The sequence below is a fragment of the Pleurodeles waltl genome, chromosome 3_1, assembly GCF_031143425.1.
Source record: "Pleurodeles waltl isolate 20211129_DDA chromosome 3_1, aPleWal1.hap1.20221129, whole genome shotgun sequence".
Lineage (NCBI taxonomy): Eukaryota > Metazoa > Chordata > Amphibia > Caudata > Salamandridae > Pleurodeles > Pleurodeles waltl.
The window spans coordinates 1,169,426,621-1,169,498,709 of record NC_090440.1 but is presented as its reverse complement, the minus strand read 5'-3'; positions in this window follow the sequence as shown (position 1 = coordinate 1,169,498,709).

The window sequence follows — 72,089 nt, the reverse complement described above, 5'->3', positions numbered from 1 at the left end:
GAACATGCATTTCCCTATTTTCTGTATTAAAGTAAATAACCTAAGAGAAGTGGGTGTATTCATAGCATTTTACTGGAATAACTTGTAAAGCATAACTTGGACTTTTATTTTTTCATTCTCATTATATTCATATAAGTGTCCTCTACTTTTCTAAATCTGTGTGGAGTCTTTTTTGGTGCTTTCATTGTGTTGCTATGTGTGTGTGTTGCACAAATACTTTACACATTGACTCAAGTTAAGCCCGACTGCTCTGTACCAAGCTATCAGAGGGTGAACACAGGTTAATTTAAGGGTCTTACCCTGACTTCGATTGTGGTCCCTAATTAGATATGGTGCACATCTCTGTCAACTAGAGACCCAGTTTCTAATAGACGAGAATAGTGGAGAAGAAGCTAATACCTTACTATTCAGATTCTGGTTGGCGTTAACCCCTTTTGGTTGTTCTTTCAACTCATTATGTGTGCCCCCTTTGGCTCATGTTTTTAATTACAGAGTGGACTATTAACGCTTTAATCAAAAGGGAGTGACAATGTAATGCAGCATCAAGTGTTCCATAAAGATTAAAAAAACATATTCGCTGGTCACTAGGGTCAAAGGAAAAGTGATGTCACTTCTTGAAATGCAATCTGAGTTAAAGGGTATGTGATGTCACTTTCATCAGTGCTGTGGTTTTGTTGAAATGACCCCAATGAAGGGAGTATTTTGGTCAATGACCTGGGAACCATTCAAATACACAGCCAGTGAAAATGTCAATACATTTTCTTTCCAATGCCATGTTCATCCAGACCACATTGAAAAAGTCCTCCACTAATTCACCCATGATATGAGCACCCTCTTATATGAGTTCCTCTGAATTTGATTGTCTCCACCTATGCTTTAATATTGTCTTCTCACAAATTCGTCATGACATAGTTCTCATTTCCCATTGACTTACAGTTATTCTAAGTTATTACTTGAACGTCCCTTCAAACACAGCACTTCAAGGTATCTTAAACTTTTGACAATAAATTCACTCCCCCACACCCACATAGGTATGCATATACTGTCACTAGGTCTCAGTGGCTACTGACTTGGACCAATTGTTTTACTGTTTTATTTTTAGGATTTTTGGTATTCGAGTAATTGCTATGTTGATCTATGGACACTCAATTGTTGAATTTGTAACACATGGTTCTGTGCCAGCAATTATAATGTATGCTATGTGATGTATGAAATTCAACAAAGAGACAATGAAAAAAAAACCAGAAAGAAAGGCTACTGAAAAGTAGTTTCGCTCTAGGTGCCCAGAAATACCAGTGGAAGAGAAGTATCCCAAGAGGAATCCTTATAGATGAGATACCTTATAGATGAGATACCTTATAGATAAGATGGAAGTATTTCAGTGAGTTTAAACATAGCAGTCATCACTGAGCCATCACACTCTAATTATGATAAACTTATTTTACTATATTGGAAATGTATGAATAATGAAAGGTTTATACAGTCTCAGTGATTGTACTCTCTCCCTCCAAATGTGGTTACCGTGGACCTTTGTGCACTCCACAATTGGCATACTGTTGTCCCCTTATAAGTCCCTAGTATATGGTACTTAGGTACCTAAGGCATTGGAACACCACAGGGCCCCCATGGGTTGCAGCATGTATTATGCCATCCATAGGAGCCCATGCAAAATGTGTCTGCAGGCCTGCCATTGCAGCCTGTGTGAATAGGTGCATGCACCCTTTCACCACAGGTCACTACACCAGGTAACTGTAAGTCACCCCATGGCAGGCACTTTCAGCCCAAAGGACAGGTTACAGGTTTCTGTGTGTGAGGGCACCCCTGCAGACTTCATGAGTGCAGGGAAGCCATTTTTCCTGTGTCCTGGCCCAGAGCTCCGCCAGGTAGCCACTTGATTCTGCCATCTTGAAAACAAGCTGTGCAGAGGCCCCTGGAGCATCTGAGTGGCCAGGTCAGGCAGGTGTCGTGAGTGACCCCCTCTGATAGATGGTCATAGTGCAAAGTAACCAAACCCCCTCTTAGGGCTATTTAGGGGCTTCCTTGCAGGTGAGTCCCCAGATTTGGGGTGCAAGACTACACCAGGACTCCTCTGCATCAACATCTTCTGCTCCTGGCCACCGGAACTGCAACTGGACACTTCAGGAACCAACAACACTGCAACACCTGAGACGACATCACCTTCCAACATTGCTTCCCCAGCTCCTTCAAGCAACTGCAACATTTCCATGGCTGTGCATCCTCTGGGGTCAGCAAAACTTCAGCTGCACCAAGAAGCAAGAAGGAATCTCCCTTGGAGTGAAGCAGTCACTCCCGTGCATCTGCAGGCACCTACAGCAACAAAGTCCGGCTGCATGGATCTGTCCTCCTCTGGAACTGCATGGATCCTACAACACAGGGGGTAGTCCGGAGTGGTTCACTTGGTCTTCTCTGCCCTCTGTCCATTTTGGGAGAGAGTGAGTCCTTTCCTCTCCTTACAGGTCAGTACCCCTGTGCACCTTGTCTCTTGCAGCAGAAAAGACTTTTTGTCCCCTGCTCCAAGGGATCTTCAGGCTTCAAGATGCCACATCCTCCAGCACTTCATTCTTCCGTGGACAGTCTCCTCTCTGCTGCTCCAGCGATGTGGGAGTCCTCTCCAAGTGTGCTGATTGCACCTCACTGCAACTTACTGTGCTTGCTGCCAGTGGGTTGCCTGTGGGGGCTGCAACTGCTTCTGCTAGCTCTCCCAACTGCTAAGGATCAGCCTGGACTCCTCTCCAAGGGTCAAGTCCCCTGGACCTTGCTGGTCCTCTTCAGCCTTGCAACTATACTTGTGCCCAACTTGCATTTGCCAAGGTTTGTTGGTGGTCCTCAGGACCACTGACCAACTGCAACCCAGCGACTGATGTGGGACATCATGTTTACGGCTCTAAGGACTTCCCTGCAGCTACTGGGCCCCACAGCTGATCTTCTACCTCTCACATCGACCCGGATCTTCATCCACAAAAGGGTGGGTAGTGGCTCCTGCCCTGTCTGGACACTTCAACGTGGTCTGGACTCCGCCCCCTTCTTTAACAGATCCCTTCTTCCAGAATCCACCTTTGGGTTCTTCTGGTCTGGTCCTGTCCTTGCAAAGTTCATTTTCTAAGTCCTTGTGCTAGTCCTTGGGAAGACCAGGTACTTACCTCTGCTCTCTTGGTCGCTGGGGGTCACTTAGGTACTCACCTCATGGGGTCCCATGTTCTCCCAGCTCCCCTCGAATGACTCCATATCTTTGAGTTGGTGACTTCACGTCGCATTCCACTATTTTAGTATATGGTTTGGCCCTCCCCGTGCCCTAACTATTTTCTATAGTTTCTTGCCAATGCTTGTTGGTTCCTATGCTAATTCCTAATTATTACTGTGTATATTATATATATATATATATATATATATATATATATATATATATATATATATCTATATATCTATATGTACACACACACACACACACACATAGGGGTGTGGAAATCTACTTTGCGTCAATGAGATGCAAAGTAGGCATTACCGTGCAAAAAATGACTCTATGGCCTTAGTGACATATTTATCCCCGTGCTAAAATCATGCACGGGAGGGAGGAAGGGGTCAAAAAAGGGTGCAAGGCTTGCTTTGCACCATTTTTAACGCATTGGTCAGGGCAGGCTTTAGGTGACCTGTGGGCCTATTTCCATGGTGGAACGCCATGGAATAAGCCCACAGGTGCCCTCTCCAGGCCCCAAGGACACCTCCAACCACAGCAGAGGGACAGCGGAGGAAGGCGGGACCCCATCCCAGGTAAGTAAAGGTAAGTCCAGGTAAGTATTTTTTTTTAAGTGCCCCCCTACATGGCACTGGGTGAAATGGATGTGCCCAGGGCACCCTGGTCCCCTGTGCTGGCCATTGGGGTGGTGGGCATGACTCCTGTCTTTTCTAAGACAGGAGTCATGTGGTATGGATGGTTTTGAGCCATAAAATGACTCTAGGCAGGTTAGAGTATTTTTTTTTACTCTAACCTGTCTAATGTTATTTTTTGGTGCAAAACTCCCTTATTCCATACCGCCAGCCCCACCTTACTAACATCATTATTTTTTACGCTAGCCCACCCTTTGCACCGGCTTGCACCATTCCATAAATATGGACCCGGCTGGTGCACAGAATTGGTGCAAGCCGGTGCTAAACTTTTTGGTGCAAAACTGTGTTATTGCAGTTTTGCACCAAAAAGTATAAATCAGGGCCATAGTGTCTCCTCCGTCCCTTTTTTGTGTATAGAATTTGTAGGGATGCCATGAGTTCACAGCAAATTCCCACAAACTTTACTATGGCTTTTCCCCATCTACCAATAATGCCACTTTGTCTGTGAATAAATTATATATTTGTGTTTGAATTTGGATATCGGCAGGAAGGGTAGGCCATTTTATGTTACTTTGGTTACTACTGACCTCAATTGAGGTCAAAGAAATGTTACAAAAACGTTGCTGTTTGCAAACGGCTCAAGTTGGAAAGGGACATTTAGGGCTGAATTTATATGCCCCTAGCGCCACAGGAGCATCACTTTTTGTGACGCTCCTGTGGCGCTAAGCACTGCGTCGTATTTACAAGGTGGCGTTAAGCCACCTTTTGTGGCTTAACGCCACCTTGTAAATACGACCCCTTCCCACGCAGCACTGTGTGTGGAAAGGGCGTGCAATGGGTGTTGCTGTGGGCATGCCACAGCAACACCCATTGCATTTTGACACTGCCTCAGATTTATGAAATTTCGTAAACCTAAGGCAGCTCCAAAATCTAACGCTACCCCCGGGGGTGGTGTTAGCAGGGCGCAACAAGGAGGAATACTTTTATTCTCCACACGCATAGAAAAAGCAAAATGCCAGAAATGATTGTTTATGTGTGGGAAGGTGCCTGCCCCTTCTTGCACATAAACAATCATTTGAAAATTACACTTTGGCACTTCTGTGTGTGCTGCATTCTGCAGCACGCATAGAAGTGCCAAAGTGCCATTAGTGATTGTTTATGTGCAAGAAGGAAGACCTTCCTGCACATAAACAATCACACCCCTCAACACAGACATCCTTGCACAATGGTGCAAGGTTGCCTGCGTTGGCGCTGTCAGCTAAATTTAGCACCAGTGCAGGGGGAATACGCAGAGGTGCGCCGTATTCCCTTAAATACGGTGCATCCTTTCGTTTCTAAAGTGACGCAGCGCAGCGATACCAATTTTGGTGCAACACCGTGCTGCACCACTTTTCTTTAAATCTGTCCCTTAGTGCATCATGGTCACTATCTTGTCTTGCAACTACCTTCATATAGAGTATACATGGCCACAATAAACTGTCTAGAAAGATATAATCGATTTGGCTTAGGCAAGAATCTCTGTTGAAAGTTTGATGTGGCAGAGAATCAGAGGGGAAAGACCCATTCACCACCCTTAGCCCATGGGCCTCGGGCACATTACCAAATTGGGAGGAGACCTTGGGAGTCCTGGTGCACGGGACGTTGGGAGCATAAGATGATCTCCTCTGGTTGCACAGTGATTATGTCTGGATCAGAGTCATTGTGCCTAGTAGACCATTGGTATTGCAGTCACCTGCAATCATTTTTGGGTAGCTAGTGTGTAGCTCCTCTATAGTTGCCATTAAACAATCCACTGAACTTGAGTGTACATTAGGGGGTCCTGAGCTAAGATAGATGTTAAAAACGGCAATAAGTCTTGCTCTTATTTTAGAGCTAGTCTTAATTACTATGCCCAATATATCTCTGCAATCAACCGGAATTCTCTTAGTTACAGGAAACAAATTCATTCTTAGCCATATCAGGAGCCCACCAGGCGCACTCCATGTGTGGGAAGGTTCAGCATTTAAATGAAAAGTGATGTACCCAAATCTAAAACCTGGTCAGTCACCCAAGTTTCTTGAAGTAGAATGATGTGAAACTTATTGATGAATGTGGCCCATTCTGGGTCCCTCAGCTTCGATATAATCCCAGCAATGTTCAAGGACAGGCTTTTCAGACTAGTGTTTTCTCCCCGGTTTACCTCCAAGACCTATGTTGGAACAATGGACAGTTGCCTCATTGACGATACTGTAGGTGTCGGATTCGCTGGAGGCTACCCTTGAGTCATCCACCTGTGTACAACCCGCACTAAAAATCGACTCCTCTGGTGCAATCAGAATAGGTTAGATCTCTTGCACCACTGGCTCAGTAGAGACATAGGCCCATATTTACACTTTTTTAGCGCCGCTTTTGACGCAAAAACGGCGCAAACTTGCAAAATCCAATTGTATTTTGCAAGTTTAAGCCGTTTTTGCGTCAAAAAGCGGCGCAAATGCGGCGCTAAAAAAGTATAAATATGGCCCTATACGGTTCTGGGGACAGTCAGTCAATGCCCACAGTAGATGTCATAGGATGAGTTACTGTTGGAACGGGTTCTTTGTGATTTGCTCATCTAATGGCCCTAACACTTCAAACCTGTTGGTACATTCAACTGCTATTGTGTGCTCCTTGCTAACCATGGTCACAGGTAATGCCCTGGGAGAGATTATTGCAGCGTTAGTGTTAGGTGGGGCCTGGGGGGAGTTACGGTGAGGTGCTAGGATGTTGTGGACCTGTACAGGTACTCTTAGATTTATTAAAAAAGGATGAAATATCACTTCTTTTGCCCTTCCCTGTTTTATCACCTTAACTTTTGGGCCCAGCAACCCTTCCACCTCCTCAATTAAAACATCAATGTCAGAGTGTCCTTGAAGTTCCTTGATTTACCCAGGTCAGAGATTTTATCATTGGCCTTGCGTTTAACCATAATAGCTGAAAATGGGACTTCGAGCAGATTGTTCAAAAGCTATGTTTTAGTGGATTATACTGCATCAGAGGATAATATTTACAAATATGTATATGTCCAGACCCTCTAGTATTATCGAAGAAATAAGGCACTGATGTAACCAGAATTAGACATGTATACTTGTTATCATCAATTAGTAGATTCAAATGCAAGCCCTTCATAGCTGACAGGTTCCCAATCTGACTGAGTTTTCAACAGACAAGAAGGGATAGATGTAAGCACCTGGTTCAGACCTATATACCAAGGGCCTGCTACCCATGGGTTTTTGAAGCTAACATACTTGACAAGGCGCTGTGGAAAGCTTACTTCTTGACTGGGAGCACCAAATGGGCAATGTTAAAAAAAAAATTAGGTGCACATTAAGAGCATGTGGACCTTATGCCAGTGATGTTAACCCCTGTCCACAAAGTACAAAATGCAGTCAGTCAGCTTCTGTATACTTTTAACCCTGAAGCATTGTGGATTCCTCTCTTTTAACAGTCTCAGTCAATATGAGATAAAAATGGAGAGATGGAAAAAACATGCCACACTCAAAATCCGAGACGATGGTCATAATCCATATGAGCCTGAAGTGAAGGCCAAAGAGGGGTTTCGTGCGCTGTCTCCTTGTGTTGCTGATGGGTGCTGAACGAGCACGGGCTTTGCTCAGGCGCTTCTCCCACATTTAGGGCCAGATGTAGGTAGGAAAAAAATTGCGAGTCGGAAATAGCGACTCCATGTGAATTGCTATTTCCGACTCGCAAAACCAAATGCCAGAAAGACTCGCCATTCCAAATTGCGAGTCACAGAGGTGTCGCACCACATTTTGCGACCTCCGTTTTTAGCGAGGTCGTAAATTGCGCGAAGGGTGTGGTCCAGTGTCGCAAATTGCGACTGACACGCAAATTGCCTGCAGGTTCAACAAAACAACTGAAATACCCACTTCCTGGTTCTCTGTGATGACATCAGAACCAGGAAGTAACCAAATGGAACTGGGAGGAGGAAGGAGCCCACCCAGCCCAAACTGCAGAGCCACACCCAGGTGAGAGGAGCTGCATCAACAATGGAGAAGGAGACACCCAGTGCTGGCAGGAAAAGAAAAATCAAGTTCTCTGACAAGGAGTTGGAGGTGCTAACTGAGGAGTGCTGCCTGCACCATGAACAACTATTTGGCAAGGCAGCAATGAGTGTCTGTGACACCCAAAACAAAAAGATATGGCAAGACATTCAGGACAATATCAATGCCATTGGGGTAAGCCACCGCACTCTGGATGAAATAAGGAAAAGGTGGTATGACCTTCACTCCAGGACCAAGGAGAGGGTTGTGGAGCGCATGAGGGAGATGCAGGGCACTGGAGGAGGCCCATCCACTGTTCCACCCCCTACAGCAATTGAAACCATGGTGGAGACTACACTGGGGCCGGAAGCTGTGCTGGACATTGGAGATGTGGACAGTTCAGCACCTGGAACCTCAAAAAGCAAGTACCAAAATATATGCTTTTACACCCACAAATGCACTATACACACAATCCCAGTACACAGCAGCAGGCACCTCCAGACCAGCTCCATTCCAGTCTAGCAACCTCTAGAATAGTGCATTATGGGCAATGCAGTACAGTAGTCCAAATATAGGCAAATGTTTATTTTGAGGCAAAAGAAATATGTGTGAGACTGACAGTGTATCCCCTATGTTCCACTGGTCTCCCACAAAACCCCCCCATCAGCGCCAACTTGCAGGGAGAGGAAAATGGCACAGACCCACAGGAGGAGGCTGCCACTGACACTGCAGGGGAGTGCAGGACAACACCACCCAGGGAATTGGCACCGGAGTCCATGGACGATCCTGCGCTGGATATGGAGGCAGCAGTAGTAACACCAGGGCCAATGCCTACGGAAAGGTACATACAGCCATCATCAGGCGCAGTGCGTAGACGCCACCACAGATTGCAGTCTGTGCACAGTGAGGATGTCCCAGATGTCGAGTTTGCAGGACTTGAGGCATCCTTATTACAGGGTCAGCACCTGCAAAATAGACAGTTGAGGTTAATGAACCGGAACCTCACAAGACTGCAGACCACTGTGACCCATGGGCTGGCTAATGTGGACAATCAGTTCACAACAATGAACACGCATCTGGGGAACCTGACACAATCCATTGACTTTTTGATCAGGGAACTGGTGGCTGACAGGGCACAGGCACGGCGCAGGGAGCGCAACACTGCAGCCCGTTTAGACAGACTTGTTGCATCCATAGGGCACCTGGCAACGAACACAACCTGCCTGTCAAGGCGCACTGTCAGCCTGCAAATAGAACTGGGTCATTTTGCTGGAGATGTGGCACGGGGACTTTGCCGCACCAGCCATGTGGTTGATATCCTGGAGACCAGACAGGCTGCAAGGGGCACAGGGGATACACCGCAGGACAGTGAGGAGGGCTCAACAGTCAGTAGTGTGTCTGCCACTGATGCGCATGTGCAGCAGAGTAGCAGTGCACGGCAGGGCTCAGGGGACCAAGCTGGAGTGAGCCATGGTGGCTGCAGTCTTAGGACGCTGTGAGCCACTGACATTTACTGGTACAGAGGCACATAAAAATAATGTGTCTGATTTTACTGTTTCAGTACCAGACTGTTGCATACTGCACATTTATATCAACATAATACTTTTGCAATAAAAAGGTTTGGTTCGTTTGACTGCACAACTGGGCTATGTGTGTCTGACATTAGTGAGTGTGGTCACGGTTGCCACGTACCTTCCAAAGTATTGGGTTGCAATGTGGTTCCGTCTCTGTCTGCCCTCATTTGTGATGCTTCTATCCCCCGGCTGTCGGTGTGGTAGCTCTTGCTCCTCATCCTCGGTGTCTGTGTCTTCAGGGGTGAGATGTAGCCCACGTCTGGTGGCAATGTTGTGTAGAATGGCACAGGTGGCAACTATCTTGCATGCTGTTTCCCTGGCATACTGGAGTGCTCCTCCACTTTTGTGGAGGCATCGGAATCTTGACTTTAACAAGCCAAAGGTCCTCTCGACTACAGTTCTGGTTCGCTGATGTGCAATGTTGTATCGCCTCTCATTCTGATTGCCAGGTGTTAGGTATGGGGTGAGTATCCATGGTCTTAGGGCCTATGCACTGTCACCTGTTTGACAAAAGAGGCAAATTTATCAGGGCATCACAGGGTTACACAGTGACATGTATGTAAGGCTTCAGAGTGTAGTCACCAATACCTAATAAATATCCTTCTCCAAACTCCCCATGTGCTAGGCGTTGGTGTATCCCACTGTGCCTGAATATGTATGAGTCATGTGTACTCCCTGGATATTTAGCTACAATGTCAGTAATGACATTACGGGCGTCACATACCACCTGGATGTTCAGTGAGTGGGTACATTTCCTATTGCAGAACACATATTCCAGATTTGCAGGTGGGCAAATTTGTATATGTGTCCCCTCCACACACCCTATTACATGGGGGAAGTTGGCAATTCTGTAGAAGTCCAACTTGGTGCTGTTAATTTCTGCCTCATTTCTGGGTAGGTATATATATCTGGACATGTGTGTGAGCATGGCATCTAGGAAACATCTGAAGAATTGTGAGTGTGCACTTTGGGATACCCCACCTACCACTGCAATCACCCCCTGATAGCTACCCGAGGCCAAGAGGTGCAGTGAGCATAGCACTTGCACATGTGTGGGGATGGCGCTGCCGCGCATTGTCTGTCGTTCAAGCTGAGGTTTCAGCAGTTCAATAATCTCTAAGATAACAGCACTGCTCAGTCTATATTTGTCATATATCTCCTCCTCAGTTTTGCACGTCCCACGCAGCGGGGCTCTGTAGGTCTTAAATAGCACTAATCCAATGCAGGTGCAGGACCAGGAGGAAATTCTGGGACATGTAGTCCCCAGCGGTCGCGATTCATGATGGCCCTTCACCCAGTCCTGACAGCTGTGTACAATGGCTCGAGGGGCTCCCTCTCAATGTGCCAGTATCCAGAAAAAGTGGTAGAGGACACCCACAGTACCCCAGCAGCAGGATACAACCGGATAATCACAGAGTTGTTTAGCACATCTCTCAGACTAGCGGGGCTCTGTAGATCTTAAATGGCACTAATCCAATGCAGGTGTAGAACAAGGAGGCAATTCTGGGGCATGTAGACCCCGGTGGTCACAATCCACGATGGCTCTTCACCCAGTTCTGATAGCTGTGTAGAATGTCTCTATGGGCTCCCCCTCTATGTGCAGGTATCCAGATATAGTGGCGACTCTGCACAGTGCCCTAGTCACAAGATGCAACCGGATAACCACAGAGTTGTTTAGCATGTCTTCCAGGCTCTGTATGTCCTGAACAGCACTAATCTAGTGCAGGTGTAGGGCCAGGAGGAAATTCTGGGACATCTAGTCCCCAGCAGTTGCGATCTACGATGGCTCTTCACCCAGCCCTGACAGCTGTGTAAAGTATCTTGAGAGGCTCCCCACTCATGTGCAGGTACACCCCAGCAACAGGATACAATTGGATAATCACATGTTTAGCACATCTCCCCTAGCACTAATTCAGTCTTTAATATATCCTTTAGTGTTTATTCATTTGCTGGAAGTCAATGCTGGGCTGGGTGTAGGCTCAGACGAAGACATGAAGAACACATTGCATCATAGAACCCTGCACGTGAACTACATGTACACAAATTTAGCTGGGGCTGCTGTGCAGACATCCGGAAGTATAAATACTCAAGTCTACTTGGAGAAATGGCAGGGCCACACACCCTAACAATTGTTCATATGGTTGGGAATGGGCAACGGATGATTCACGTTCAGAAATGTTTGGAGGGTGGTGTTTTTTTTAGTTAAATTCTCTTAAAGTTTAGTTCACACCAGGAGTTGCACCATTTGATCACCCATCTGACACCTCTACATTGAGGAAAACCCCCATAAGGGAAATGCAAGGCTCATTGACCGCACTGGCCAGTTCCTGGAAGCTCCCATGTGCCCTCACCAGTCATGCCCGATAACCCCCTCACTTAGGCTGTTTAACAGTAGGCTGAACACTGTCACCTGGTTTTCTGGTGACTTCTAGATTCCTTTTTTGAGGCTGCTTCAACAAATTACTGACTATTTCAACACAATTAAAGATACAGTCGTCTCCCCTCCCGTACTTTGGGAGACCTTAAAGGTGGTACCACAGGGGCAGATAATGTCCTACCAGACTGCAACAGAGGAGTGGAAACACAGAGAAATTATAGACCTAGAACAAGCCACAGACAGGGCAAAGAGGGATCAGTCCAAAACTTTAGATGACCACCAAATGCATAGAACTGAGATGCAGAGGTTGGCACCTCGACAGAGGTTGCTGGACTCTGCATCCCTAGTGCACAAAATGACACAAGATAAACTGTAGGAGTTGGGAGACAAGGCGGGGATGCTACTACACTGGCTAGCAAATAGGGAACAGGACCATTGGCTGGTCTCAGATGATTACAGCCTCCCATTATAAAGTTCGGGATTCTGTAACCTACTATGCCCACCTCTACGCAGAGCAACCCATGCCCATGGGCGAACTTGAAAACCCAATCATCTTGACTTATAGGAGCCACTCAAAGCTAAAGAAATTCTAGCGGCTGTAAAGTCATTACCAACTGGAAAAAAAAACAGCCCCAATGGTTTTCCAGTTGAAAATGTACAAGAAACGTGCTTCGCAGCTGGCCCTGCCCTTACTCAACATGTGTAATGAAACCCTCAGAACTGGAGAACTCCCAGATGATCTACCAGGGGCCACAATCTTATTTCCACACTCAATTTAGAGACTAAAATTCTGATGATTGTGGTTGCAAATAGGCTGGTGAGGAACCTTAAAACATCTATACCAGATGGCATTATGCCTGGGAGCAACACTAGCCACTCCCTTGGGCACCTAAACAATTCACTAGCTGGGCAGCAGAGCTTTTTGGGTTGCAATATGGCTGCACTTTGATCGCGCTCCAGCAGCCACCCAACACTCCTGCATAATCCTCATGCCCTGATAGCTAATATACACCAAACAGGTTTGTGATTACTTACACCAGACTTCTGACCTCTGTTGGAAGCAGTAGTGAGCCGTGACAATGGTGTGTCATCCGATCCTCAAGGTTTGTTGTCTACTACAAGCCCAAATCCCCAAGCAGCCGAAGAGGAGTTCGGCGAGGGGGAGGGGTGCGGCCCTGGTGTCCCAGCTTGAGCTATGATTGGGTACTGAGGGAGAGCATGCCGGCACCAACTGGAGAGTTGTGGGTGGTTTGAGGAGAGAGGCTGATGTGACCGGAGGCCCTCTTCGTCCTACTACGTCTGGGCGGAGAGCTCCGGAGCGACATCTGGATCCCTGTGGGAAGGAAGGGATCCTCCTGGAGGAGCTTTGCTGACCCGGAGGTGAAGGGGTAGTGCTGATGGTGGGGGGAGTATGCTGCAGCTGGTACCCAGGCCTCCCCCCCTGGCTCACATGAAGACGGCATCCCTGTTGGGGTGGGAGTTTAACCCATACGCTGCACTGACAGCCCAGACTGGGGTGCGCAGCCTCCCTCCTCAGTGAACACTGCTTCTATTACTGAACCATACTTTTGGCTGATCCTGGCTGTCAAGGGGAACCTGCACTGCGCGAGTGGAGAGGGGCGAGGCCCAGTGCATCTAATTGATTAGTGCAACCTGAGCTAAGTTGGCGCTACTTTGGAGCGCAAAGATTTGTCACCAGTGTGGCGAGGGAATTTTGAAGTGTGGAGAGGCCACTGGTATAAAAACACAAGTTGTGAATTAAGAGCTGCAATGCCAAGTGGGGACTCATCCACTGCAGGTTGGAGGGCCACTTGCCGGGCTACAGCTCATATCAGTCCTTTACTGTGCTGAGCAGTGCCTTTGATCAACGTTACCAGGTCCCCCCTCCCACTTGGCAGTGTCGGCGGGGGATTCTTATGTATTTACTGTTCGGGGTCTTGTTGGCCTCCTCCTGACTGGTGAACAATACTGTGGTGGAACTGGGGGTGACACAGCTCCCTTTGAAACACTTTTGGGTCTGGAAAAAATGGGCAATACAGACCAATCTCAGACAAAATTTCAATTTGGCCAATGTAAGACCCCCAGGGCCTGTGATAGAGCCATGGATGACATGCAACCCACATCAGGTGAACAAGAACCTGATGGGGAGCCCAATCTGAAACAGATTCTGTCAGAGATACAAAGGAGTCAGACTAAAATCAGTGGCAAAATAGATGCATTGTCTTTCCACATGGACAGGATGTCAGAGCAACTTGATAAACAAGCTGAGCACATCGAGGCCACTGAACACTGTATAGCGGAAGCCGAAGATGAACAAGTGGCACTCAAAGCAGCGCAAAAGAAAGCAGAAAAATTAATCCTAGCTCTGCAAGCAAAGGCAAAGGACTTGGAGACCCGCTCACTCAAGAACAATCTATGAGTGGTGGGGACTATAGAGTCAACAAATGTGGACAACATGGAGCTCTACATAGAATGTCTACCCATTGCGCTGCTGGGATGCGACACCTTCTCTGAGATGTTTACTTTGGCGAAGGCACATCGCTCGCTTCTGCCTAGACCACCCCTGGGAGCCAAACCTCGACCTGTGATAGCAAGACTTCTGAATTACAAGGACTGCAACGCGCCCTTACAAAAGGCATGCGGACTAAAGACACTGAGGCATGAAGGATCCAGTATATCTCTCTTTCCCAATTTCACGCAGCAGGTAACCTTTAAAATTAATATTAACATGAAAAGCTTGCAATGTAATGTGTAATGAAGCTGCATAGAAAATGTGTTCGCATAGAGAATAAAGTACACGTTTGAAATGTGCCCACAGGGAGTGGCCATCAATATATGCGATGATTAATGAAACTGAAAGTTAGCGAGGGTCTGGACCTAGCTGCCTGGTCTCATAATAATTGTGTTTTTCTAAAGTGCAATGTGCTGCTTACCTGAAGGACATGAAGCTGTACTTTTCCAGAAGCTAGGGATGTGTGTAGCTGTTGTAAATTCTTTCTCATGGAACCCGACTTGCTCGAGGAGACATTCTTGCCAAATGCAACAGTGTAATTCGCAACAGGTGCAAGGCCGCCTTGACTAGGAGAAGACAATGGAACTACTGACTGGAGCGTAAAGTGTAACTTTTCTTACCTGACATTCCACCCAATGAAGATGTCAATCACAGGAGCCAATAGACTGCATGAGAACTGTTTTAGGTGAAAACAAACAGTACGGCGGTCACCGCCAACAGACAGGCGGAGGACAAAGTACCGCCCACAGTCTCACAACCTACCAATCCGCCACCTTTTCTGGGGCGGATTCACCTCAGACAAAAACACGGTGGAAACAGGACTTCAAAGAGAAAACGCTCACCTCTACACACCCCACGAGGAATCCGGATGCCATGGAACCAGAGCTCCACATCCTGCCATCCCTTATCTTCTTGCTCCTCTACCAGGAGCACGAACGTCGGCAGCGAGGACCACAGTGAGTACTGCACCTACGACACGGGGGAGAGGGAAAAAGGGGAGGGAAAAAACAGGGACACACACACGCAACACGCAACACCCCCACCCCCACCCTCACCCACTACAACACACACACTAATACAGCATGATACATTACAGTTACACCCCCCAACCCCCCTGGAAGAATGCAAAGACCAAAGAAAATGATTGTAACCATTGTAATATATTAAAATCCAGTACGCAAAAACATACATATATACACTATAAACAAAATATACACCAAGAATAGTAGTCCAGGTAGTCCTCCATTGAAGTCTGTGGAACACTGGGCCCACACGGTATGGGCAAGGCCCACACAAGATCCCCGACCATGACAGAGAGAACACTGCAGGGGCATCAGATAGCAATAAAACAGGCACCTCAGGGGGAGGGAAAGGAGGGGCACCTCAGCCGGTTGAGTGCACAACGCCAAATCCACGAGGGGCCCACATGCCCACTGTTCAATCCTGGGGAGTGCGAAGACACAGTCTCTCAAGTCTCTACAGTGGGTGGGTTGCTCACTGTTCAATCCTGGGGAGTGCAAAGCCACAGTCTCTCAATTCTCTACAGTGGGTGGGTTGCCCACTGTTCAATCCTGGGGAGTGCAAAACCACAGTCTCTCTAGTCTCTACAGTGGGAGGGTTGCCCACTGTTCAATCCTGGGGAGTGCAAAGCCACAGACTCTCATGTCTCACAAGTGGGTGGTTTGCCCAATGCTTTATCCTGGGGAGTGCAAAGCCACAGTCTCTCAAGTGGATGACAGTCTCCACTGGTTCTGGAGGGGGCTTGGGGCCGTATTTATACTCTGGTTGCGCCGAATTTGCGTCGTTTTTTTCGACGCAAATTCGACGCTAAACTAACGCAAACTAACGCCATATTTATACTATGGCGTTAGACGCTTCGGGCGCCAAAGTGCCCGGAGTGTGCGTCATTTTTTAGCGTGAACCCCTTCCTTGCGTTAATGATATGCAAGGGAGGCGTTCCCGTCTTAAAAAATGACTCCCAGGCCTTTACGTGGTATTTATACTCCCGGGCAAAAATGACGCCCGGAAGTGGGCGTGGCCAAAAACGGCGCATTTGCGCCGCTTTTTAACGCCTGGGTGAGGCATGGCGTTAAGGGACAAGTGGGCTCAAAATGAGCCCAGAGTGCCCTCCCCTGCCCCCAGGGACCCCCCCTGCCACCCTTGCCCACCCCAGGAGGACACCCAAGGACGGAGGGACCCATCCCATGGACATTAAGGTAAGTTCAGGTAAGTTTTTTTTTTTTTTTTTTGTGGCATAGGGGGGCCTGATTTGTGCCCCCCTACATGCCACTATGCCCAATGACCATGCCCAGGGGACAGAAGTCCCCTGGGCATGGCCATTGGGCAAGGGGGCATGACTCCTATCTTTACAATGATAGGAGTCATGTTGATGGGGGATGGGCGTCGTTAAAAAATGGCGCAAGTCGGGTTAAGACGATTTTTTTGCCTCAACCTGACTTGCCCCATTTTAAGACGCCCATACGCCATTTTCCCCCTACGCCGGCGCTGTCTGGTGTACGTGGTTTTTTTCCACGCACACCAGGCAGCGCCGGTCTGGTAGCGCCGGCTAACGCCATTCAATAAATACGGCGCCCGCATGGCGCTTCAGAATGGCGTTAGACGGCGCTAAATTTTTTGACGCTAAACTGCGTTAGCGCAGTTTTGCGTCAAAAAGTATAAATATGGCCCTTGGTGCCCAGAGTGCTTCATCCTGCCAAGGACTGAGGTAGTGGATGACAGTCTCCACTGGCTCTGGAGGGGGCTTGGTGCCCAGAGTGCTTCATCCTGCCAAGGACTGAGGTAGTGGATGTCTTTCTCCACTGGTTCTGGAGGGGGCTTGGTGCCCAAAGTGCTTCATCCTGCCAAGGACTCAGGTAGTGGATGTCTTTCTCCACTGGTTCCAGAGTGCTACATCCTGCCAAGGACTCAGGTAGTGGATGTCTTTCTCCACTGGTTCTGGAGGGGGCTTGGTGCCCAGAGTGCTTCATCCTGCCAAGGACTGAGGTAGTGGATGTAAATTTCCACTGGTTCTGGAGGGGACTCTAGCGTCAGTGCCCTTGGCGCTCATGGGTCAGCGGTGCTTGTTACGGCGGTGTCCTTGGCAGCAGTGCTTATTGCGGCGGTGCCCTGTTCAGCGGTGCATGTGGCGGCGGTGCCCTGTTCAGCGGTGCATGTGGCGGTGGTGCCCTGTTCAGCGGTGCTTGTTGCGGAGGTGCCCTGTTCAGCGGTGCTTGTGGCGGCGGGGTCCTTTGCAGTGACTCAGCTGCTGGCGGTCCTTCATGGTCCAGCGGGACTGGTGCTGGCGGTCCTTCATGGCCCAGCGGGGCTGGTGCTGGCGGTCCTCCCTGGCACAGCAGGGCTGGTGCTGGCGGTCCTGTCTGGCCCAGCGGGGCTGGTGCTGGCGGGTTGTCTGGCCAAGCGGGGCTGGTGCTGGCGGTCCTCTGTGGCCCAGCGGGGCTGGTGCTGGCGGTCCTGTCTGGCCCAGCAGGGCTGGTGCTGGCGGTCCTGTCTGGCCCAGGGGGGCTGGTGCTGGCGGTCCTCTCTGGCCCAGGGGGGCTGGTGCTGGCAGTCCTGTGTCACCCAGAGGGGCAGGTGCTGGCGGTGGCCTCCTGGGCAGCGGGGATGATGGCGGTGGCCTCCTGGGCAGCTGGGATGATGGCGGTGGCCTCCTGTGCAGCGTGGCTAATGGCGGTGGCCTCTTGGGCAGCAGGGCAGGTGCTGGCGGTGGCCTCCTGGGCAGTGGGGATGATGGCGGTGGACTCTTGGGCAGCAGGGCAGGTGCCGGCAGTGGCCTCCTGGGCAGCGGAGATGATGGTGGTTTTCTCCGCTGTGCTGCTCTTCCCAGACCTGCTGACTTTCTTGTGGCCCTTCCCCACCTTGGAAGGTGTCGCAGCTGACTCCACACTCCCACCTGTACCCCTGGGAGTGGCTTTGGTGGCTGCAGTCTTCCCCCTCTCCTGCCGGGCACTGGCCAACTTATGATGCTTCACAGGTGGGGGACTGTCCGTGCTGTGGCTCCGTGCCACACTGGCTGCCCTGGTGGCCAGTGCACTCCAGATTCCGGTGACTACAGGCACCACTGGTCCCGGAGATGTTGTGGCTAAGGTGCTAGGTTGGGACCTGTAGAGTCAGGCCCTAGGAGACGGACGGGGTGGGGGAGGTGAGGGAAAGAGGTCAAGGTTGGACAGGAAACGTTTTTGGGAAACACTGGGACGGGTAGCTGGAGGGGGTTTGGGAGTGGAGGAAGAGGTTGTGGTTGTCAGAGGTGTTCGTTTGGTGACTTTGGGTGAAGGTGCATGCGCTGGAGGCTGTCGTGAAGTGCATGGCTGTTGGGTGGGTGTGTGCCTGCGTTTGTGTATCTTGGGAGGTGGCATCACAGACAGACTGGGAGAGGACACAGGGGACGTGTGAATGGCAGTGGGGGTGGTGACTGCACGTGAGCTGGGTTTGGTGGTGGGTGTGCTCGTGATGGACGTAGTGGCTGTAGATGTAGTGCATGCAGGTGTGAGTGTAGACGAGACTTGGTGGGAGGAGGGAGACGAGGAGGAGGAGGACACAGTGGAGGCAATGGATGTTGGTGTGTCTGCATGTGTGTGATGCTTGCGTGTGTGCCTGTGGGATGTGTGGTGCTTATGTTTGCCTGAACTTCCCTTGTGTGTTGAAGTGTGTGCATGCTGGTCTGAAGGTGTGCTTGGGATAGGCTGAGGTAGAGGGGATTGGGTCTGGGTGGAGGAAGTTGGAGGGGGGAGGCTAGAGATAGGGACAAAGGCTGCCATCAGTGCTGAGGCCAGAGTCTGAAAAGCGCGCTGAAGGGCCGCCTGACCAGAATGAATGCCCTCCAGGAATACATTTGTTTGTTGCAACTGCCTTTCTACACCCTGGATGGCATTCAAAATGGTAGACTGCCCAACAGCGAGGGACCTAAGGGAGGTCAATGGCCTCCTCACTGAGTGCAGCAGGGGTGACTGGGGCAGGGCCTGAGGTGCCTGGGGCGAAGGTGATGCCCACCCTCCTGGGTGAGCGGGCACGGGACAAAGGCTGAGGGGCTGCTGGGAGGGCGGTGCTGGTAGGTGGGTGGCGGCTGTATCTGGAGATGCGGGGGCACAGATGTTGCCGCCACCACAAGGGAGCTCCCATCAGAGGATGAGTCCGTGTCACTGGTGTCAGCTCCTGTCCGCGCCGTGGAGCTCCCCTCGCCCTCCGTCCCACTGGTGAAGTCCGAGTCCGTTGTCTCGCCCTCCAGGGCCATGTGGGATGCAGCTCCCTCCTGCTCCGGTGCCACTGCTCCTCCGCCTGATGATGCTAATGCACACAAGAACAGGGAGACCACAAAAAGGGGGGGGTACAGAAGAAAGACATGTTGAGTGCATGCATTACCGCTACCGTTGGAGGACACAACAGACACAGAAGCCCCCTGCACTACGCCGCGCACTTGGGGTCCACTGTTCAATCCCTGGGACATGGCCTAAAAGGCTATGGACGACATCTGCACACATGGATGACACAGGAGCCTGACTAGGTGTACTTGGCACTGTACACAGGTGAGGTGGGGTGCCACAGGGTCTGCCAGAACAAGGGGACCTTGCCTACTAAACGGGCTCTGGCCTAGGGAAACCCACAGCCCACCTCCCCCACCCAGACACCTCCACTTCGTTCAAAATCAGCAGAATGGGAGTGTACTCACCCCCTTGTGGCTGCTGTGATGCCCTCAAGGGCCCATCCAACTCTGGGTACGCCACCACCAGGATCCTGAACATCAGGGGGGTCATGGTGCGACGGGCACCCCTCCCATGATGGGAGGCCATCCCCAGCTGGGCCTCCGCCGTCTTCTTGCTCCAGCGGCGAATGTCCTCTCATCTCTTACGGCAGTGGGTGCTCCGTCTGTGGTAGACCCCCAGTTCGGATTTTGATTTGTGTTCTGTGTAAGCTGTGGGTACGTACCTCTGAGTTAGTTGACTCTGTGCTCGCTGTTGTCCTTCATAGGCACCGTCCGTTGCGATATGTGCGGAGATGGCGGCATCCTCCGGTGTACAGACCGCTGGTGGACCTGTCGACAATGGAGGAAAGACATGTGATCATCACCTACAGGCTTGACCGTGCCACAATCCAGGAACTGTGTGCCCAGCTGGAGCCAAACCTGATGTCAGCTATCCGCCATCCCACAGGAATCCCCCCTCAAGTGCAGGTGCTGTCAGTACTTCATTTCCTTGCAAGTGGGTAATTTCAAACAACAGTGGCCATAGCATCAGGGAAGTCCCAGCCTATGTTTTCCAACGTGTTGTCCAGAGTGTTGTCTGCCCTGCTGAAACACATGCGCAGCTACATTGTTTTCCCTCAGGTGGAGGATTTGCCTACAGTGAAAGGCGACTTCTATGCCTTGGGACATATCCCCAACATCATAGGTGCCATCGATGGGACCCATGTGGCTTTGGTACCCCCCCGCAGGAGTGAACAGGTGTACAGAAACCAAAAGTCTTATCATTCCATGAATGTGCAGATAGTGTGTTTGGCAGACCAGTACATCTCCCATGTTAAAGCCAAGTTCCCTGACTCAGTGCATGACGTCTACATCCTGGGGAATAGCAGCATCCCTTATGTGATGGGTCAACTCCAGAGGCACCGTGTGTGGCTAATAGGTGAGCACCTGGAAGCAAGTCAGTGGGAATGGTTGTCTGGGTCTGGGGATATCCCTACAGGTTAGTGTGTGTCTAACAGTTGTCTCTCGCCATTTGCAGGTGACTCTGGTTACCCCAACCTGTCATGGCTACTGACCCCAGTGAGGAATCCCAGGACAAGGGCAGAGGAACGCTACAATGAGGCCCATGGGCGAACTCGGCGGATAATAGAGCGGACCTTCGGCCACCTGAAGGCCAGGTTCTGGTGGATCCCTATTCTACTCACCAAAGAAGGTGTGCCAGATCATTGTGGCCTGCTGTATGCTTTACAACTGAGCTTTGCGACGACAGGTGCCTTTTCTGCAGGAGGATGGTCCAGATGGCAGTGTTGTTGCAGCTGTGGAGCCTGTGGACAGTGAAGACGAGGAAGCAGAAGAAGAGGACATGGACAACAGGAACTCGGTGATCCTGCAATATTTCCAGTGAGACACAGGTAAGAATACAAACCTGCCTACTACATGTACTTTAACACTACTACCTCTCTACTGTCTGTCGTTTTCACCCAGTGTATGGTCACTGAGTTGTCACTTTTCCTTACACTTTCACAGATGTGTGTCCCACAGTGTGACATCTGCTTTGTTTCCTCATGGACTAGAGCTGTGTGACATAGGTATGTTGACATTACAATTAAAAGAGCATTTTGCCACGGTAATTGCTAATACACTATTTCGAAATCCCAGACTGACTCCAGATTGTTTTGTGCTTCAAGGGTGTTTATTTAAGTGCTCAATATTGGAGGGGGTTGGAAATTGGTGAGGGGTGATGGTGGAGGAATGTCCATGGCAGAGTCCAGGCTATTAGTCTCACAGGTGCATTGACCAAATGGGCATAGGAAGTGGAGCTGGGGCAGTCTGAGGATGGACAGGGTGACAAAGTGGGACTGAAAGATGACATTCAGGATGGTCTCCTTTCTTGGTGGGGGTCTGGGCATCGTTCTCTGTCTTTGTCCTGGATCTCAGGGACAGTTTGAGGGGTGGTTCTCCCTCTGCGGGGGTGGGGTGCTGGTGTGGTGGTCCTGTGGCGGTGCCTCCTGTCCACTAGCGCCGGCGGAGGTGGTGGGCAGGTCATCATTCATGCTAGTGTCAGGGGCCCCTTGTTGTGCCACAGTGTCCCTCCTGGTGTTGAGTACTTCCTTCAGCACCCCTATGATGGTGCCCAGGGTGGAATTGATGGCTCTGAGTTCCTCCCTGAAGCCCAAATACTGTTCCTCCTGCAGGCGCTGGATCTCCTGAAACTTGGCCAGTACCGTTGCCATTGTCTCCTGGGAATGGTGGTAGGCTCCCATGATGGAGGAGAGGGCCTCGTGGAGAGTGGGTTCCCTTGGCCTGTCCTCCCCCCGTCGCACAGCAGCCCTCTCAGTTCCCCTGTGTTCCTGGGCCTCCGTCCCCTGGACCGTGTGCCCACTACCACTGCCCCCAGGTCCCTGTTGTTGTTGGGGTGGTGGGTTACCCTGGGTTCCCTGTAGTGGTGGACACACTGCTGATTGACGTGTCCTGGGGAAAGAGGTATGGGCCCGCTGGGTGGGTGCTGTGCTGGTGTTTCCAGAGTGGGGAAGGTCTGTAGTGGCCTGTGACTGTGTGAGGGGAACCGACTGTCCCGAGGTCCCTAATGGGCGGGCTGGTCATCTAGATCCAGTTGGACAGAGCTGCTGGCATCACTGTGGGCCTCTTCTGTTGGTGGTGTGGACATGTGTGGACCCTCCTGTCCGGTGACGTTGGGTAGGTGTCCTGCAGGGGTATAAAAGGATGTTTGTTACATCTGTGTGTGACATGGTGTGCAATAGGTAGGTAACCGTGTACCCCGTGCTTACATTCCTGTGTGGGACCTTGTGTGATGGTGGTTTAGGGGGATGTATGGGTATGTGCAGTGGCCATGCTTTGGTGATGGGTGTCCATGCTTTGTCGTTGCATGCAGGGCTTGGTGTTGTGATGGGTGGGTTGTGATAGTGGGACATTTGTGAGGAGTAGGAGTGACGGGGTGAGGGTGAGGGTGGGGGTATGTGATGGCATGCAGGTAGGGTGGGGGATGTAATAGGAAAGCTTTGGCTTGCCAGAGTCCATTCCTCCATCTTTTCCTGCGAGGCCCTCAGGATGCAGTATCGCCAAGACTTGCTCCTCCCATGTTGTTAGATGTGGGGGAGGAGGTGGGGGTCCGCCGCCAGTCCGCTGAACCGCAAGGTGGTGTCTTGAGGACACGGAACGCTCCTTCCGCCGTAGGTCATTCCACCCCTTCCTGATGTCATCTCTATTTCTTGGGTGCTGTCCCACTACGTTGACCCTGTCCACAATTCTTCGCCATAGCGCCATCTTCTTAGCTATGGAGGTGTGCTGCACCTGTGATCCGAATAGCTGCGGCTCTACCCGGACGATTTCCTCCACCATGACCCTGAGCTCCTCCTCAGAGAACCTGGGGTGTCTTTGCCGTGCCATGGGGTGGTGTGGGTGATGTGTGGGGTGGTGTGTATAGTGATAAGTGGGGTGATATTTAATGGTGTGTTGTGTGAGGTGCGTGGAAGTTCTGTGGGTGATGGTATTGTGTGCCTGTGGATGCTTGGTAGTTGTTTGTGGTGTCTCTCTCTGGCCTTCTCTCGGTAATTCTGGTTGTAGGGGTTTGTGGGTGATGTGGGTGTGTGTTTTATATTGTAATGGGTGTGTGGGAGTGGTGTGTGTATGTTTATCAGGTGTGTGCATTTTGAATTGTCCAATGTGGCTGTGTTTTGTAAGAGTGTGTGTATTTTGAGCACAGCGGTGTGTAGAGCCAATGGAATACCTCGGTTGAAAGACCGCCACGTGGATTCGTGTGTCGCGATACTGTGGGCGTATTTCTGTTGGCGTGACGGTGGAGGTTTTGTTTTCGCCATTTTATCACTGACCTTTGGTGTGGCGGACTTGTGTGGGTGTCTGAATTTTGGCGGTTTCCGAGCTGTGGGTCATAACAGCTGTGGCAGAATTCTGCGGCCGTGGCGGTGTGTTGGCGGTCTACTGCATGGATTTTACCACCAATGTTGTAATGACCGCCTTTGTCTTTAGCCGCCTGATACTTTAACCCGTCCTCATCCTACCCCCTTGTCTGATATGCACTTCTCCTCTTTATGAGGGAAGAGCCTTTTTCTTTATCTGTGCCCTACTGAGACTTGCGTACTCTATCCTGGCTGATGGCGAATCGACTGGTGTCCTGAGGGCGAAGACTGACGCTGTTTGTTGACTCATTCAGATGGGTAACTATCTGATGAAATTGAAATTGTCTGTTTGCCTTTTCTTTCTAGGTTCCAACTGCTCTTTTGATAGAGTCCATAGCTAGATGTCTTCCAAATTCATCTTGGCAAATTGTTTTGCATGAAGCCCAATATGCTGATGCTAATTCAAGGTTAGTTAAGGAGTTCACTAATTTTGGATGCAAATAGACAAATGAATGGATTCTTGTTTTGTTGAATAACTTACTAATGATGCTCTGCTAAAGTTGACTCATGTTAACGTCATGCTTTGTTCTAGTGTTCATGATCTATGCTTTGATAAAGTTTTGCTCAAGTTGCCAAGTTATAGTGTTTTGATGTGCTTGTTATAGTTGAAACTAATAAACATGATATTAGATGGTAACTAATAGGGAATAAATATCCTAACTCATAATTAGATTTGTGTGGTTATTCATGTCTGGAAGGTCGTGGTGCGTTCGTTGTATTGATCTATACTAAATGTTATTGATTAGCTTGGTTGATTAGTTATTGTGCATATTGATAGAGCTGTTGACTTATTGATTGTGATGCCAAAAGATACCTCGTTCTGGGAAGTCTCCAAACGTGGTCAAAAGGTTCATTGGCCTAGACTTGTCTCTTTGTAAGTTTACTTATCAAGGTTCAGACGCGTTATCACAAGGACAGGAAGCAGGCGATTGTTTATTCCTCCTAAGAGACAATTGCAAGAGGTCAAATTGGACTACTGTTGCTGTCTGCGAGTTATGGCTGATGGAAAGGCAGTGTTCTTCACCGACCATGAACAGCTGCAGCAGTTCTTGAAACACGGAATGGAAGCTGGGAGTCGACGCAACTAACCAGACTCTGCGCCTCCTGGGAGGAGGACTCTGGGTAGCAGCAGGGACCAGTTCCTCTCCTTCTGGTCTGATTCCACCGAGATTCACTGCAGGGATGGTGGGAGTAATGCATCTCCAAATACTCATGTTTCATGACAATTTAGAATGTTACTATCCTATACTTGTGACTGTGGGGGCCTGGGCGGTCACCCCTCAATGTAGGGCCCACTAAATCTATACTTTAAGAACATGTATCACCAATTTAGTGACGTTGCTCTCCTAAAGCGGTATGATACAGTCAGAGGTTCTATATATATTACACTTGTTTGGAAGATTTCATTTGCGTAATTAGTTGGCAGTTGGGGCATGCACTGCCACTGTCAAGTAAGATGCGAATTGGAGCAGAGCCCGCCAACATCTGCCCCTATGTGTATTCCACACAAACTGCTTTTCTTGTTTTCTCATGGGAACGTGGGTGGGTTAGGGAGGTGTGAGAAAATGACAAGCTCTATGGGAATTGGCATGTCGTGGGAGGGTGTATGGTTGATGTTTTATTTTTTATGAGCTGTCTCCTTATGCTTTTGTGAACATGTTCGTATGCAATACAGGCAGCGTTCGACATACATGCAGCGCAAGCCATGACAGGTGTCTGACACGACACACGAGACCACTGATCCCGCCAACCACAAATCATTGCGTTTTTTCACATGGAGTGTGAAGGGACCATATAATCATAGGAAGGTGCGTAAAGTAGTACCGTACCTCAAGAGGCTTCATATAGATGTGACGATATTATGGAAATGTACCTAGCACCTGTAAACACTTCTCACTAATCGAAGGATTCAGGACGTTTCCCATGCAGCAGGCTTTACTTCACATACGCAGGGAGTGTTAGTGTAGACTAGTAGGGGTTCTGGGGTACATCTTCAGGAGGTATGTCAACCAGGGAGGGATGATCTGTCAGTGCTATTGGTAGCGATATATGGCCCTAACTATGACGACCTGATCTTTTATAACGACGTAATCACATGTTTGGAGCAGTGGAGAAAAATGCCTCAAATATGGGAAGTGACTTTAATTGCGTTCTAAATCCACATATAGATCGCTCAAAGGGCCCCCTGAGACGACCTTCAGAGGCGGCGGGGCCTTACTTAAAATAACAAAGAGGGATGGTTTCCTTGATGTTTGGCGACATATGACTCCCGACGGGGTTGGTTTCACATACTACTGCTCAGCACATGACATTAACACACATATAGATTTCTTGTTCATATTGAGGAGTCTGTTGTCCAGGGTGGGGGCTTGTGAACCGTGGCCCTTGACCTATTCTGACCATTAACTTGTGCTGCTTGAATCGGACATTGGCAGCCGGAGTGTGGCTCCCTTTTCGTGGAAGTTCCCTCTATATTCCCTCCTCAATACGTGTTTAGAAATGATCTGACTGAAGCTATTGAGGAGTTGTTTCACCTAAATGTAGGCACAGTTCCTAATTTTAGCCCTGCATGGGAAGCCTTTAAGGTGTATATAAGGGGGATTACTATTGCTAAGCACGCTGGGGTCCTTAAATTCCTGAGAAATCGCTTGAGCCTCTTAGTGAAAGATATTGCGCCTGAACACTGCGAATACTCGGGTGTTGGGTTTCGTGAAGGCAAAAACTGAAGAATTTCGGGAAACATCGCTAGCCAAACTCTCATACCTGGGGACACATGCCATAGCTCGCTTGTATGGGGAGGGCGAGAGCCGTAGTGCCACACTTGCTGCCCTCCTACGACCCACGAGAGAATTGATTGTTAATCTGGAACTACAAGATGAGCGGGAGCACACACTATTTGAGCCTGAACAGGTTGCTGACAGATTTCGGGGCCAACGAACATAGAGAACACTTAATCACACCCCTTCAACCAGAGGAGGTCCGTAATGCACTCAAAGGCATGCAGTCTGTGAAGACCCCGTGTGCCGATGGCCTTTTATAAAGCCTTTCAGGCTCTCCTAGTCCCACATTTGGTCACATTATTTGAGGCAATGGCTGAAGTCAGTATTATTTCGGCTTCTATGAGAGAGGCCATAATTATAACACTCCTTAAACCGGGTAAGTTGCAGACACAATGTGGATCCTACAAGCCTCTTTCACTATTAAATGTTGATACTTAGCTCTATGCCAAGGGATTGGCCAATAGACTGTCAGCTCTCCTGCCTGGCATAATACAGAAAGAACAGGCAGGATTTGTTCCTAGTCATAGTCTCTCATTTAACCTGAGAACCCGCTTTGGTGTTCTCCAACGGACTGCTCTGAGGTATTAGCAGAGGCTGTATTTTTGGATAAGGAGAAAGCATTAGATTTTGTGAAGTGGGGATTTATGCTTGCCGTGCTGCGGCGCATTGGAGTGGGACAGGTGTTGTTTGTGCATCTAGTGAAGGTGCTCTCTACCTTGCCAATGACTCGAATATAAGTGAATGGGGTGGATTCGGCTCCCATAGAGATAACTAGAGCCACTTGGAAGGGTGGACACTATCGCCACTACTGTACGCTCTGGTGGCTGAGCGCCTTGCAAGTGCACACCGTGAATATCATGGGCACCGGGACCTGCGCTTCCCAGGCTATAACCTTATCATCTCAGCATACACAGATGATACTTTGCCATACGTTCGCAGCCCCGGCAGCAACCTTATGTCGATACTACGGGAAGTGGTGCGTTTTGGAGGGTTGTCGTGTTTCGAGTCAATTGGGAAAAATCCATTACATTTTCCATTGTCTCCAGCCATGAAGCCGATGGACTGGACTTCCCCGTACAATGGGCAACAGATTCGGTGTGGTATTTGGGGATGCAAGTCCATACAGACGCAGCAGTAGTCCTGCTTGACAATTGTGGGAGAGCCATACAAAAACTTTTTGATGCAGTGGATTGTTGGATTGTGCTACCTTTATCCTTAATCAGTGGTATAGCCATCAGGAAGACGGTAGTTCTGCCTCGTTTTCTGTTCCTATTTCAGAAAATCAAAATTTTGTTGACCAGAACTGTGTTCAACACTATTCGTACTCTCCTGATCAAGCTGGCTTGATCAGGCAAACAGCCAAGAGTTTGCTGGGAGATACTGACCCTCCCTTATGATATACGTAGACTTAACGCCCTGGACTTACAAAGGTACTATAAAGCGGCACAGTGTATGTTCACTTATTCCTGGATACATGGGCTGCGGGATTTGTTGCACTTACAAATGGAAAGGGACGCCTCGAATCCACATACGCTGCCCTGTACCTTGTTTGCTCCCCTGAAGCAGAAATATGGCACCATCAACTCCTTGACTGTCACAAATGATGCGTGGTAGGTCTGATGGAGCAGCAGGCTGGCTCCGTATAATAGTCACCACATGCTAAAGTACCCTGGAATTATTGGTTTACTGTGGGGCGGGAAAGGGGAGCTGTGCGTGCCTACCAAACCTTAGGTATTGAAGCAATGGGGTATTTTTTCAAGACGGCACTATGTGCTACTGGGAGACATTAACAGCACAGGGGGACCAACCCTCCTTATATCACTAAATATTATTTTTATAGAGCTCGACACTCCCTTCCTGCAATTCTGGGGGATGAACCCTTGTAGCCACCTGACATACTAGCGCTTTCCGCATTAATAAAGGAGGAAACCTGACTAAATTAGTGGCAAGGTTGTATGCTTTTGCGCAGGAGGCACAAATACCCAAACCAATTAAGTCCCAACTGAAGTGGCAGAGAGACTTGGGCATAGTCTCACAGATAAACAGTGTCAGTATTGTTGTTCAGTGATGTAGTCTACATTCTTGAATAGTGGACACAGATTGATTCATTTGAAATACACGAATGGACTATATTATACTCCAGAGCACTCATTTAGGTATGGTTTGCGCGAAATGGCTGACTTTCAATGTGGCGAGGGAGAGGCTGGATTTCTACACGTGGCATGGGGCTGTCCGGATATACACAAGTTTTGGGAAACAATATTTGTGGAACTGGCATCTATTACCGGAAGGGTTTTGAACTGCACACCCTTACTGGCATTGCTGGGTCATGGCAGGGAAGTTGATAGAGAGGTCAGACGGCTGGTAATGATTGGGTTGCTGTGTGCTGAGCCTAGAACTGCTATGAGGTTGGCAGGCGGCTCAGTACGAACCCTGAAGGAGTGACATGCAGACATTGTATACTGTAAGACACAAATAGATGCATATAATGAATTGATTCCCCTGCAGAATCTCCCTACGAATTTCTGGGGGCCATATCAGACCTATTTGTTGGGCAAGGAGACAGGGGAGGCGGAAGGAGGGACTGCTCCTTTGACTCTAGGGGAAGGAAATTAGACGTGGGAATACTCCTGATGATATATAAATTCTCTCAGCACACAATACATCTCCAAATGTTTCTTGAAGTATAACCCTTGTGTTTTGTGTGCTGTGAGATAATATGCTGAAGAAATGTACAAACTGGCTACGTGTACCCCTGATACTCCATACGACGTGGCACTTTTTTGTTACTAAGTTATGTAACTGATGGTCATGTCCAGCTCTGGCCCTGCCCGGCTGCAACGTATTTGTTCCATACACTTTTTCTGTAGCATTGCCTTTGCATTTAATAAAAGAAAATAAAACAAAAACAAAAACAAACAATGCACTAGCAGTATCCAGCAATGCAACTAAGTGTAGGGCCTTAATTCTTGTGGATTTTAGGAAGGCCTTCCACATGGTTTCAATGCAGTTTATGTTCCACCTCCCGGAATGCATAAACTTCCATCCCCTCTTCTGCAGGTTTATCTTGGTGCTTTACTGCAGACTGTGGGCCTGGGTCAAAGTAAGCAGGTAAGTATCCCCGTCATCAACATCGAATGAGAAATGAGACAAGGCTGACCCCTGTTACCTCTCTTTTTTGCCCTGGTCATCCAACCACTAGCGGAATAGATCAGGCCCCATGTGCAACTCAGTGGATTCTGCTGGCCAGGAGGCACCGTACATAGAGTGCCACTTTATACCGACAAACTTGTGTCCTGCATTAGTGACCCAGAAACCTCTCTTCCCTGGCTACGCTTCAAACATCTGCAGATGCTTCAGGACTAACTGTGAATGGTTCCTAGTCCACCTACATTCCCTTGACAGATCCGCAAGATGACATAAAGGCCAGCAGCCCACTGCAATGTGTGACCCAACATTTTCAATACCTGGGGACTCACATAGCACATCCTAGGCAGCAGGCATGGAACCTAAACATAGCACCTTTGGTAACCAACGTACAGAGAGACATGGACTTATGGGATATATGAACTCCCTCCTTTGACCTTTGTATTCATTGGCGAACTTTCCACATGACATACCACCTGCATTCTTCAAGCTGTAATCAGCAGTCAGAAAGTTCCCTTGGGTAGGAGGCCAGCCGTGTATCTCTTACTGAAAGTGCCTACTGACCCCCTGTCAGGGTCACATTGGGGTATCAGATATATGACTGTATTTCTGTGCTAGCCAGATCATGTCAATTAATGACTGGTTCTTCAAGGATCAGGAAGATACCACTATAACAGTAGAGCTTCGGGAACTTGAATGTTATGGCGTACTTGATCTACTCTATGGACACTACCCCAGAACAGTCCTCCCTCCTGTCACTCACATAAAACAGTTGTGCTGCAACCAAGCACATATATGGATCAAGTGGTACAGAGTACCAACAGCGGAAGCACCATTATGGTCCGGGAACTGGCCTAGAAATACGGCCAAACTCAAGAGCTTCCTAGCCTGGGGCATCATGCACAAGCCACAATTTTACCACTATCTACAGCTATGCCATGTGTTCGAAGCATCCCTCAATCCCTTTACAAACCCATCCACAGTATATCTCCCTGGAAGCACAGATACAGAATCCCGAATGGGTAACAAAATAATTTTCACTTTCTACCACACACTGGTAAACAACACACCAGATCTCATGAAGGTCCTGAGGAAACAGTTGGAGAGAGACATGGGCATGTGGAAGATGAAGACTTGGTGAAGCCAAAATGGCCCTCAGGTTAACAGCGGTTTCTATGAGACTGTGACTAATGCAATGGAGGTATCGTCACCGGATATATTATAGCTCTACAGTAATAGGTAAAATGAAGAATGATCAAGAACCACAGTGTCAGGAGATGTAAATTAGCCCTAGGAAACATGTTCCACATGATTTGGAATTGCCCTTTGATCAGTGTAGTAGTAGGGAAAGATGCGGAAGACATTGTAACGCAAAGGGTTAATTAGCTTGAACAGGGTAGATGAGCGTGATGCCTGCCGAAGCCAGAACAACGTGAAAGAAATTCACAATGTTCGCTTTCAAGCTTGTTTTCTTTTGACATTCCGTAGATAAACTTATTCGCATCTGCATGTGTGAGAAACAGGCTGTAAAGGAGAGTCAGTCTCAACCTTGAGAACGAGACCACAGTAAAAGATGGAATGAAAACAATGGCCTGGGAATGGCAAGGCAGCCAAGAGACATATACTGATAACATAGCTAGAAAATACTGGAAGGGGGTAGAATCCAAGCTTCAGGTTATTTAAACACTGAAAGGTGGGTGAGGGAATTTTGAAGCTCGCAGATGGAGTTATGAAACTGTCATCTTCAGACCCAGAGCTACTTCCCTGTTTTGCTGTTCCAAGACCGTGACGCTCGAAGGGGAGAGAGGTCCAATCGGGCGGTAGAGGGCTTCCCAGCATTCGTGGACTAAGTTAAGTTCAACCCAGGGATGAAAGGCTTTTTGTTTCTCTGCTCTATTATTATGATTGATTATTATATTTGCACTGTGTTTATAATCTGAGAAATTCAGCTAGTTTATAGTTTTTTTCCTACCTTACTGAACATCGTAGTGTGAGTCTGCCACAGTAATTGAAATGTGCATTTTAGTGTGCAGTAAATCAAAGCTTATCTGAAGTATTCAACTCGTTAATATTCTGCTCCCTGAACATTATAGTGTATCACATGTTGGTATACAGTTATTCCAAGTTTATATCTGTCAATGAACTCTTTACTCAGATGTATGCATAGATGCTCTTTGTAGTGTACTTACATATAAACATATATATAGATGTTTTTTTTATTTACTATTCTTACTCTGTCAATGAACTCTTTGCTCATTCGTATACATAGATACTATCTGTAGTGTACATATATATGAATAGATGCTTTTCATTGCCATTCTTATTTCACTATTGTTAATGTGCTAAATGCCCGCATTTACCTGAAATTATAGTAAAGCTAAATTTATTCATAATTGGTCCTTCATTGAGCGTCCTTATTGACTTATACTGAACAGGTGTCAACCAGCCACCTGGATAAGACATTTGGTACCAGGAGTGGGGTATAAGTCAATAATGCCTCTTTGGGGACGTAAGAAAAGTGAGGCAGAGAGCGGAAGGCAGCATGGGGCAGAAGCCAGATCCATTCCCGGGTGGTTAGCAACTGACCCGTTCTCTGGTGTGGCAGGGCTCCTGAACCGGTGGGCAGCGCCGGTGTTATGGGAGACATTAGATGAGAAGGTGACACCCCTTTTAGTGGAAGATGCGGTTGAGAGTGTGAAGCTAAAAGGGGCAAAGCTGGAGCTGAAAGCAGCAGGGCAAGTGGGATGGCTTTTCCTGTCTGCGCTCCGTACGGTATGCAGGAAAACATTAACACAAGATGCAGAAATAAGAAAACTGCGGGATGAGGTTGCAGCCTTGCAGGAAAGGCAGTTACTTATGAAAGAAACTATCGAAAGTGCAGTGAATAGGGGTGATCAAATGGAGGCAAGGTGCACCGCATTAGCAGTTTGAGTAGCAAAACAGAAGAGTAGGCAGAAGCCTAAAATACCCTCAGCTGTGCAAGTGAGGGCATTGGTACGCAAAGAAAACTGGGATCCTTATACTTGGGATGGAACAGTTTCAGAAAATGATGATGACTGGAATTGGGAGGATGAGGTGAAAGTACGTGTAGCAGAACTAGGTGGAGTTGAAAGTAGAGAAGGACGTGCAGGTGAAATTGAAGGTGAAAGGGGAAGTGTAATGGAGGTACCCCACTCGTGCAGAATAAATCAAAGGGGGTGAATGGTGGGCAAATACAGAATTCACGTTTGGTAAGAGATTATACACAGAGTGAATTGTTAGAAATAACTCGTATGTTTAGACAAATGCCTACAGAGCCCTTGTTTAAATGGTTGGTGAGATTGTGGGACACTGGAGCAGACGGTACATATTTATCACCAACGGAACTTTTGGAAATGGGATCAGTAACTACACACGCTATGTTAGGGCAACGGTTACGAGGTGCACAGGGGCAACTAGCTTTCTCTCTAATGGGTTGGTTGATGGAAGGAGTGAAGCAATTGTACCCAACTGCTAGAGATGTGGAGGAGAGTTGGGTTCCTTGGCATACGATTTCAGAGGCAAATGAACAACTGCGAGAAATGGGGATGCAGAACGCAGTATACTCCCAGCAATTTTTAGGACCTGATGTTGAACCCGTGACAGCAGGGATCCGGGCACGGTTAATCAGAAATGCCCCTCCGCATATGAAAGGTGCCTTGTTGGCCCTTCTAGGCCCCACTCAGGGAAGACCAGTGGGTGATGTGGTATTATTAATGGCACAATTAGAAGGGCTTGATAGACAAAAATCAGCAAGAGCAGTGGGGCAGAACAATGAGTATAAGGGAAGAGAATCTACAATAAAAGTGGCCAGACGACAAATGTGGATAGATTTGTTGAATGCTGGAGTGAAGAAAGAGGAGATAGATGGAAAGCCTACTCCTTTTCTGCTTAATTAATGGAAAGCATTGCAGCGTAGACAGAAAGAGAAAGAGGCAGTTGATGAGAAACAGCCCTCAGCACCACCCATGGAAGAGTCTGAGAAGGAAAAAACAGAATCACAGAAAAATAGGAAGGTGCCTATCTCAACTCTATATCCTGACTTGTCCAGCGATGGCTGGGAAGTCCCAGACCCCTTATTATGAAGGTCAGGCCAAACCCCGGGGATCAGAGCAGTGCAAGAGGTAAGCCCCGGGGACATGTATGTACCTCTCATCATTTATTGACACAAAGAAACACAACATGTTATGGCACTGCTCGACACAGGTGCAGAAGTAACTTTGATAAATGGAAACCCTAAGAGGCTGCCAGGGAAGGGTGTGATCATTAATGGTTACGGGGGTGCAGAGACAGAGGCCAAACCTGTTAAGCTTAAATTGTCAATCGGTAAAGGACCCCCGTTCACGGCAGAAGTTTTAATAGCTGAAGTACCAGAATACATTATTGGCATGGATTTGTTACTAGGCAAAACTATTGATACGCAATGGGGAACATTTACTTTTGGTGTGAGGAGCGTACACATAAAGAAATCTAGGACAGTTCTGGTTGGGCATGCAAAGTGGGGTCCATTACATGTGCCTCCTCCAAAGGAGCCGGTGTGCATTAAACAGTACCGCATACCCGGAGGTCATAAAGAGATTTTAGAAACCATACAGGGGTTGCTAGATGCAGGTGTGTTAAGGCCGGCTGTGAGCCCATTTAACTTTCCTATATGGCACGTGAAGAAACCAGATGATACATATCGAATGACTGTCGACTATCAACAACTGAATAAAGTGGCTCCACCTTTGGCAGCCACCGTCCCAGACATCATCACACTGGTGGAACAGTTGAGTAAAGATGTGGGGGAATGGCATGCAGTGATTGATCTAGCAAACGCCTTCTTTTCAATTGATATTGATGAGGCCAGTCAAGACCAATTTGCAATAAGCTGGCAGGACAGACAATTCACATTCAGGAAGTTGCCCCAGGGGTACGTGCATAGTCCCACATTGTGTCATGGGCTGATAGCCAGAGATTTAGCCAGTTTCTCAGCTGGAGACACCCGACTTGCACATTACATTGATGACATCATGATCATTGAGGACACTAAAGAGCAAGTCACAGACACGCTGGAAAGATTAATTGAATACTTACAGCAGAGGGGATGGGCTATTAACCCAAAAAAGGTCCAAGGCCCGGCACAAGAGGTGAAATTCCTGGGCGCTATTTGGTCAGGACCAGTAAAAAGAATACAGAAGGTGATTGATACGGTACAGCAGCTAAAGACTCCTTCAACTAAGGCAGAAGCACAACGATTTATTGGTTTGATGGGATTCTGGAGACAACATATCCCTCACTTAGGATTAATATTGAGACCACTATATCAAGTTACACGAAAAAAGCACCCTTTCCAATGGGGACCTGAACAGCAAGAGGCCTTTGAGGGAGCAAAAGATGCATTACAGAACTATTTTGCGTTAGGTCCCATCACAGAAGGAGACCCATTTGAGCTGGAAATGATAGTACAGGATGATGTAGTGATGTGGAGTTTATGGCAGAGGCAAGGAAAAAAGAGAGTGCCACAGGGATTTTGGTCGAAGAGATTAACTCCCTCCATGAGCAATTACACCCCGTTAGAAAAAGAACTAGCAGGAGCATATTGGGCGTTAGTAGAAACAGAGCACATAACTGGTGACCGGCCGGTTACCCTAAGAACACGGGTCCCCTTACTAGGCTGGATAAGAGAAGGAGGGGTTGGTACTAAAGTAGGCAGGGCGCAGGAGTCTACCATTGTAAAGTGGAAATGGTATCTGCAGCAGAGGGCAAAACCGGGGCCAGCAGGAGTGTTGCAGTTACAAGAAGATATGCTGGGGGCAGTGAACTTACAAGCAATGGTCCCCTCACCAGAGCCATCTGAGATGGAGTCCTCACCATTTAAAACAGCCCCACCTTTTGAACAGCTCACAGAAGAAGAACATCAAAATGCATGGTTTACAGATGGTACCGCCTGGTACCATCAAGGAAAGAGACAATGGCAAACAGTTGCATTCCAGCCTGCTACAGAAACGCTGTTGCTGCGAGGAGGAAATAATGGATCAAGTCAGCTTGCAGAACTGCAGGGGGTAGCAGCAGTAATCGAGCAGGCCCCCATCGGAGAGAAAACGTTTGTGTACACTGACAGCTGGGCCACCTACCAAGGACTAGTAAGCTGGGCCCGACTTGGCGCAAGGATGGATGGAAAATCAAAGGCACCCCCATTTGGGGAGGTGAGCAGCTATGGGAAGAGATGTGGGAGAAAGGGCACAAATGTCAAATCTATGTGGGACATGTGGACGCCCATTGCCCATCAGACACCTCTCTTGCATCTCTATTCAACAACACCGCAGATCAGATGGCCAAAACACGAACAGTAATCATCAATGAGGAGGCTGAAGCTGCTCTAGCAAACTGGGCTCATGCAACATTGGACATCTAGGAGAGAATGGCACTTATGCATGGGCACAGCAACAACAGATTCCAGTCACTAAAGAACAGGTCCAACAAGCAGTAAAAGAGTGCCCCACATGCAACCAGATAAAACAGATGCCCCCGCAAAAGAAGCCTAGCGGCCACATCAGAAGAGGAACCGCAGCCGCTACAGTGTGGCAATTGGACTATATTGGGACGCTACCAAACGAAGGAGGAAAAAGCTATGTATTGACCATGGTGGACACCTACTCTGGCCTTACGTTGGGTATGCCCTGTAAGTCTGCAGACCAAAAGTCCACTTTGCGAGGGCTAACCTACCTGATAAAACATTATGGGGTACCTGATGAAATCCAAACAGATAGGGGCACACGCTTTTCAGGGAAAACAGTGCAGGATTGGGCGCACGAACAGGGAATTCGGTGGATTTTACACCTTAGTTATTATCCACAAGCTGGAGGCATGATTGAGAGATATAACGGATTGTTGAAAGAACAGCTAAAAAAGTTATCAGCACATCAGACTCTAAAAGGATGGAGTAGTAATTTAGACAAAGCCTTGTTTGAATTGAACAATAGACCAGTTGGGCAGCAGACTCCTTTCGTTCGGATGACAGGGCATGATAAAGAAATCACCCACACAATGATTGTCTGGAAAACAGACCCTCGAGCTCGATTACCTTTACAGGCTACTTCTGGCAGTATAGGACTGGACCTGTTTGCTCCAGAGGATGGAGAAATACCCGTAGGACAGGTGAAGACTATTCCCTTAGGAATAGGAGTGAGAGTACCATCTGTAAAATATGGTAGAATTGCCCCCTCGATCCAGTCTAGCCATCAAGGGAGTGTCGGTGCTAGGGGGAGTCATAGACCCAGATTTTCAGATTTTAGAGGAGAGGTTAAAGTAGTATTATTGAACCAAGGAGATGCTACTGAATCGTATCAAGCACATGACAGACTTGCCCAATTGATTTGTGAACAAGCGTATACCCCCCACATTGAAGAAAGATCTGCCCCCCCCCGATAACACTCAGAGAGGTGAAGGAGGATTTGGAAGCACAGGAAGAAGAGTATGGGTGCATCATCCAGGGAAAAAGCCAGAGGCAGGAGAGATATTGAGTCAAGGGGTGGGGAGTACATATGTTGTACTTTTAAAGATTCTAATGTACCTGTATTTGTACCTGCAGTGAGACTTACCCCACGGTCGTAAATGATGACTTCTGCATCAATGACCTGGTTCCTGTTTGCGGTCATGATTATAACCGGAAAAAGTATATTAGTCCGACCAAATGTGGCGGAGAATGTCATCACGGACATTCATGTCACTTGTGCACCTCAAGCCGCTAAGGTAACTGATGACCAGGGAAATGTTTCACTCTGCAACGTGAAGGTACCTGGAGGCAAATGGATGGCTGCCAAAGCTGTAACCTGGAAGGTAACTGGACAGCAAATCCGACATGCCTATGGACTGAACGAGTTGCATGGAATGCCCGCAACGGTACAGGCTTTGAATTATACGCTAAACATGATATGTAAATATTGTGATACCATTGTACCTTTTACACCAGTACAGACATATCCGTGTAGATCTTATGATTGTTTAGACAAACATGACATTTTACCAGGACATATGGTGGTTGTTACAATGTCTAATAGAACTACAGGAGTTCGATACTCTAAACCGCCTGCCTTTATGTTTTATGTAGCCGAAAGACGCATGGTCAGCAATTTAGGCAACGTTTCCATAGTTCGATATAGAATAGGATGTAAGCAAGCTTTACATGCAAGCATAATTAACCATATTGTGTTACAGATAACTATTGCCAAGGGGAATGTCTCTAAGTACGATCCATTATGCACACCATGGACACTACAGTTATGGCCCTTGCAGAAGTTACGCATCAGAAAAGATCTAGGATCCATGATAGCCGGGGCCACCGGAATTGGGGTAGGGGCCCTGAACGCTTTTGATATTGAAGCCATCAGGAATAAGCTATCTTCAACAGGATATAATACAGGGGAGGCCATAAAAGTAATTTCACAATGGGGGCCCACACACTCACAAGAAGTATGGAAGGTTCTGCGTGGGTTGTATTGTGATTGGCAATGGCATAATTTTACTTATGAACAATTTGGAAAAAGCTTTCAAAGCACCCAAACAATGTCCAAAGGAATTCAGTGCATACTATGGCAAAGTATTATTAATCAACCGTATGTAGACTTCAAGGCAGAATGGGGACAGCTTCAAGGTGAATATTGGAGACAACAATTGCATTTGCCTGAAGAAATATGGGTAAAGCCTATACAATTCCATTGTGAGGGAGAGATGTGTTATGCTCATTTTGATATAGCTAGAAGTAATCTTCCTCCTGAAATATGGTGCCCCTTTATATTGCTCCCTGTAGTAATAGGTGAAGAATGGTGGATACCTCACACTGACAAAAAATGGATTGATCAAAAAAATCACACCGTAGATCCCACTAGATGTGCAGATTGGTCTAAGGGGTGGGTATGTACCCACACTGGACGGGCGCTAGACCCATGCCTTCACCCAATACCAGGAGAATGTGAATGGTTACCTTATCCTATCAATGTCACAGACTTATATCAGATAGGAACAGAGAGTATATGTTACGTTACTAATCACCCCTTACTTATGAACGGATTTGTACAAACCACCGGAGAGCAGGTAATGTGTATGTGCAATATCACCAGCATTATTGACATAAGTACTCACATCCTATATCAACCGACTAAGTTCACCACAACCATATTACAGACGCAAATGCAAGCACAGCTATAATGGAACATTCCGCTTGTTGTGAAGCTACCTAGATTAGAGGCAATCAGGCGCTACGTACAAATCACATATGCTAAATTTGACATGGCAGCTAAATATACCAAGGATGCAGCCATACAGATGACCCTAGACGCCAAACAGCTTATGCACACTGCTACACTCATCCAGCAAGAAACTGAGCACCATTGATATCATCTTCTTAGGTTGGGCACCAGGAGCTACGAAAACGCTAAATATAGTGTTACATCCGCTAATCTGGTTACTGATTGTCTGTGTCACGCTAATGATTATACTATGTAGACTATATGTATGCACAAACCAGCTTTATACTAAAATACAGGCGCTCAGAATAATGCTAACAAGTATTCGTAGCAATCCAGCTAGCGAAGTGTTACAATAAATACTTCTGGCTTCGCAAGCATCGCGCTCATCTAAGGGGTGGAGTGATCAGTGTAGTAGTAGGGAAAGATGCGGAAGACATTGTAACGCAAAGGGTTAATTAGCTTGAACAGGGTAGATGAGCGTGATGCCTGCCGAAGCCAGAACAACGTGAAAGAAATTCACAATGTTCGCTTTCAAGCTTGTTTTCTTTTGACATTCCGTAGATAAACTTATTTGCAGCTGCATGTGTGAGAAACAGGCTGTAAAGGAGAGTCAGTCTCAACCTTGAGAACGAGACCACAGTAAAAGATGGAATGAAAACAATGGCCAGGGAATGGCAAGGCAGCCAAGAGACATATACTGATAACATAGCTAGAAAATACTGGAAGGGGTAGAATCCAAGCTTCAGGTTATTTAAACACTGAAAGGTGGGTGAGGGAATTTTGAAGCTCGCAGATGGAGTTATGAAACTGTCATCTTCAGACCCAGAGCTGCCTCCCTGTTTTGCTGTTCCAAGACCTTGACGCTCGAAGGGGAGAGAGGTCCAAGCGGGCGGTAGAGGGCTTCCCAGCATTTGTGGACTAAGTTAAGTTCAACCCAGGGATTAAAAGCTTTTTGTTTCTCTGCTCTATTATTATGATTGATTATTATATTTGCACTGTGTTTATAATCCGAGAAATTCAGCTCGTTTATAGTTTTTTTCCTGCCTTACTGAACATCGTAGTGTGAGTCTGCCACAGTAATTGAAATGTGCATTTTAGTGTGCAGTAAATCAAAGCTTATCTGAAGTATTCAACTCGTTAATATTCTGCTCCCTGAACATTATAGTGTATCACATGTTGGTATACAGTTGTTCCAAGTTTATATCTGTCAATGAACTCTTTACTCAGATGTATGCATAGATGCTCTTTGTAGTGTACTTATATATAAACATATATATAGAGGTTTTTTTTATTTACTATTCTTACCCTGTCAATGAACTCTTTGCTCATTCGTATACATAGATACTATCTGTAGTGTACATATATATGAATAGATGCTTTTCATTGCCATTCTTATTTCACTATTGTTAATGTGCTAAATGCCTGCATTTACCTGAAATTATAGTAAAGCTAAATTTATTCATAATTGGCGTGTGGTCCTTCATTGAGCGTCCTTATTGACTTATACCGAACAGGTGTCAACCAGCCACCTGGATAAGACACCCTTTTTTACAAAAGTACTTGCATAACATTTGCAACATACTCACAAGGGTGGTGGGCAACACAGTGATACCTGAGCCAAGCTGGTCCTGCTGGGTCTCATGGACAAATGGGGAGGTAAATGCCACACAAGGCTCTTAGTGGCAATGGGCTTTCTCATTGCCAAAAGGGACATAGCACATTACTGGAAGTCGGGATTGGCACCACCAAAATCTCACTTGACATGTGGGATGGACTACTGCGCTGTAGCAGAACAACTTGTATCTAAATTACATGGCTGCCCGGAGAAACATTGAAAGGTCTGGGGAGACTGGATGGTTTGTTCTGAGAAACATAATGTACAGAAATTATGTATCTGAAGCAATTATGGGCCAGATATATAAAAATGCAATGTTGCAGTTCTTATATAGCGACTTCATAGAAATCTCTAGTTAAGAAATGCAAAATGCTATGTCAAAAAATGACACTATTTCAGCGCAAACAGAGATTAAATATGCCCCTTAGTGAGAAAAATAAATCACTGTTTTCATCTACCAGGCATTATGGGGGTCAATCTAACCCTGGCGGTCCAAGACCGCCAGGGCTAAAATGACGGGGGCACCGCCAACAGGCTGGCGGTGCCCCGCTGGGCATTCTGACCGTGGTGGTTTGACCGCGGTCAGAAGTGGAAAACCGGCGGTCTCCCGCCGGTTTTCCGCTGCCCATTTGAATCCTCTGCGCCGCCATGGGGATTCTGACAGCCCATACCGCCATCCTGTTCCTGGCGGTTCGCCCGCCAGGAACAGGATGGCGGTATGGGTTGTCGTGGGGCCCCTGGGGGCCCCTGCAGTGCCCATGCCAACGGCATGGGCACTGCAGGGGCCCCCGTAAGAGGGCCCCATAAAGAATTTCACTGTCTGCATTGCAGACAGTGAAATTCGCGACGGGTGCCACTGCACCCGTCGCACCTTCCCACTCCGCAGGCTCCATTCGGAGCCGGCGTCTTCGTGGGAAGGTAGTTTTGCACTGGGCTGGCGGGCGGCCTTTTGGCGGTCGCCTGCCAGCCCAGTGCAAAACCCAGAATACCCTCAGCGGTCTTCCGACCGTGGAGCGGTATTTTGGAGGGGGATGTTTGGCGGGCGGCCTCCGCCGCCCGCCAGACTTAGAATCACTCCCTATATGTTTAGTAATTTAAGAATATTACAAATACATTTTGTGAATTTGTAAAGGCTTCTTTGGAGTGCTATTAATATATACTAAGGGCCAGATGTAGGTAAGTAAAGAATTGCTACTTGCAATTTGCGAGTCATAGTGACTCGCAAATTGCAATTCGCAATACGAGATGCACAAAGGTGTCTCAGGCACCTTCTGCGACTCGCTATGGGGTCGCAAAGACCCACCTCATGAATATTAATGAGGTGGGTAGCAGTTTGCGACCCCATAGCGAGTTTAGGCACTCACGGGGATGGTGGCCTGCTGGAGACAGCAGACCACCATGTCCGTGACTGCTTTTAAATAAAACAGCTTTTTTCTTTTTCTTTTTGCAGCCCGTTTTCCTTAAAGGAAAACGAGCTGCAAAACGAAAAAATTCCGAAACCATTTTGTTTCGGTTTTTTCAGAGTAGGCAGTGGTCCACAGGACCACTGCCTGCTCTGAAAAAATATTTTTGGGGGCATTCACAAAGGGGAATGGGTCCAATGGGGACCCCTTCCTTTTTGCGAATGTGTTACCATCCACTTCAAGTGGATGGTAACTGCGAGTTGGTTTGCGACCGCATTTGCGGTCACAAAGCAACTCAGCATCGCGATGCGGTTGCAAATAGGAAGGGAACACCCCTTCCTATTTGCGAGTCGGAATCACATTTTGCGAGTCGGTACCGACTCGCAAAATGTGACTCTGCATCGCGTAAGGCCTTTTGCGCCTCGCAAACTGCTTTTTTCGCCGTTTGCGAGGTGCAAAAGGCTTCCTACATCTGACCCTTAATGAACTAAAATGTTATGTACACTTGCTGACAAAAACAAATTCTGATTCACTGCTTCCTTCGTAGTCTTTTACACCTGGATGAGGCAGCCTTTTCCTTTCTTGTCTTTTCACCTATTTCCCTAAACACATGATTTAATACACTCCTGAACAATTTGTAGAGCACAGAGGGTTCTGCCTCAAAACTGGGCCGTCATTTCCTCACAATTCAGTACTCTTAAAGTGATGTTTTTAAAAATATCCAAAAGTTCAAAATTCTGAAAAAAATAGAAAACTTGGATGAACTGGGGCAGGTGATCAGAAAAACATTAAATGGAAAAAGAGTGGAAAGAGAGTAAAACGGTTATTATGTTTATCCTGATATTAAACAAAAATGTCAAAACAAGGAAACATCTGGAAAAAACTGAAGGATCACAGAAACAAATTAAAAGGAAGGGAGATGATGGTAGAGAAAAAGCAAATGGGATTTTAACCAATTTGTAAAAAAAGAAGACACCCTAAGTAGTAATATAGTCAGGAAATGGGTGTTGAGGGGAGCAATGTATGGGTATTAAGAAAAAGTATAATGAAAAATAAATAAAAAAATAGAAATAAATATTTGAAGTAACATAACGTAGGCCCCTTTACTACTGGAACTGCAACATTGATGCAGTAAGACCACATTTGGTAGTACCAGAAATCGGTAACTGCAAATGTCTTGCCAGAATGGGAACTTAGAAGCAAAATGCTGTAACATCAAACCTTTTTCCCACATGTTTTCCAGGTTCCTAGGCCATTTTCTGGGTATATATTGCATCTGCTTTTGATAACCGCTCGTAAATACTGGGTGTATGAATTCCGCCCCTTATGGGTGGTCACCTCAGATTTGTTTACCACTTCCTAGACCCTATATTTAGCTGGTTTTAGAACTCTGTGCATTTTACCCGTTATCCTGATGTAAAGTGCCTATGTTTCCCCATTTGACATGATTGAATTGGTATAGTCTTAATTGTATATTCAACTTGCTTATAAGTGCCTACTATTTACTACAAAATGTACCCAAAAGCCTGGAGGTTAAATGCCATTGGTGGACTGCAGCACCTATTGTGCGGTCCAATATAGTGGGAGTGTAAACATGGCTTTTTGCCTACCACTGTAACCTGACTGTACCAGTGCAAAAGATACACTGCGACCTGTCACAAGAAACTCTTTTTAATGGTAAAAACCTTTCTTTTAAATATTAAATCACCCCTGTGTAGGACTTGTAGTCCACAAGGCACCGGGGCTGGTATTAAAAAATGGGACATGTAGAAATCTAATGTTAACATGTTCTTACAGTGACTAGCTCGCAAAAGCTACTTTTATTGTAAGAAGGCTGGCTGGCCCATAAAGAAACAGTAGGAAGCAATATTAAATACCAATTAAGTATCTTGGGAAAAGGTCTAGCCAGAATAATATTTCAACTACTACTTTTTTAACAGTTACTAACAATCTAAGTTAATGGTGAAGTCAGCTTTGCAAAAAATATTAAGGAAAGGTGACTTTTGAAAAACTATAATTTACCTGCCTGAACCGTTAGAAGCCTAAATAACAAATTCCTCAGCCAGCTCCCAGCCAATGGTTAGCCTTGAATAGATGTGAATAGGTATAAATGCCTCCTAGGAGCAAACAATAGGCTGACCTGAATGGGCTGATACGACTCCTTTCAACCCCACAAAAAATGCAGCATAGGGGCTGCAGGTATCCTTTATTTACTGCTGGGATCACATACTACACTTTGGACACACTTGGAAGGGGAGTAAAGAGATTGCCAAGACAGTTCTTGTTGATCCTAGGATTGCCATAGTACAGTCCAAACAGACATCCTTAGCCCTCAGAGCCCAAATATAGTGTGGTAGGAGACTTTTGCCATCTTAAAAATGTCCAAAGTAAGCGGGGTTGACTGCAGGAACCTATACCCCAATGGTTAGAGAGTGCCCAAGTGTCATGCCCACCCACAAGCTAGTGCCAAGCATAAATGTGCAAACTCCAAGCATCCACTTGAGATCAATTCCTGGACCTGCAGAAGATCAGGGGAGTACTGCATCTGCTGTCTTTGACTTGAAAGGAGCCCTGAAGGACTGATCGTGCTCCCTCCTGTAACCAGGAAAAAGATATGAACTCCAAGGGTCATAATGCTCACATCCTGTTCAAGCTACAGGGATACAACAACTAACCACGCCTTTTTATCTGGAAGTACCCAGCTAACCAGTGGTAAGTGGACCAGGGCTAGACCTCGCTATTGGACTCTGTCTGACACCCAATGAGACTCTTAAGTACCTGCCCTAAGGCCCTAAGGGTCTTTAAAAGTGTACTTCTGTAGTAGATCAGGACTTAATGGACTAGGTCAGACGTTAAAATATATGACCAGGATAAATCTTGTTGGTGTATCCAATGTGAGCCCCATTGCAGTCATCGCCAAATTGTGCGTAGGTCCTGGTTCACCATGAAAATTGACTGTCATTGGTACTTTATGTTTTTTGGAGTTATTTCTACTTATTATTAAATAGTACTGTACTTTTCTAATTTAGTGAGGGATTTTTATTATTTTGCACTTTGACTTTATTACTCTTTTGGTACTGCATAAAAACACATTGCCCTAAATAAAGCCTGTCTGCTCAGTACCATAACTACCAGGAGGTTGAGCTTGGGCTAATGTAATGACTTTGAGAGTTCACCCTGACAAGGGTTCTGATTATTCCTTCAGGCGGCTAGTAATTCACCCTGAATAATAATCCAATGTATTACAGTGGGCAACTTGTAAATGTGTTTTTGCCAAAAACATGAGTTTTCTTGTAGAATGGGTACACTGAACCAAGGGCCCTAGCAGTAATACATCTGAAGGAATGTAGTGTATTTTGTACAGGGACTCCTCTACCCTGGGCCATTAACATATTTGGCAGTGGGCCCAATCATTTTGTGTTATTCCACTGTTCAAAACAATATTACAACAGCCCTGAGGATGTACCAGTAAGAGGCTGAGCTGCAGAAAAGGAAATATAGTATGCCAAGAGCACTGGCATTTTATACACTTAGACCCTGTTCAATGTTTGGAGGGTTGTGGGATAATTGCAAGTGGTAAACTGTAAAGATATAAATATATATATATATACTTTTAGCCTATGCCTGGTATCTGCATTGGCATCAGTGTTTAAACATGATGTAAGATTTGAAGTTGAAACCCGGCGGGTGAACCAGAGAGAGAGGGAGGAGACGGTGGTGAAGAATGGAGTGTGGGGAACTTCTTATGTTGTGTGGTCCCCACTACTGAGTAGGTCTTGTATGTGGAAATGAACTGATGCTTATTTCACATGCCGCATTCCTGTGTCACTACAAATATTTGGTGATGACTTGAGCAACTGCAGGTGAACCTATGCCATCGGTTTTCCATGGATGCCAGTCAGAAAGGTACCTAAGATTCCAGTTTCTTCAGCTCCTCAAAATATTTTCTTTAGCAGTGCTTTGTGCTCCAGCAAGACATATCATCTATTCGGTTGAGAGAGCTGCATATCTGTGATCTGTCCCTTCATTGCATCCTTGCTATCGTCTCTCCTATCAGTGGTCTGCTGTACCAGAGAGTTTTTTCTGCTTTTCCTTATGTGCAACAGGATTTCCTGCACCACTCTTGTGTGCCATTGCTGATTGCGCGGATATTTGGACAGCGCCATCATGTGGAGATGTTAATTAATACATGACTGACAACTACGTCTATGGTAGAAGTACCCCATCTTGTGGAGTAGTTTTAGAATGTCTACCATCTTATGTTACCAGTGCGCTTTTATACAGTCTATGCCTGCGTCCTACCGCATATTCATTTGTGGATCACATTTGACACAGTGCTAGTGGTATCTGTTGTTGGCTATTTCAGTTTGGAAACCTTTCTGTCTGCATATATGTGTTACCACAGTGGTATACTCACTTTTAGTGTAACTGGATCTATAAAAATGTTTCTGCACTCACAGTTATACGCACCCATCATTTTTGTTCAGTAGTGTAACATCAGATTATTTGTCACCATTTTCAGGTGGTGTTCTTATCCAATTGGAAACCTTACTTGGCCTGATAATTGCTTGTCCTATAAACCAACACAAACGTGAGGTAGTGTTTATAGATCATTTTTCTTGCGTGGCTTCTCTTTAGAGTTTTTTTTTTGTTTTGTTTCAGCCCATATAAGTAACTCTTCCTCGCCCTGCTCATTGTGTACTAAAGTCTAAAAACATTGTGCAGTTGTAAATCGGTGATATGCACACTTAATTGTTCTGCGTATCTATATCTACATGTTCAGTGAGCATTTAATTAACTTTGTGTTTGGTTTTCTTCGGTTGTACGCACACCTTCATGGACCATTAAAGTGCTATACAAATATAAATATATAAGTTAAGAATATGTGTTCATTAGCTTGTACATTGAGTATAAGTATATGACCCTTGCGAAAATAACACAGTATTTTGCATTTTTAGTGGTTAGTGGTTGTGATCTACAAATCGTTGTGTAAAAATTTTAATTTTCTTTTATATCCCCAAAAGAAGCACAAAATCATACAATGCAATCAGTTGCTCCTCCTCCCGCATTTTTAGAAACCCCAGGTGAGCAACCAGTTATGTGGGGGTGTGGTTTGATGCTTTTGGGAGCTCTGTAGGTGCAATTGGATCTTGCAGATTTAGAACTGAGAGGAAGAAATGTTTATTATTACACTCATTAGGTTTGGAAGGTAGGACAATTTACAAAACCTACCTGATTTACCACAGAATGAAAACGTAGACAATGACGAATATTTGGAGGCTGTAAAAAAACTCAAACTGTGTTTTGACAAGCAGCCTAGTTTAATAGTTTTGCGGCACACGTTTTTAAAATCCAAACAAGGATTTGAGGAGGATGTTGATGTATATGTTTCTGTGTTGCGCAGATTGATTGCAGAATGCCAATTTGATAACTTCACTGATCATCTAATTAGGGACCAGTTTGTGTGTCATTGTAAAAACAAACACATTAGACAAAAACGCCTGTCTTTATGTAATCACACACTTGATGAGACTATCAAAATGGCTAAAACCATTGAAATTTCACAAATTTCATTTAAAGAATTGGATGATAAGCCCATTGAAGCCGTGAATGTGGTGCAGATATTGAAAGCTAGCTAGAAACCTAATTCTACTAAAAAATATAATGCAATAAAAAATATGAAAGATGAAAATCATCCTCATCTGAATGCAAAATAGTTTTTAGGTGCGGGAATCCACCACATATAAAGGGTGCTAAGTGTCTCGCCATAAATGTAGCATGCAATTTTTGTAAAAATACTGTCTCTTTGCAAAAGTTTATTTGAAAAAAAAACTCAAAAATGTCAGTTGGTTGCCTAGGTGATTCTGATCCTGCTGCTGATTGTTTGGAAATGCAAGACCTTGGCCTACCTATTGGTGATGATGTCAAACAACCAATAACAGGTGATCCATTCAAGTGTGTAGGTCCTATGGTTGACTTTCAGGAAGGACATAATGTACTGAAACTCCTAGTAGATTCAGGAAACAAAAATCGCCATGATTACTCATTCCATGTTCACTGAAAAGTGGGGAGAGAGGTCATTACTTTCACCTGACCGTTCTCTGGTCTCTTATGAGGGACGGAAAATAGAGTTATTAGGCTATATTAAGGATGTTATGGAGTTCAAAGGAAGAAAAATCAAAAGGAAAGTATATGTGGCAGTGAAAGTTTAAACATACTAGGTTGATTACATCAAGGGCTATTTGGAATGATCCTCAGAAAGTAAGTGACTATTCCTGTAAAACACAAATTAACCCTTTCAGTGTTAGTGATGACCTTGAGAAGGAACTGAGATGCGTGTGTAAAAAGGGTGTCATTGAGCCAGCTCAGTCCTCTTTTTAGCTATCTCCATTGGCTGTGGCACAGAAAAAAAATTGGCCAATTGTGTGTTTGTGTAGATCTTAGGTCTTAGGTCACGCAACAAAGAAATTTGGGTCAATTCCCATCCCCTGCCCCAATCTTTCTGATTTATTTGCATGTACTACAGGTGCCACTATATTTTCTAAACTTGATCTCGCTAGTGTAATCCACCAAGTGAAACTACATCCATCTTCCAGACATTTAACAGCATTTATTTCCCATATTGGAGTTTTCCGATTTTGAGGAATGCCTTTTGGATTGGCCTTTCGGCCTCTGTGTTTCAGAGGGTCATGTGTACTCTTTTGAAAGATATTGAAGGAGTCCTGGCTTTCCAGTGTGATGTGTTAATTTATGCAAAGAAAGTTGAAGAGCACAACGTCATCCTGGAACGTGTATTAAGGATTTTTGAAAACCCTGGAGTAGGTTTAAAAAACATAGAAATAAAAATTTCTTTGCATTGAAATGGAATATTTGAAATATGTAACTTCTAGAGATGGTCTGAGTCTCAGACAAGGTTTAGTCAAAACCTGCCATCTCCCACTTACAAGGCAGGTATAAAATCTTTTTTAGGAATGTGCGAATACTATTTGTGATTTATCCCTCACTTTCCTTCCAAAGTAAGACACATTAGTGATCTTCTAAAGAAAGGGACAAAATGTGCTTGGTGCAACAGGTGTGATGGGGGTTTCCAACAGATCTAAGTGGATTTGATTCAAATTGAGGCTCTCAAACCTTTTGACCCAAGGTTGTCTTGTTGTATTACAGTAGATGCCAGCCAGGTGGGTCTTGGTGCCATGCTTTCTCAAATTGAAGGAAACAAGGGACTCGTGATAGCCTTTGCTTCCAGGATAATAAGGGAGGCAGAATTACAATATTCTGTGATCGAGAGAGAGAGTTGCTTGCATGAGAAAATGTGCACCTATGTGTGGGGAAGGCGTTTCAGATTAATAACTGATCACAAACCTTTGGTAAACATTTTGGGTAGGGAAGGTAGCAAGGTTTGATCTCCACATATATTCAGTAAAGCTAGTTTTCAAAGTCATGCAATTCAATTTTGATATCACACCCATTCCTGGTGGAAGGAACAATAGAGATTTCTTCTCCCTTTTTCCGTGCAAAAATGATGAGGAAAATGATGGTGATGTGAGACTGGTTGACTTGTTAGAAAACAATTTTGAAGATTGCCCAGTGGCTTCTCTAGAAATTCCAGAGCTTAAAGTGTGTTCTGAGAAGGCATGGAAGGAAGCAATGTTAGGAGATCAAGTGTTACAGCAGATAATAGACTTAGTCAAAAGAGGTTGACCCAGGGAAAAAGTACTTTCACTGTTAATACAGCCATATTGTAAAGTCAGTGTTGAGATCTCTATTAAGATGGGTTGGTTTTAAGGTCAGTTAAGTTAATTCCATCTGATGTTATGAGAAATAAAATTATTGTCAATGCTCACAAGGGTCATCTAGGAGCGTCTTTAACTAAGAGATGGATTTGTGAGTCATTTTGGTGGCCACGAATGGACACTGAAGTTGACGAAATGGTGGAGAGTTGTGTAATTTGTAAATCAGCAGACAAAAGCCTGAAAGTGTCTACTCCTCCTCTTGTACCTATTGAATGTACTGATGGTCCATTGATTAAACTAGGCATAGACATTATGGGGCCATGTGATTCTTTGCTAGGTGGGTCAAGATTTAAAGTGGTTCTCATTGACTACTGTTCAAAATGGACAGAAATAAAGATTGTCAAAGATCCTAATGCAAATGCTATTATAACTTTTCCTAAAGAAATATTTGTAAAAGAAGACTTTCCTGAATACATAGGGCCTCATTATGACCCTGGCGGGCGGCGGAGGCCGCCCGCCAGGATCCCGCCCTCCAAATTACCGCGCCGCGGTCAAAAGACCGCGGCGGGTATTACGAGTTTTCCCCTGGGCTGGCGGGCGGTTCCAGTAAAACCGCCCGCCAGCCCAGGGGAAAACGACCTTCCCACGAGGATGCCGGCTCGTAATCGAGCCGGCGGAGTGGGAAGGTGCGACGGGTGCAGTGGCACCCGTCGCGTATTTCAGTGTCTGCAAGGCAGACACTGAAATACTTTTCGGGGCCCTCTTACGGGGGCCCCTGCCGTGCCCATGCCATTGGCATGGGCACGGCAGGGGCCCCCAGGGGCCCCGCGACCCCCCCTACCGCCATCCTGTTCATGGCGGCTTTCCCGCCATGAACTGGATGGCGGTAGGGGGGGTCAGAATCCTCATGGCTGCGGAGCGCGCTCCGCAGCCATGGAGGATTCTAAAGAGCAGCGGAAAGTCAGCGGGAGACCGCTGACTTTCCGCTTCTGACCGCGGCTGAACCGCCGCGGTCAGAATGCTCATTGGAGCACCGCCAGCCTGTTGGCGGTGCTCCCGTGGTCGGTGGCCCTGGCGACCACCGGCCGCCAGGGTCAGAATGACCCTCATAGTCTCTGACAATGGTGCACAATTTGTATGTAAAATGGAACGTTTTCTTCAAAACTGTGGTGTCAAACATCTTAGGGGTTCTTTGCATAACTCTCAAAGAAAAGGGCTTGTTGAGAGGATGAATAGAGTGGTGGGAAACCAAATACTCTAATGTTGATGTTGTGAAAGCAGTGCATAGTATGTTATGGTTTTACATGCAGGGCTTGGTGTTGGGATGGGTGGTTTGTGATAGTGGGACATATGTGAGGTGTTGGAGTGATGGGGGAGGGTGGGGGTATGTGATAGCATGCAGGTTGGGTGGGGGATATGGTGGTTAAGATTTGACTTACCAGAGTCTATTCCTCCAGCTACTCCAGCGAGGCCCTCAGGATGCAGTATAGCCAAGACCTGCTCCTCCCATGTTGTTAGTTGTGGGGGAGGAGGTGGGTTTCCGCTGCCAGTCCTCTGAACTGCAATCTGGTGTCTTGATACCACGGACCGCACCTTCCCCCGTAGGTCGTTCCACCTCTTCCTAATGTCATCCCGTGTTCTTGGATGCTGTCCCACTGCGTTGACCCTGTCCACAATTCCGCGCTATAGCTCCATCTTCCTAGCTATGGAGGTGTGCTGCACCTGTGAACCGAATAGCTGTGGCTCTACCTGGATGATTTCCTCCACCATGACCCTGAGCTCCTCCTCTGAAAACCTGGGGTGTCTTTGCGATGCCATGGTGTGGTGTGGGTGATGTGTGAGGTGGTGTGTGTTGTGATGTGTGAGAGGATGTGTTTGTGTGTGTTGTGTGAGGTGCGTGGATGTTGTGTGAGTGATGGTGTTGAGTGCCTGTGGATGCTAGTTTGTTGATGGAGGTGTCTCTCTCTGGCATTCTGTCGCAATTCTGGTCGTAAGCGTTGGTGGGTGATGTGGGTGTTTGTTTTATATTGTATTGTGTGGGAGTGGTGTGTGTATGTGTATCAGGTGTGTGTATTTTGAATTGTTCAATGTGGTTGTGTTTTGTAAATGTGTGTGGATTTTGAGCGCAGCGGTGTGTACGGCCAATGGAATACCGCGGTTGAAAGACCGCTGCGTGGATTCGTGGGTCATAATAGTGTGGCCGTTTTCCTGTTGGCGTGACGGTTTCGGTTTTGTTATCGCCAGTTTATCACTGACCTTTGGTGTTGCGGACTTGTGTGGGTGTCTGGATCTTGGCAGATTCCTACCTGTGGGTCGTAATAGCTGTAGTGGAATTCCACGGCCACAGCGGTGTGGTGGCGGTCTTCTGCACAGCAGTAAGCGGCATTTACCGCCAATGTTGTAATGAGGGCCATTATGTGTATTAGTGGATAACCTAGGAGAATAGCTCCTGGATGACGTAGGTGTGTGATAGTGGATAACCTAAGAAATAGTTCCTCGAAGGGACAGTTAGTGTCCATTAGGTATCCCGGTTAGGTCTGGAGGGTGAGAGTAGAGAGTGGAGTGAATCAGGTAACATGTAAAGTCTGACAGGAGGCAAAGGGACGACCATGTGGTCGTTGTACATTGACATTACCCGGAGCACAGTCAGACTGTTTATTGAAAACTTGAAAAAGTGTAATAATAATGACTAACATATGTGATATTAACAATGTGTAATAAGGATGATAAAAAGAATGTAATTTTTCATAATCATAGTGGGTAAATTGTAGAGAAAAGGCAAGGAGTCTCGCCAAAGGTTATAAAGTCTGAAATGAGTGAGGAAGAGAGAGTGCGAGTTCTTTGTCACATTTTTGATATTCCGATAGAAAAACTTGAAGTGTCCTTCGAGTGGGGAAACATCTGTGCAAATAAAACCTGAGAATTAAGATTAGATGATAGCAAGATTAGTGGAGATAAATATAAAACCCTCATGAGTGAGATTGATAATTCCCTGTGGCAGGAAGTAGATACACTCGATCTAGTTTTAACATTTCAATGGGCCCTCGGCCAAACCCCATGTCCGTGTGACACTCCTCTGTTCCACATAATAACACGGGAAATTATTATGTTTGAAACCCTCCTAGACGCATTTTTCACAGATTTATGTGAGTCTGGGGTCTTAAATGAAGAAAACAATGTTATGTCCCCAAGTGTCACTGCTGATAATTCTCATTCATAATAGCTTGTAACCTATGTTGTGTTAGTTTACAATCAATTTTGTCCCCTATAAATACACCCACACTTGACATTGAGATAGAATAAGTACTTTGGATAAGCAAGATTGACAAAGAACACATACAGAGTAGAGAGAGGACATAAGGAGTGGGCAGTAATAAAGAGTATATAGACACATAGGAAGCGCCTGTCCCGGGGAAAATCATGGATGCTCCCTTGGAACATATGATAAAAACATTTTCGTCTGACAAGAAGAAAATACAGAAATATTGTAAGCAGTGGTATAGAGATACCAAAGACCATGCTCAGCCATGGCCTAAGGAAGGACATTTGATGAGGACATAGTTGAACATACATTGACTTACATTAAATTTAAATATCAGAAGAAAAAAAGAAAGAAGAGGGAAGCTATTTTGTCGTTATGGCGGATTTTCTGCGATACAAAGACAAATATAAAATCGACAATGTCAGAAATGGCAGTGACACAAGCACAAGAAATATCCACAGATGGGGCTCCGGAGGGACCCCCTCCTTATGGTCTCTACCCTATTTGGCCAGCGGCTGGATATCAGGATCCAGTACGGGTCGAATTTGAGAAAGGTGAGACAGAGGTGAAGGAGGCAGAGAGAATGCCTAGTCTAGTCCCGACAGCTCCTCGGGCAGAGTATGAACCGAGAAGAAAGGAAGGAGCAATACCTAGGGGGCAATGCACTAGAGAACGGGCAGAAAGATTTGAGAATGTTGACTCACCTCGAGGGCAATGGACTACTGGGCAGATTATTCTCAAATTAGGAGATACATCTGCAAATACATTGAGAGAGGCAACAGGATAGTAGATGTTGAAAGAAAGAGAGAAGGAAGAAGATGTAGAAAGGTCACAATAAGATAGATATTTAGAAGAAACAAGAAGGGAAAGAGGAGCTGAGGCAGCAGTTGAGGATTGGGATGACAAGCCTGAATGAGGGCACAGCCGGGAGGGACAGAAGCCTGTATAACTTTCAACTCCGTCCTATACGAAGGTTACAAATAATAGCGCGGGACTCAGGAGAAATAAAGAGAAAGTCAATTCTAAAAACAACCAAATTGAGGGTGTCACCTATTGAGACGATAGAACGAGAGGAGGGCAGGTATTTTTGCCAACCCTTTTCAGATGAATTAGCAGAATGGACTGAAAAAGAGGGGATGGTCCCGGCAGGGGTCTTTCAAACCCTATGATTTAGCTATAGCAGAAGACTGTATAGAACAGGGACAGGGTGCCCCGGGTTGGGATTATCAATACATGCAAAAGTGTCTTGCAGTTTGGGAGATATATGCCGAAGACAATCCGACTGAAGTGATACACAGTAACAGGCTAGACCCGAGGTTAAGTCGTAGGTTAACAGGCTCCCCGCCTATCACTCAACTGCCTCTCATTTTTAAGGAAGGACAGGCACCAACATGCATGCCTTGGCCACAGATGTACAAGGAAAATTTAAAGAGAGCACTGCCCCCACTGTCTGAAGGTGCAGGAAAATGGATAGGAAGTTTTGAAAAACATACTGCTGGAGTGAACCTTGATCTGGGCGATGTCAAGAGTTTGTTGAGTTCTCTGCCAGGAGATGAGGTAAATACTATATTTATGAGACCAGGCCTTCCTCAAGTTACGTTGACAAATACACAGTTTGATGGATCTTCCTTTAATAATGTCAGTCAGCATGTTTGGGATGCGCTGCGGCGGACATATCCAGATAGCCCAGGCATTGGAGCTCTCATGGCAGAAAGTATTAAGCCATCTGAGGACATTGTAGAGTTTAATATGAGAATGAAGGAACACTGGATACAGGAGGTAGGATGTAATTGGGAGAATACGGGAGAAAATGCATTTTTATTTTATAATGTGCTAAAGAGAGGCCTTCCCACGGAGATACAAGTAAATCTAGATGGAGTCGTGGGAATTGAGGCTAAACCATGGCCAGAAATACAGGCTCATATAATACATTATTTTAAACATAAACAAAAGAAAGATAAAGAGAGAACGGAGCAGGCAGAGAGAGCTACTGCTAGGTTAGTGCAACAGAAACTAAGAAACCCAGTACAGAAGGAGCACTTGTGATAGCACCATCAGTGACTGTTGCAACACCAGTGCAAGGAAAAGTACTAGGAGGACAGGTAGTGAGTGAAACAGTGCCAACAGCAGCTCTACACAACTGGATCAAGATGACCAGCCCGGCCCATCTGGGACCTCGGGACAGTCGGTTCCCCGGACACTGTCACAAGCCACCACAGAGCCTCCACCCTCAGGAAACACCACCACAGCACCCACCCAGCTGGCCCATCCCTCTGTCCCCAGGACATGTCAATCAGAAGTGTGTCCACCACTACAGGGAACCCAGGCAAACTAACCAACCCAAGAAAATCGGGGACCTGGGGGCAGTGGCTGTGGGCACACGGTTCAGGGGACAGAAGCACAGGATAACAGGGAAACTGGGAGGACTGCTGTGCAACAGGGGGAGGACAGGCCCCGGGAACCCACTTTCTCCACGAGGCACTCTCCAACATCATGGGAGCTTACTATCATTCCCAGGAGACGATGGCAACGGTACTGGCCAAGTTTCAGGAGACCCAGCGGCTGCAGGAGGAACACTACCTGGGGATCAGGGAGGACTTGAACTCCATTAACACCACCCTGGTCACCATTGCAGGGGTGCTGGCAGACCTCGCCAACAACTAGAGGGACACAGTGGTACAAGGGGCCCCTGACACTAGCCTGGATGATGAACAGCCCTCCACCTCCGCTGGCGCTAGTGGACAGGTAGCACCACCACAGGAACAACAGGACACCAGCATCCCACCCCCTGCAGATGGAGAACCACCCCGCAAACGGTCCCTGAGATCCAGGAATAAGACAGAGAACTTTGCCAAGATCCCCGCCAGGAAATGAGACCCCCCTAAATGTCACCCTTCTGTCCTACTTTGTCACCCTGTCCATCCTTAAACTGCCATTGCTCCACTTCCTATGCCCGTTTGGACAATGCATCTGTGAAACAAATAGACTGGACTCTGCCATGGACATTCCTCCACCATCCCCCCAGCCCAGTTTACAACCGCCTCCACTTATTTGCACAGGAATAAACACACTTCAATCACAAAACAATCTGGAGTCAGTCTGTGCCTTCACAAATGTGTAATTGCAAGAACTATGGAATATAGCAATGTCAATTTACTTGTTCACATACCAATGTAACACAGCTGTAGGCCAGCAGTAAACTTTGCAGAGGGCACAAAGTGGGACCCAAATCTGTGAAATGGAAAGTCAAAGTGACAAGTCAGGGTCCATACACTAAATGAAAAGGACACACTTATGCTAGTTCCAACAATAGAATGAGATGTGGAAAGCAGTGACATCCTCTTACCTGTGTCTCACTGGAAGTATTGCAGGATGATGTTGTTTCAGTTGTCAATATCCTCTTCTACTCCCTCCTCTTCTACACTGTCCACAGGCTCCACAGCTGCCACAAGACCACCATCTGGCCCATCCTACTGCAGAAAAGGTATCTGGCGTCGCAAAGCCAGGTTGTGCAACATGCAGCAGGCCACCTTCTTCTGTGAGTAGTAGAGGGATCCACCTGTCAGATGGAGGCACCAGAATCTGGCCTTCAGGAGGCCGAAGGTGCGCTCAATCACCCTCCTAGTTCGCCCATGTGCCTCATTGTAGCGTTCCTCTGCCCTTGTCCTGGGATTCCTCACTGGGGTCAGTAGCCATGACAGGTTGGGGTAACCAGAGTCACCGGAGTCCAGAGTCACCGGCAAATGTCGAGGGACAACTGTTAGACACACACTAACCCTCAGGGACAACCCCATACCCAGACACCTATGTCAACTGTATTGGGACCTTGACCTCACCTATTAGCCACACACAGTGTCTCTTGAGTTGGCCCATCACATAAGGGATGCTGCTATTCCTCAAAATGTAAGCGTCATGCACAGAGCCAGGATACTTGGCATTGACATGGGAGATGTACTGGTCTGCCAAACACACAACAGCACATTCATCGAAGGGTAGCTATTCTGGTTTCTGTACACCTGATCATTTCTGCGGGGGAGACAAACGCCACATGTGTCCCATCAATGGCACCAATGATGTTGGGGATATGTCCCAGGGCATAGAAGTCATCTTTCACTGTGGGCAAATTCTCCACCTGAGGGAAAACGATGTACCTGCATATGTGTTTCAGCAGGGCAGGTAACACTCTGGACAACAGGTTAGAGAACATTGCCTGGGACATCCCTGATGCCATGGCCACTGTTGTTTGGAAAGACCCACTGGCCAGCAAATGAAGTACTGACAGGACCTGCACTAGAGGGGGGATTCCTGTGGGATGGCGGATAGCTGACATCAGGTCCGGCTCCAACTGGGCACTCAGTTCCTGGATTGTTGCACGATCAAGTCTGTATGTGACCAGGATGTGTCTCTCTTCCATTGTCGACAGGTCCACCAGGGGTCTGTACACCGGAGGATGCTGCCATCTCATCACCTACCCCAGCGGACGTGCCCTATGGAGGAGAATACGAGCAGAGAGTCATCCAACACTGAGGTATCACAATGTTTTATTTTCAGAAACGTAATTAATCAGCAAGGTGCCGGTAGCTGTCTATATTCCCGGCCTAGATAGGTGTGACGCAGTTAACATCCATCCCATGTGGCCTCCTGAAATGGCGGCTGCCTGACCTGTAAGGTGGGACAAGGGGATATGAGGTAACTGCACTGGCGTTCTACACCGTCGCGGTGGGCGGTCGAAGACCGCGGCGCAATTCAGCATTGGTTAATATTTGACCATATGGGTCCCAGGAGCCAATAACGATGTACGCTGGCGGTACGCACCACCGCAGACGTGACCACCATTTTCTGTCTGTTCACTCACTTGATACCTGACCTTCAACAGGAGAGGACCTACGCTGCTGTGACCTCAGTGTGGAAGCGACAATGGCTCATGTGTCTGGGGAAAGGGCCCCTGCCTTCACTTCAAAGGAGTTGGAGAAACTAGTGGATTGGGTCCTCCCCCAGTACACGTAACTGTACGGTCCTCCAGACAAACAGGTGAGTACACTGTGAGCATGCTGCATGGGCAGTGCCTGTTTTGAGTGGTGTGGATGGAAGATACATGGGGGGGCTGAGGACTGCATGTGTGGATGGGAAGTGTATGTGCGTCAGGGCAAGGGTTGGAACTGGGGGGCAATAAGCACGACGGTCCGGACCTGTAAGTAATTTCTATTTCCCCCTGTACCATTCCTCTAGGTCAGCGCCCACCAGAAGAAGGGTATTTGGTGTTCCATCTCCAAGGACGTCCGGTCCCTGGGGGTCTACCACAGACGGAGCACCCACTGCCGTAAAAGATGGGAGGACCTGCGCTGCTGGAGCAAGAAGACGGCAGAGGCCCAGCTGGGGATGGCCTCCCAACGTGGGAGGGGTGCCCGTCGCACCATGACCCCCCTGATGTTCCGGATCCTGGCGGTGGCGTATCTGGAGTTGGATGGGCACTTGAGGGCATCACAGCATCCACAAGGGGGTGAGTACACTCTCATTCAGCTGACTCTGCACGCATTATGAGGTGTCCGGGTGGGGGAGGTGGGCAGTGGATTCCCCTAGGCCAGGGCGAAGTTTGTAGGCAAAGTCCCTTGTGAGGCAGGCTATGTGGCACCCCAACCCCAACGGTGGTAAGAGCCATCTACATCTAGTCAGGCTCCCGTGACTTCCAGGTGTGCAGCAATTGGTATTAGGCCTCGTACCCCATGGTCAGGTGAAATTTCTAGGAACTGTTAGTGCATCGCGTAGTGCAAGGGCTGCTCCATGTGTGTTGTGTCTGCCGACGGTAGTGGTGTTGCATGCACTGAACATGTCTTTCGTCTGTCTTTTCCCCGCCTTTTTGTGGTCTCCCTGTTCTTGTGTGCAATAGCATCATCAGACGGAGGAGCATTGGCACCGGAGCAGGAGGGAGCTGCAACCCACTTGGCCCTGGAGGGCAAAACAACGGAGTCTGAAGCCACCAGTGGGACGGAGGGCGAGGGGAGTTCCACGGCGGGGACAGGAGCAGACAGCAGTGACAGTGACTCCTCCTCTGATGGGAGCTCCCTTGCGGTGGCGGAAACCTCTGTGCCCACCGCATCAACAGGTACAGGCGCAACCCCCTACCAGCACCTCCCTCCCAGCAGCCCCTCAGTGTGTGTCCCTTGCCCGCTCACCCAGGAGGGTGGTCATCTCCTTCGCCCCAGGCACCTCAGGCCCTGCCCCAGTCAGCTCTGCTGCCTCAGTGAAGAGGCTATTGACCTCCTGAGATCCCTCACTGTTGGGCAATTTACCATTGTGAATGCCATCCAGGGTGTTGAGAGGCATTTACAACAAACAAATGCATACCTGGAGGGCATTCATTCTGGGCAGGCAGCCCAACAGAGAGCATTTCAGGCTCTGGCCTCAGCACTCATGGCAGCCATTGTCCCTGTGCCCAGCCTCGCCCCTCCAACTTCCTCCACCCAGATCCAATCCCCTGTACCTTAGCTTATCCCTAGCACACCATCAGACCAGCATGCACACTCATCAACACACAAGAGTGGACATGGCAAACATAAGCACCACACATCCCACAGGCACTCACACAAGCACCATTCCCATGCAGACACAGCAACATCCACAGCCTCCACTGTTTCCCCCTCCTCCACATCCTCCTCCTCCCTCCCAGTCTCGTCTCCACTCACACCTGCATGCACTACATCCTCAGCCACTGCCTCCATCACCAGCACACCCATCACCACACACCGCTCACATGCACTCACCACCCCCACTTCCATGCACACATCCCCAGTGTCCTCAGTGTCTGTGAGCCCTCCTCCCAAAGTACACAAACGCAGGCACACACCCACCCAACAGCCATCCACCTCACATCAGCCTCCGGCCCATGTACCTTCATCAAAATTCAGCAGACGTACACCTCCTACAACCACTACCTCTACCTCCACTCCCAAACCCCCTCCATCTTCCTGTCCCAGTATGTCTAAGAAACTCTTCCTGGCTAACATTGACCTCTTCCTTACACCTCCCCCCCATCCTTCCCCTAGGGCCAGGCTTTCCAGGTCCAAGCTGAAGAGCAGGTCAGGAGAGGGCATGGTGGCACCGACTGAGGGACAAGTGTCACACTTTCTGTCCACGACCACACCAACCTGTACGGCAGCAAACACCGCTAGCTGCCCCGCCACCACAACCGCCACCTGCACTGTCACCTGCACCGCCCCCGGCACGTCTACAGCCTCAGTGACAATCCCCAGCATCTTCACCAGTGGGCAGCCATCCGAGGCTGCAGGAAACATCCTGCTGTGTCCCTCTGCAGGTGCTGACCCATGCACCGCCGCAAGCACCGCCGCAACAGACACCGCCGCAAGCAGCGCCACCTGCACTGCCCCCGGCACATCTACAGCCTCAGCGACAGTCCCCAGCATCTTCCCCAGAGGGAAGCCGTCTGAGGCTGCAGGAAACGTCCTGCTGTGTCCCTCTGCAGGTGCTGACCCATGCACCGCCGCAAGCACCGCCGCGACAGACACTGCCTCAACCACCGCCACTAGCCCTGCGGCGTCCTCAGACACAGGCACCACCGCCGACATGGCTACGATCCCCAGTTGTCAGTCGTCTGAGGCTGAAGGAGAGTTCCTGGACTCTGGGCAGCTTCCATGAGGCATTTCTTCCATCACTGTTTGCACCTGCAAGTGGAAAGCGCAGCTGCAGCAGTGTGAGGCTGCCTCCATGGTGTATCATGCTACCTGAACCTCGCAAATATCGTGGCACGCACACCCAGGTGAGGGAATTGTACCGGCCACAGTGCACGTGGAGCACTCTGGGCACAAAGTACCCTCCAGAACCAGTGGAGATTGACATCCACTACCTCTGTCCTTGGCAGGATGAAGCACTCTGGGCACCAGGCCCTCTCCAGAACCAGTGGAGAGATACATCCACTACCTCTTTCCTTGGCAGGATGAAGCACTCTGGGCACCAGGCCCCCTCCAGAACCAGTGGAGAGATACATCCACTACCTCTGTCCTTGGCAGGATGAAGCACTCTGGGCACCAGGCCCTCTCCAGAACCAGTGGAGAATGACATCCACTTGAGAGACTGTGGCTTTGCACTCCCCAGGATGCAGCAGTGGGCAAACCACCTACTGGAGAGACGTGAGAGACTGTGGCTTTGCACTCCCCAGGATGCAGCAGTGGGCAAACCACCCACTGGAGAGACTTGAGAGACTGTGGCTTTGCACTTCCCAGGATACAGCAATGGGCATGGAGCCCTCTCGTGCAGCAGTGGTGTCGTGCGTTCATCTGGCTGAGGTGCCCCCCCTCCCGCTCCCCCTGAGGTGCCTGTATATTTTCGAACTGATGCCCCAGCAGTGTTCTCTCCGTTTCGAGTCAGGTATGTAGTGTGGGCTTCACCCATGCATTTTGGGCCCAGTGGTCACCGGACAATGATTGGTACACTATCCGGACTTGTGTAGTTGGTGTACATATTTGTAGATACTGATTTTTGAATTTGGACTATCAGCTTTTTGATTATTACACTGGTTATAATAATTTCCTTTTGTCCATGCATTCTTCTAGGGGGTGAGGGGTTGTATATGTAATGTTGCTGCATGTATTTGTGTGTATGTTGCAGTGGGTGAGGGTGGGGGTGTTGTGTGTTCTGTTTGTGTCACTCTCTTTCCCCCCTCCCCTGTGTTGTAGGTGCAGTACTCACCGTGGTCATCGCAGCCGACGTTCATACTCCTGGTAGATGAGAAGATACACCAGCATGGGCAGCACGTGTAGTTCGGGCTCCATGGTGTCCTGGTTTCTCATTGGGTGTCGAGGGGTGAGTGTTTTCCCTTCTGTGTACTGTTTCCGCCGTGCTTTTGATCGCGTTGGTTCCGCCCTGGAAAAGGTGGCGGATAGGCATCTTGAAATACAGTGGGCGGTACTTTGTCTTCTGCCTGTCTTTTGGCAGTGACCGCCGCAGTGTTTGTTTCTACCGCCGTGGCGGTCGGAGTGTTAAAGTGGCTGTCTATGTTGGCGGTTTCCACCATGGTCGTGATTCTATTTTTTTTTTCCGCCGGCCTGTTGCCGGTATTACCGCCACTTTAACACCGACCGCCAGGGTTGTAATGACGGCCTAAGTCAGGTTTGTGGGTGTCCATAAACAAAGAGAATTTAGTACTGTGTTACTGTGTATACTGTATACTCTGTATACTTTTGTGTGCCCCTGGTCGGAGTTGTACACAATGTATGACCCAATCATAGCCCCATGACAACCCTTTTGGGCAGGTCACTGACACTGCACAGCGCCGTTCCACAAAACCAGACAGGTCTGCACATCCCCATTTCAGGGACATTGTTTCACACAACAGCAACACCACATCAATTTTGGACCTACTGATTGAACAGACATGCTCTCACATTCCTCACATGCCATGGCCTGTCGTGATATTGAAGACACATATGTATGAATGTGTAATTTAACCCCACGCAACAGCCCTGTTATGGACTCACATATATCACCCACATTGCAAGAGAATGTAAGGTAAATGGGATGCACAATATTAAAAACATCCAAAACTCACAATGTAAACAATATCTGCATAATAGGGATATCAGCATCAGGGGGGCCCCAGGAAGGATGCTGTCCCGGGACACATTTCACTTTGCAGATGCCACCAAAACACTACTGCACAGGAGTTGGGCCTTCATGTTGTCAGGGCAAACCAATAGTACAAACAAGAGCCATGCCTATGTGCCAAATGTGTAAGTGCTAGTCAAGAAAGCAAATACGACAGCAACATCATGGGTCACACATGTAGATAACATAGTTGGAAGGTACACACATGAAAATGGACACACATTCAGTCAAAAGTATGGGGGGGTAGCACAAATGAACACCATCCATATGTGGACAAACAAAACTCTAGTTTGCACACATGACACGAATGTCCAATCTACATCAGGGGGACAAATGTAACCCAATAGATGTTGACAGTGGCCAAGCTAGGATGAAATATTTACCATATCAAACAACACACAATGCAATGACACCGCAATTGGATTACCACCCAAATATCCATCTATTGAACATCTCTGCTTGTCCTGGTTAACACCAGCACTGCTCCAAAAGTCAGATCTTGCCACCCACAGCAGATGGATCAGCTAGCAGTGTGAAAAAAACACAACTGTAGACATACAATAAAAATTACTCAGCTACAGCAAAAAGTAAAAAAAATAGTACTGGCAGGACAAATGTGTACCCCGAAAACAGCTTGGGTTTATTAAAGAACTCCAAATATTAGTAAAGACCAATGGCCAGTCCACAAATCATACTTCATGCTCACTGTTGAGCACCACATCTTGACTCTCTTAACACTGCCATAGGAACCTTCACAGGACGGGGCATCAAGTAGGCATGTCAGGCACCTCAATGATCATCCTTGGGTGGAGTGGGGTTGTATTTAGGATGGTTTCAGGAGGGGTGGACTTAAATTTGGGAGGAGTTGACTTCTTCTTGGGGGTGGAAAGGGTATGGCTGGTTACAGAATATGGGGGAAGGTGTGAAGGGGAGGACTTGGATGGAATGTGGGTGGGGTCCTTTTGGTTTTGGGGGGTCTCACAGGGGAAAGGGCAAGGTCAAACAGGAAACTTTCTTTGGAAAAAGGTTTGATGTATGCAGAAGAGAGTAGGGGTTTGGAGGTTGAGGATGTGCTTGTGTCAGCTATTGGTGTTGGTGCTGGTGTGTGTGTGAGTGTCTGAGGTATGCTTGTTGTTGGGTGGTGTCTGTTGCATGTGTCAGTGTGGGTGTTTGCATCTCTTGGGGGGCTGTGAGATTTAGATGATGGCTAAGATGGGAGTAGTGGCTGTTTCTGTGGGTGTTAAGGAGGTATCTGAGGGTAAGGTGCGTGGGTATGTGGGGTAGGGTGGTGTCTGGGGTATGATATGTGTGGTGGCTATGTCTGTGGGTGTTGGGGTGGTGTCTGGGAGTATGTGTGAGTGGCGTGTGGGTCTGCAGGTGTTGAGGTGGTGTCTGGGAGTATGGTGCATGTGGTATGTGGGTCTCTGGGGGTGGGTTGATTTCTGGGGGTATGGTGTGTAGGTCTGTGGGTGTTGGGGTGGTGTCTGGGGCTATGCTGTGTGTGGGTTTGTGGGGATCAGGTGGTGTCTGGCGGTATGGTGTGTGTGGTGGCTGTGTTTGTGGGTGCTGGGGTGGTGCTGGGGTATGGTGTTTGTGGTGTGTTGGATGGTGGGTGTTGGGGTGGTGTCTGGGGTATAGTGTGTGTGGTCTGTGGGGGTGGTGTCTGGGGGAATGGTATCTGTTGTGGTGTGTGTGAGAGAGACTGTTGAGTGCTTTCATGATGGTATGTCTTGTGGTACTTGTGCCTATGTGTGCTGCTTGTGTGTATTGGTGAGGGTGCATGGGGATGTGTGTGTGTGTGTGCTTGTGACAGGTATGGGAAGAGGGACATTGGATGGGGAAGAGGTAGGTGGTGGGGGTAGGATTATGGGGTGGAAGGTGGCCGTGAGTGAGGAGGCCAGAGCCTGAAGAGATCTCTGTAGGCCAGACATGACACTATGAATGCCTTCCAGGTACGCAACCACCTGCTGAAGCTGGCTACCCTGTATCTGGATGGCATTCACAATGGCAGGCTGACCCACAGAGGTACTCTTTAGGAGGTCAATAGCCTTCTCACTCAGGGCAGCAGGAATAACGGGCAGAGGGTGAGGTTCCTGGCACAAAGGAGACACCCACCCTCTTGGGTGAACGGGCAAGGCCAACTGGGTGGGGAGCAACAGGAAGGGTGGATATGGAACTGGGGGTGGCAGACAAGGATGAAACAGGTACAGGTTCTGATGAGTTCGCCACCACTAGGTAGTGGCCACTGGAGGAAGAATCCAAAGATGCTGATATTGATCCTGTGTCCTCCGTGGCACTCCCCTCACCCTCCAGGTCACTGGGTTCCGCTCTGTCTGATGTCTTGTGATAGGAGGTGCTATGGCCAGCTGCTTCCCCACTGGTTTCGTCCCTATCTCCTCTGCTTGTCTGTGCGGATGCTGAAATTACAAAGACAGATATTTTCACTACATGTGCCTGATCACACTTGAACAACAACTTTGATTACAAAACATTACCACAATGTGCAATAGCCCCCAGCCACAAGCTTCAGCAAAGTGGCTCCAACATTTATTACACCATATGCATGCATGCTACATGAACTGTGAACTGCTGCCCACAAGAAAATCAGAATCACACACAAATCCATTTGCATGGGTGATGTTGTGTAATCACAATACCCAGGGAGCAAGTAGGAGACCTCCTCACTGTGAATGGTTTGGCTTATGTGGCATCCGTCAGTAAACTGTGGTCACAAAATAGTATGGCAGTGCCAAGTTCAGTCTTATAGATACCACACAAGGTCATGCATCCATCTAAACTTCATATACTCAGTACCACATCACAATGAAATGATGGTCAAATAAGAAGGTGACATTGAAATACCCATATCGCACTGTGAAAAATCCCCAATGGTAGCTTCACAAAATGTCCATTGTCAAAATAGACCCATGAAAGTTGTACTATTGTTGCTGTGATAGATAACATATATTGCACAGAAACGTACACTGGAGACAATTTGGGCAAAATGTCTGGGAGATTTGTTTACAAGTATCCACAACCCCATGAATCAGCTAGCCCAAGGGAAATGACTCATCTTGATTGGTACTGCTGTGAATAACCTATTCAGATTGCATAAGTTAAAGCCAATAGTCCCATGAATGTTGTAGAGGCTCTGGGAATCTCCAGTACCCGTAGAAGGTCCTTAACATGATGCTCAATGGAAAGGCACATCACTGTCCCTTTTGTCCTGCTAACACAGATTCCCTTTGATGAATGAGTACACACACCCGCATATCATTCCCACATTCCTGCATGCCACTCACTGATGCATGTCAACAGTTAGGTAATGAACCTTTACAATGTACTATGTGCTAAGCACTTCGCCTAATGATCCTACATCAATGGCATGGAAATGCACATTGGGAGTAAAAACTGTAGTCCTGCCTGTCATGTCCTTCATTGCTTCTGCAATTGTACATGCCAAATTACATGGAGTGACGGGTGAGGGTATGTGTGAGCCACCAATTAATGGTGACACACTCCTGTCTGGCACCACATGAACTGTAGCTCCATCACATAAGTCTAGTTCCAAATACAATTTGGCATGCACACATATGTGAGGGAATCATACATCATCCCATGAAGACAGGTAGACCATGCATAAAATAGCAGTGAAAAATATTTAAGGCAAAAGTGAAAGGTATACATGCTAAAATGTAGGCACAAGGAATGATGGCAACAGTAATGTTACCAAAATCATGTCACTGGACATTCACTGCTTACTAAGGGAAATTATTTCTCTGTGAATGCACCCAAAGGGTAATGTGCTCTATCACATGTATGATTGCCACTTTCACATGGGAGACAGTAGTGAGACACCTGCACTTCTAACACACTGATGACAAGTGGCCTGTGGGGAACAGATGCCAATATGCTCACTTGAGCAGACTCTGACTGAGTACAGTGATCTATTACCTCATGTAGTTTGTTGGGGCTGCCACACTGAAGACAAGTGGACTGTTGGGTACAAATGACACCCACAACAACAAACAACATGACCTGATTGATCACTGTCCTCAGCCATGTGTTGGCCCTGCAGAGTATATTGGTAGTGGACTGTACTCTTTTGTGTGTCCTAGGTCACTGGGCTAATAGGCAAGGCACATCAGCATACACCAACTTCCATATCTACACAAACAATAACTAATTTTGTGTGTCACACATGGCCCAACTCCATTCTTCAAGGGGAGATGGCAGACACTAACACATCAACTTGGCAATGTAAAAGGCAGAAATATGCCCAGGACTCACCCCCTTGTAGCTGCTGTGCTCCCCTCAAATGCCCATCAAGCTTGCAGTGGGCCACCTCCAGCTTGAGGGCCATCAGGGAGGTCCGGCTCTGGCGAGCACCCTGCCCACGTTGGAGTGACAGCTCTAGCTGGACTTCTGCGGTCTTCTAGGCCCAGCGTCTCAGGTCCTCCCACCACTTGTGACAGTGGGTATGGACCCCAAGGGTCTGCACCTTCCAGGCGATGGCTCTAGAAGGACCAGATGTATCAAAAAGTTCTACCCATTCTGTGTCTGTGGGAAAATGTGTTTGTACATATGGCCCCAAATCCCTTTCTTCTGATGGACGTTGACCTGTTTGGATGCAATAGATTAAAGAAGAGGTTACAATTAAATTTTGTTTGGCCACAATCCAATTTTTTCACACACATTTTAGAAACACCAAGCACAAATATTTTGTAATTGCCAACACATCACAAGTGTGAAACACACATGCTGATAAGTACAGGAACATAAATGCACACTTTTGGATTCATATGCTACCCTGCTCATGGCCTACACTGAATAAGCAAACCCACTGACATCAGGTAGCCCAGGCTCAAGCAACATGTACCGTGATGTGAGCCACAATGGCACACAACACACCAATGTGTCCTTCCAAAGGGTGAACTCCTTGGGCCTGACTGGACAGACACATTTATATCAAGTCACATTACCTCAATGCATACAGTCCCTACAGGCAACTACCACAGTACAGACCACACCCTAAGATTTAATTGGCAATGAAAGGGCTGCCATTGGTGGCATGGGAAATCTCTTCCCTGAACATGTGTGGGCATGTCACTTTCCCAATGTAATGTCATACCACTTCAGAGTGGGTTTGTGTGGTATATACTGGTAGCACAGAACATACCTTTTTCCATAGGTGGCAATCCTACAGAGATGGCATTCAAAATACTAAGGTATGTTTGGTCTGATTGGTTGCATCTAACCAAGCTAATGAGTCACATGCCTTGCCCTCCCCTGAATTAACCAACTGTCTGCACAGTCAGTTTGCCGTTTGTGCAATACACCTGTATTGTATAAATATGACTAATGTAAAGGTGACAACTGTGGGAGTAAGGGACCTGTCATAAGTCAATGATACACATTGACAATGAGGGTAAACGGAAATATGTCCTAGGTCAGGGTGTTACCTCAGTACCCATTCCAAATGTAGTCAATGTACAAAGGTCTTCCTGCCAGATCTTGCAACTGAAGACTCATTTTGGCCACATCCAAGGTTCTGCAGGTCTACAGGGAGTGGGCCGGGTGCCACAGTTACAAAAGCACAATAACTCTACTCATGCCTGGTCTATGTCCCATACTGGGAGAAACATTTGACAGGCCTTGTTCTCTGCATGCTGAGCATACGAAACCCACATGACATATTTACATCAGCCCCATGCATGGCAGTGCATCCGGTGCCCATCCTCCATGTGGTTTTAGGGTTGTATGGCACTCTGAGGGGCACAGTGAGTTTTACATGGTTTTCATTCAACAGTCTGGCATTGCCAGATGTGGGCTGAGCGATCTGTGGGACTATACACATTGCTAACACGATCCTCACATGATTCAAACAGTATACATACACAGATCATGCTGTAATGCACACACATGTTGTTTTACATTTACAAACATCATATCCAATGATGTGTCATTGTATTGCTGTAAAGTCTCCTTGCCTAGATATATGAATGCAACAGAAAGAGGATCTAGGGCTTATTACATATCACACAACAAAATGGTAATGTGAAATACACAGCATGCTTGTCTCCACTACCAGCACCATGTACATCCTATGTATGGAACATAAATTGTGACAACAGGCACCCCAAAAAGTCTAATTGGCACTCAGAGGCACATTGTAGACTATGAAGAAGGAAAGGATGGTGTTGAACAGAGTCAAATATGCGTATGAGGTTCTTATCTGCTCCTCTGGTGAGCTATAGAGCTGACCATACAAGGGAAAGACCTCCTCAAGGAGTCTCTCCAGCTCCCCTCGAGAGAAGGCAGGGGCCCTTTCACAAGCTTTGCCTGGAATGATTGTTCCCAGAGGTGGCACACAGCAGCTGAAGTGGTGGGGGTGTTGATGGCAGCAGAGTCAGGTGAGTGACTGAGCAAAACGTGGCGTATATGTACCGGTCGTTGCCGCCGACGGCCACAGCCATTGGGCCACAACTGTCACAGTCACCAACGTTAGACTTTGGGTGTTTCCACCGTGGTTGAAACTGCCCACCGCACGGTCAACTTCTGCCACCAGCCGTGACTGATTCCAAATGACCAGTAAACTATGTCAGGCATCTTCCATTTTGACGTTTGTAACTACAGTATTGGGCCCCGTTAAATGCATAATAACATCAACATATGTGTCTGATCATCTCAAAAATGTAAAGCAGCCTTGCTTTGTAGGTTCTACTACACAATCACCAGTGTAATGTGTTGCTGGTCACAGATGGTATTTTGCACTGTTCACCGCCGGTGACGGCATTTTTTGTGGTCGGAACAGACTGTTAGATTTCAAGGGGCACGTGAGGAGCAGATAGTTGGGTAATGTCCAAATCCATGTTTTAGACACATGTGTAGGCAACCTTGAGGGTCACCTTGAGTAGTTGGCAGCTTCTATGCATAATGGTTTTCCAGTCAGTAAGGCTTTGTCACATGATTTTGACCTTATTCATCATGTATGTTGGTGTGGACTCAGTGACTACTGTTCCAACTCATGTAATTCCACAAATAGATACCCTGGGAGAGAGAGGAGATGACAAGCTCCAGTGTACCTTCCAATGCCAGACCTTCAAACCATGGAAGAATATCACATCATGAACTAATTCCAACTGAATAGGCAAACTGTTGTGGATTTATGTCGTCAGTCGGCGCCTGATCTGATGCCTGCAAACACCAATCCAACATGCATACAACTCATTGTTAAACTCATGGCAGTCCTACATTTCCTGGGCACAGAGTCCTTCCAATATACAGTGGTTATATCTGGTGGTATGTCCCAACCTATGTTCAGTGGTGTGTTAAGAGAAGCACTATCAGCAATGATGAAACATATTGACAGCTATAGTTGAGGATTTAGCCAATGTGAAGGCTGACTTCTATAGTTTTGGTTGCCCCCCACATGTGGTGGGAGCCATTGATGGCACACATGTTGCCTTGGTGCCATCGCAGGCCACTGAACAAGACTATTGTGACAGGAAGCACTTCCATTGTATCGACGTGCAAGTTGTCTGCTTGTCAGATCTCTACATCTCAAACGTCTGTGCCAGTTTCCCAGGTTAAGCACATGATTCCTCTGTAATGTGGTACAGCATCATACCCTAGCAGATGTCACAACTGCAACTAGAGAGGGCCTGGCTGGTTGGTAAGTCACATCTGTCCTGATTTTGTGTGTGCAATGTCAGGTGCTACAATCATGAAGTGAGTGACTCATTGTGGCACTTATGTCTCATTCCAAAACAGGACACTCAGTATCTCCAAACCATCCTTGGTTGTTGACACCACTGAGGAATTCAACTATAGTAGGGAAAGTCTGCTTCACCGAGGCCCATGGAAGAACACGGTGGGCAGTGGAGCAGGCTTTCGGGCTCCTGAAGACCAGATTTCGGGCTCCTGAAGACCAGATTTCGCTGTCTGGACAGGACTGGGGGAACCCTCCTCTCCTCACCTGGGAAGGTGTGTCATATCTCAGTGGCATGCTGCATGCTCCATGACATCGTCCTACGGAGTAATATCCCTTACATCCCAGAGGAGTGGGAGCCTGAGGTGCCACCGGGTGAAAATCCTGAAATGCCAAGTGAAGATGATAGTGGTGAAGAGGAAGGAACTGACCTGCTACAGGATCTCATCAATAGCTTCTTCTCATGAGTGTAAGTATGTCATGATATGTCATGACTTTGACTGTACAGTGAACTGTAGTTGTGCTAAATTGTGGAGTATATTTTTGGAAATAGGGAGCTGATGCTCAGGAAAAAGCTGTCAAAGGGTGTTTGATGAGGAAGCTTTTGACACATTCAATTTGATGATGTTGCTTTGTTTGTCAGAGTTTTTTAATGGACTTTGTTCTACAACAATTGCTTTGAGACATGTGTCATGTATATGGTTGCATAACTATAATCCTTGTTTTTTTCTTTGTTCAGGTTCCTCCACCATGAGATCTTCATTTGAGCATTTCAGAGTTGTGACATTGGCAGGTATATTGTGCTGTTGAGACATACAAAGTTGACATGGATTGATTCTGGGAATGTATTTCACAGACTTTGGCAGACTTCGGGTGTGGAAGCCCTGTGTCAAGACAGCTTGTACTGTGATAGGATGGGAGTGCCGAAGACTTTGTTGGACTTGTTCATTGTTGTGTGGTGGCCATGATGCATCATGTCTGTCATCATGTGGTCAGTAAAAATGGTGTTGTAGGCCTAATTTATGTCAGTTCCGCTTCACATGGTCTAAACACTTGTTTGTCTGAACTGTTCGTAGCTGTTAATGTATTGTTATCATTGTAGATCAAAGTGCCTGTGGCACATCACTGACATTTGTTTGTGTCATACCACCATGTGCAGTAGCCCTGGCTTGTAATGACCCTGTGACCAGGAACTGTTGTACTGTCATCTGTCTGGGTGTTGCATTCTATGAGGTAGGCTTCCTTTTGAGAGCTAGGGGATTTGGCTCCAGGTGATGACATCAATCATATCCATGTTTGCCTATTTTACAGAATAATGTCTGATATGTCCATTCCTAGAATGTTCTGGCAGTCAGTACAGTATATTTGGAGGCCTACACAGTCTGATATGGTCATGTCGGAATTTCTATGTTTCTGACATCTTGACATCTTATGTGTTGAGCAATGTAATAAAATCTTTTCTGAAAAAAGACACTTGTATGTATGTGTTGGTGTGTAATGGTAATTCCGAGCTCGACACTTTGTGCATGCAACAGATCCCTGATTGCTCATGTAGCTTGTTTCTTCACCATATGGTTCACATGGTCTTAGGTGCCTATATAGCTAAATATG